The sequence below is a fragment of the Solanum dulcamara genome, chromosome 3 (genome assembly GCF_947179165.1).
Source record: "Solanum dulcamara chromosome 3, daSolDulc1.2, whole genome shotgun sequence".
NCBI classification, from domain to species: domain Eukaryota; kingdom Viridiplantae; phylum Streptophyta; class Magnoliopsida; order Solanales; family Solanaceae; genus Solanum; species Solanum dulcamara.
This window is the reverse complement of record NC_077239.1, coordinates 43,697,706-43,769,794: the sequence shown is the minus strand read 5'-3', so window position 1 is coordinate 43,769,794 and position 72,089 is coordinate 43,697,706. Positions and strand designations below refer to the sequence as shown.

General features: G+C 37.5%; 1 protein-coding gene and 1 non-coding gene across 3 annotated transcripts; both read right to left on the bottom strand.

The window, feature by feature from the left end:
* Positions 1-16,840: 16,840 nt before the first annotated feature.
* LOC129883776 (small nucleolar RNA R71) lies at positions 16,841-16,947 on the bottom strand. Its single transcript, XR_008765927.1, has one exon. It is a non-coding gene; the product is annotated as a small nucleolar RNA R71 (small nucleolar RNA).
* A 17,959-nt stretch (positions 16,948-34,906) lies between these two features.
* LOC129882552 (uncharacterized) lies at positions 34,907-71,442 on the bottom strand. 2 transcript variants are annotated; one of them, XM_055956909.1, is made up of 20 exons: positions 71,335-71,442; positions 71,074-71,186; positions 70,920-70,995; positions 70,708-70,850; positions 70,053-70,139; positions 65,682-65,765; positions 64,741-64,948; positions 63,933-64,018; positions 63,523-63,754; positions 63,302-63,425; positions 57,953-58,089; positions 56,999-57,107; positions 39,658-39,700; positions 39,333-39,504; positions 37,114-37,184; positions 36,857-36,950; positions 36,152-36,361; positions 35,871-36,077; positions 35,327-35,734; positions 34,907-35,245 (listed from the first exon to the last, which is right to left on the bottom strand). In XM_055956909.1, the coding sequence occupies exons 1-20, from the start codon at positions 71,350-71,352 to the stop codon at positions 35,120-35,122; spliced, it is 2,748 nt and encodes a 915-aa protein (XP_055812884.1). In that variant the 5' UTR covers positions 71,353-71,442; the 3' UTR covers positions 34,907-35,119. The 2 variants fall into 2 exon arrangements, with proteins under 2 accessions (XP_055812884.1, XP_055812885.1); XM_055956910.1 differs by having other exon boundaries at positions 71,074-71,147; positions 71,335-71,423.
* Between the last annotated feature and the right edge of the window lie 647 nt (positions 71,443-72,089).

Sequence of the window (72,089 nt, the reverse complement as noted above, 5' to 3'; positions counted from 1 at the left end):
CCGATATGTACTCTCCTTTTTACTTGACCAATTGAAGATAAAACTAACCTTTTCCATGCTATTGGTTTATATTGATGATCTCCACTGTGATTTTAGGCTGTACACCTAATTTTCCTAGGATTATAGTTCAATCGGTCAGAGCACTACCGCAAGTTTCTTCTTCTACGAATATGAGATAGACCGACAGCCGGTACAGGACTAAGGTACTATGGTAATAGCGAGAGATATCTTGTAGATAGTTCTCCGATTTGAGTACCAAGGAAATGGAGCAAGAAAATGTATGGACATCCAAACTATTAGCTTCACTAACATTGTTTTCATACGATTTTCAGTGGGAGCCTGAAGATCCAAGTTAGCGAGTGTGAGAACAAGAATTCAAGCCTTCCTCGGATTCAAACCGATGACTTTCTTAGCCTATTTCTAAAGGGCGAACTGATCAACTTGCATGTAGAGAATGTCGCCATTTTAAATAAAAAAGGAAAAAGTCAGGATAGGATTCTCTCGCCTCCGACCCGGAAGAATATAAGGTCAAGCCAAGACTTGACACGCTTATATGGAATTCATATCTCCTTCGTTTAGTCAAGAAGGGAGGGGAATGCCTATTGATTTCTCTACCGCGGCCATCGACATCATACGTTCTACTGAAATAGATTTCACAGAAAACTAGCTATATCTGATCTTGGTTGGCCTTTCACGTTTCCTACTCCTACTTTTAATACAAAGAGAATGGGTAGCCTGGAAAACTTGGTGAGGCAAGCCGGGAAGGGGATGAGACTTAAGATTTGAAAACCAAGTTGGAAATCCTTCTCTATATAAGTTCAATCCCTTATCTCTCGGCTCGAAAGGTCACCAACGGCCATTACCGAGTTATCTTCTTTTTTCATTGTTCCCAAGGATTTTTTAGGGAATTCGTGAGAATTTCTTCTCTCCAGACTTATTTCCTCACTAAGTGGTTGCTTTCCCGATCAATTGGTTTTTCATTATTTCATAAGAAAGATGGCAAATCCCTGACCAAATCCGCCTACACTAGGATAACTCATTAATGGTTAATCAAATTTGATAGATTCTCCATCGAAAACAAAAAGTTCTGGTGTGGGAGGGATAATATCAACCACTTGACACCCATCCAGCCGGAAACTCGAGAGGGTCACCTTTGGAGAAGCATTTGTCGTATTTGTATATTCTATTTTTTTTCCTTTTTATTACATCATTCGGTTTTCAAGTCTTTTTTCGGTCGAAGAGAACAGATGCAACTTCCCCCATTGCATCATTAACCAGTGTTGGTTTCAAGATCAGGTCCAGGATTGGATGTCTAAGCGGTTGAAAGAGTCGGTCTTAGAGGGGGATATAAAAATGTAATAAGAGAGGTGCATATTTTCTTCAGAACAACAACGATATGGAGCCTCTCTCTCTCATCATGCCTCAACAAAATGGAAAAACTGCTTTCTTTTACTACCAGAATTACCATTTGGTAGGGCTACTAGGACTTGGGTCTCTCTCTTGGGTGGGGCATCAAGTACATCTATATTTACCAATTAATCAATTTCTAAAGGCTGGATGAAGCAGAAAATCCTAAATCAGGACAAGGCAGGTATATATAGATACTCCCGAGTTCCTCATGGATTCCTCTGTCCATGTGACCCACTGAAACAGGAAAAGGAAGGTGCAACATGGGTCCTACCTCGCTGGTTAGGACTACGGAGTAGGTATATATATATATATATATATATTGGTAATATGGTACTGCTGATTTTATTGGATTACTCTCACTTATTTGCATTGCCTATAACCAGCATAATTAGTTGTGGTGTGTACCTATTGGTCTTATGGGGTCGTACGGGTTTAGGTTGTGATATTGTACCTTCTTGGCATGTAGGGGATCTGGAAGGTCTTGTTTTACTATTTGTTTACTTGTGGCAGTACGAAGGGTGGTTCTTTTATTTGAAGGTAGGTACTGCCCTTGTTCCTTGCTATTTGACTTTTTTATTCAGGGTTTATTTTAAGATAGTCTTACCTCTTACATGTTGTTTGTGGTTACTTCTATTAGTATGTCGTTGGCTAGTTATCTTTTTTAGCAGAATCTAGTCGTGTATAGGTTGATGAGCTACCACATCAGGTTCGTATCTTACTTCTTTTACTTGCTTTTTTTACTCCCTTTTGGTGCTTCCAGCTTGTTCCTTATTATTAGTTTCCTGTTTTTTCATTATTACTTGTGATATATACTCCTGTCTTACATGCTTATTATTCTTATGATATCTTTGGAGCTCAGTTGGTCTATGCCTACTGAGTGCCACTTACTGATACTCATATTATACTTCTGCACCCTATAGATCATAGGATGGGTTTTCGTCGCTGATTTGGATCTCTTGTGGAGTAGCTCTTGAGATTCGAAGACTAGGGTAAGCTCTTGGCATTTGGAGTTGCCTATCTCCCTCTATATTGGATAGGACTAGTCTTTTTTTTATTTTTTAGAGACATTCTATACTTATAGACTGTTATGTGAAAGCTTCTACTCTCATTTTGACTAGAAGCTCAACTATCAACTGATACCAGTTCTTGGGGTTTATAATCTATATTGATTTGAGTCTCTCTCTTTCCTATATTTGTTATTATTATTGTTAACTTCCTCATTCTTCATTTTCGTGTGATGGCCTGCTATCTTTGGCTCCGGACTATGAGTTAGGCTTACCTACTGGTTCGATATAGTAGGTACCATTATGACAATAGAAATCGGGTCGTGATACAATAGTTTATGAAGCAAATCATAAATGTTCCAATAATGTGATATGATGATGATGCAACTCTATCCAAGGATTGGAGGTGCAAATGATCAACTATTTCATCAAATGATAATTTGACAAATCTAATCACAATGTCACAACCAACTCCAACATATGATAACTAGGTATTCAAGATTGGAGTACATCATCTTCAAGAATTATGTGATGCTTTAATCAAGGGGAGTAAAATACATGTTGTATTCTTTTTTTCTTAAAGGTTATGTCCCGTTAATGTTTTCTGGTAAGATTTATAATGAGGTAGCTAATAATGTGTATTACTAGTTTTAAATGAGGCAGCCAACAATACGTGTACTCTATTTCCTTCACTCTGAGTTTTTTTTCCACTGAATCTTTTGTAGTAAGGTTTTAACAAAAAACATTATTTATTAGTGAGCATCCAAGGGGGGTGTTATAAATATAATGTATTGTAGATGTTCATTACATAGTTTTGTTTCTTTTTTATTTTTTAAAATTTTTCATTTAGTGTTTGATACCCGCATTGGAGGTCTGATTAATCTGAATCGCGCATTGTAAGACCTAATTGGGGGTGCTTCTCCCAACAAGATTTCTCCATATTTAGGAATTGAAGCCAATATCTCTGATTAAGGTTGAAATAATCTCATCACTGTACCACAACCCATGTTGGTAACAATGTTGATTTGTTATTACTGACTACACCAAACTCCGTTTTCAATAGCTTCGAACAGCCCCTCAAAATTCTTCTATTCTCTTTTCCCAATTTGGTATATTCAAATAGTCCAATAGAGCACAGAGTACATGGTTTTGTCACCATGGACATTCATTTTTGTTTCGCGCAATGGACACGTAAAATTAGGTCCTATGTTATGCCTAGGTTAAATTTCATGTGGTGAGTAGGGGTGGGAATGGTATGGTATATAACGCATTATCATACCATACCAAAAATTTTGATACCGTAGTTTTAGTATTATGGTATTTTTTTATGGTATATGGTATAAATTTTAAATATTTTTGGTATTCGGTACGATATTTTATATTAAGAAATAACATACCGAAATATCGAATACCATATCGAAGTATATAGTTACATAAAGAACATATATATTATTAAAATACTAACACATATGCAACCTAGTATAAGTATTAAATAAATATTTAGAATTTGAAACGCTGATACTCTATTTTATTTGAAATGTATTTTAAATATAATTGATTAACTCTCTTTTGATTGAAATGTATTTTAAATGTAATTGATTAACAAAAGGAGTTTTTTATAATTTCTTTTGAATATATATTTCTACATGTGTAATGTGTTAGTATGATATAATTGAGACATTTTTTAAAGTTGTCCAAGTCATTATACTCTATTATATGAGTATATATTAGTCGGAGTTGAACAAACTATGTTACCAATTTACCATACCACAAAATACCGAAACCAAACTTCAAAATATCGAACCGTATAGAATTAAATTTATATGGTAATGGTATAATAATTTTAAAAATCTAATACCAAATTTTCAAATATCGTACCATATCATACCATGCCCACCACTAGTGGTGAGGATTAAATGCGTTGGTTGTACACTTTTCCAACTTTTACCTGGAGCATATTTCCACTTTAGACCATTTATAACTCATGTTATACACATGTTCTATATCCCATTGACGTCACAACTCTCGTAGGTGCTCAAATACATTTTTAGGGTTTACATAAAAATAATAATTTCTTTTCATTAGTTTTAATAGGAAATCATCAAGAGTTAATAATTGGTTATACTAAACTTACATATTTTGCGGATGTGAGGAATGTGTTCGATTATTTATTATTAATTTTAAAGGATGTGATTTCCTTATTTTTTTAATGTGAAAGGACCAAAGGAGTGTGATTCCTCTTCTTTATTATGAATCTGTGGTTCTTGAATGTTAAATAGGTGCGAGTACTCTTTTTATTATGAATTTATGATTTTTTATTCTTGAATACGAAACAGGTTAATTCCTCTATTTTATTATTAAATTGCAAGCGCATGATTCCTTATTTTTTAAAGTGAAAATGGTGTGATTTTTTTATTTTTGAATGTGAAAGGAGTGTAATTCCTCTATTTATTGTAAAGACCTGCAAGGTCATTTCCGTGCTTTTGTGTGTTTTTACCATTTTACCCCTTCGTATAGCTTCTTTATAGCTCTTATGTGATATTGAGATAAATGGAATGCTCCCCAAGGTGTTCGATTGATTTTTGAGGTGGTTTGACTATTTTTAAGGCTTAAGGTTTGAAAGAGTTGACTTTAGTCAACATCCAGAGATCGGGCGTCGTATGAGAATTTCAACGGTTCCATCAGCTCTGGTAAGTCCATTTCAGTTTAGTAGGAAGGTTGATTTGGGTTTTGGGGTCTTCATTTTGAGTTTTTGCGAATTTTTTTTTAACTTTAAAGTTTTGGCCAAGTTTGACTTTAGTCAACATTTTGAGTAAACACACTCGAATGAAACTTTTGTCAGCACTGTTAACTCTGGAATGCCAAGTTTGGTCTAGAACGATCTTTGGTTGGGTTCCCAAGGTGCTTGGAATGAGTTTTAGGTCGTTTGTGTGATTCATGTATTTTCCTTTGAAAATCATTGACTTTGGCCAACTTTCCATCAAAACAACCTCCTTTGGAAAATTCGTTGATGTTATTGAGTTCGGAATGTCATTTTTAGTTGAGTAGCATTGTCTATTTGCATCCACGGGGTTCTGAATGAATTTCGGACCCCATTTGAAAGAAATCTAATTTACCCAAAGTTCAGCACCAGCTGAACTGCTGGTACAGGGGCTTTTACTCATCGCCTTTGCGACTCAAGGGTCAGTGATTATGAAGACTTGAGACCCTGGGCATCGCAATTATGTGGTTGAGCTTTGCGATCATGATGGTTTATCTAGATCATACATCGCGATCGCGAGTCCTAGCTCGGGATTGCGTAGGATAATTTCACTAGCTTCAGTGAAATTAAATGCCCATTTCCAGCAGCTAAGTCCCATTTCGAGATAGTGATTTTTTATTTTTGATATCTCATCATCCCGATGCGTTGAAAATTCTTGTGGGAACATTCTGGGCCCGTTTCTCATCCTAAAAATCTTGTAACTTTTGCGTAAATTTGTTGTTTCCTTGCTTTTTGACTATTCTAGGGCTTGAACTCGGTGGGGTTCTTTTGAACTCTTCCGGTGCTCGGAATGAGCCTATTTTTGGGGTACAAGTTCCTTGAGCCATTAGGGACTTTGTGGCGAAGTTGGTTTTAATATTTCATGTGCAGGTACCAATGTTGAATTTTGACCTAATTTTGGTTCCATTTATAATTATAGTACATATGGGTATCGTTGGCTTTGTTTCCATGTGTTCTTCGATCATTTGATAGAGTGGCATCGTTCGAAGGTGGCCTGAAAAGGAAAAGCCCCAGTTTAGCAGTTCGGGTGTGGATTCAGCCTTGAGGTAAGTTATGGTTTACTCTTGTTAGACTTGGTTTGGTTACAATTGGTATATTTTGTGTAGTAACGTGTGATTAGGGTGGTGATTTAGGTGTTGATATCCTATTGAGCAATTTGGAGTCGATGATCATCGTTAGTAACTAGTTTGGGTTTTAGACGTTGGATCCTTAGTCTAGGAGCTATCTTGACTTGTTGCATCGCTTAGATTCCTTAAAACTTGCTTCTGGGTGGTTTGAACTTAAGATGCCACTTTTTTGACTTGGTTGGATTCGGTTGCCTGTTGTTGTGAATTCAGCTTATGCTTATGTATTGCTTGCTTTTGGCATTAAAATGTTGGGCCCGAGGTCGTGCTTTTGGTACACTGGAGTCGCAAGTTAGTGATTTGGTGCCTTTGGTGGGATTTTTACCTGATTTGAGTAATATATGATTTTTGACATGATACTTGTTTTGGATTACCTCGCCGATGGTCAAAATCTTTTTAAAGGAAGAATAAATAGTGAGACTAAGATTTTGGTTGATGAATAAGTATAAGGAATTTAAGGAAACACTAGTGATATCTTATATATGGCATTTCATGATTGATGAGCTCGAGGTATGATTCCGGACGACCCTTTTATAAACTTTTGGCTAAACTTTTATATTCACCGTTGATGAACCTGAGGTGTGAATTTTGAGTGGCCCATTGATAAATATATCAGATTATTACTTTGATGTTGATAAGCTCGAGGTGAGAATTCTAGGCTGCCCGTTGATACATATTCTGGGTTATTAGTTCGATATTGATGAGCTCGAGGATTTTTCTAGTTGCTCCATGATACTTTTGAGGAATATTGATCCACAGTTGCTAGTCCACATTTATGTATTCTACTGATATTTGTTAGTTGAGATTATTAGTGTGCTTACCTGATTGGTTGGATTTACTTGAGTATTGCATGATCTTACCACGCCCTCTTTCCCCATAATCGTAGTTTATATTTCCCTCCTGTTATTATTAGCATCATCGTACTAATTATATATTTGTTCTTTCTAAGATCGTTCAGCCTATGATGCTTACTGAGTACCCCATGTTTTAGTTCTCATACTGTACATCTATATCTTTTTAATGCAACTCCCAATTAGAGCCACCCCCAGCGCGCACCTGATCATCCGTAGTTGTGCCAAATCCAGATTATGTTGAGCTCCTGGCGTTCAGAGATTTTCTACTTTCCTTCATTTATACTGACTTAAATTTTGTATTTTAGGATAATGAATTCTATATTATGTATATATGTTGTCAACATTTGTACTTAGTAGGTCCTGTATAAGTGACACCAGGTCCGGGGAAAGTCTAGCATCAGTTCGTCATTTTTTGATCACTTTTGGGTCTTTTATATATTTTATATCGTATTTACATATTTATACCTTGGCCCGACCTTTCTTTTGTTATATTCTTCTTGTTTCCACCTTTTTATGTGATTAATTATTTATTTAAATTGAGGTTTGACTTTTGTTTGAGTTGGATTTGGCTTGACTACTCGGGGGTTATAGTAGGCACCATTATGGCTCGGATTCAAATTATGACAGAGTGGTATCAAATCTTAGGTCCACCGATCTTACCATTATAGGAGCAAGTGTCTAGTAGGGTTACGTGGATCGGTACGATGACGTCTGTATCTAATATTCAGGAAGGTATAGGACATTATTAGAAATTAACTCACTATTATTATTTCTAATCGTGCACAAATCATGATGAACTTCTCTAAATTCTATGTGTTTCACTCTTTCTTAGATAGCGAGGACGAGATCTACTCAGGGTGGACTAGGACCCCCCGTGCCTACAAATAGAGCTCTAGCTCAGGGTAGCGGTCGAGGTCGATAAAGAGGTCGAGCAGTTTGAGCACCAACTAATGGAGGTAGATCCAGCCCAGCCGCCACCCAAATTTGTGGCCATACTAATGTTACAGGATCCAGTAGCCCAAATACTCAGCTTCATGGAGGGTATGTCTCGAGCAGGGACACTTCCTAGAAGTTCAGTTGTACCTCAGGTCCAATAGAAATTCAGACTTCAGGACATGCAAGTGCGATAAGACTCTAGTCCTGTAGCCTACTACTATAGCTCCTAATCCAGTGATTCAGCCTATTTCTATAGTTGTTCTGCACATGAAAGCTAGTCCAATTATGATAGCAAAGGAGAAAAAGATGATGGGGAGGTTTATCAGATTGGCCCCTCCCAGGTTCTTAGGTGCCGCAAGCGAGGATGCCTATGAGATTTTGGTTAGTTTCGAAGAGAGGATGCACAACCTTTGGTTGGTGGAATCCCACGGGGTTGATTACACTACTTTCTAGTTGGATGGATCAATGAAGTAGTGGTAGAGTTCTTATCTTAGATGCAGACCCGCGGACTCACTGCCAATGTCATGGGATCAGTTCTCCGAAGCTTTCTTGGCAAAGTATGTACCCCACAGTCTGAGAGAGAGGCTGAGGGACAAGTTCAAAGCATTATCGTAGGGACCGATGATAGTTATAGAGTATGAGTCACAGTTCTATGAGTTATCTAAGTATACCACCATGATTATGCCGAAGAGGAGGAGTGGGTGCGCTGGTTAGTCAGAGGGTTGTCTATTTCTTTGAGGTTGGATACAGATCAGATGGTTATGTCGGGATTTTTGTTCTTGCAAAGAGTAGACCATGCCTATACTATTACGGAGGCAGTGATAATAGGCCTCACCGCCAGGGCAGTTTCAATGGACGTCAGTCAAATGGTAGAGGTTCTTTCGGCAGAAGCCATGCACAATAGTATCCACCTAGTAGACCATCTCAAGCAACCTTACATATTATCGATGGTGGATCAGTGAGTGCCAGTGGTCAGAGCGGTCAAACTTTGAATCAGTCTTATCGGGGTCAGACTTCTGGGTAATCAGGCTGTGATGGCCATTCAAGTTCAGTTGGGACATCACAGGGAGGTTCATTCAAGGGGTCATGCTATGAGTATGGTGTGATAGGCCACTTTGCCAGGGAGTGTCCTACTATTAACTATCACAGATGCTAGAGTTAACAGGGTCCAGAGGGCCAGTAGGTTCGGGCCCTCAGGGCCCAAGTTCATCCTCCCAAAGAGAGTGTGTAGGGAGGAAGAGGTGATTCTCAGGGTACTAGGGGTTGTCCCCAAACAGGCTGGACAGGTAGTAGAAGTGGACACAGTCATATGTATGCCTTTTCGGGTAGGCTAGAGGTGAAGATATTGAATGCCATCATCACAGGTACGATCTCCATCTCTTATCAGCCTTCCTATGCTTTATCTGATTGAGGTTCTACTTACTCGTATGTGTCTTCTCTTTATGATACTCAATGAGATGTTTATTTGAGCCATTTCTTGTGCCTGTCTATATGGCTACCCCCGTAGGTGATTCTTTAGTAGTGGATCAAGTGTATCGATCTCGTATGGTGACCATCATGAGGTATGATACTAGAGAAGACGTGATTGAGCTGGATATGGTAGACTTCGACTTGATTCTAGACATGGATTGGTTGTTTACTCATTATGCAGTTTTGGATTGCTTCTCCAAGACTGTTATCTTGTGTATACACGGTATTCTTCTGATCGTATGGGAAAGCGCAGTTAGTTATGTACCATGTGGTATGATCTTCTTCTTCATGGCTCAGCAGTTGGTAGGAAAGGGGTTTCTAGCCTATCTTTCTTATGTTCTTAACACTAATGCTGACACTCTCTTTGTTAATTCAGTTCGAGTGGTTTGCGAGTTCCCTGATGTTTTTCCCATCGATCTACCTAGTCTTCCTCCTAAGCGTGATATTGATTTCAGCATTAATGTTAAGTTGGGTACATAGCCAGTCTCTATCCCACCATACTGTATGGCTCCAGTTGAGTTGAAAGAGCTTAAGGTACATCTCCAGGACCTTTTGAGTAAGGGATTTATCAGTCTTAGTGTATCTTCATGGGGTACTTTTGTTTTGTTTGTGAAAAAGTAGGATGGAACCTTGCGTATGTGTATTGATTACAGGCAACTAAATAAGGTGACCATCAAGAACAGGTACCCGATGCCACGTATCAATGACTTATTTGACCATCTCCAAGGTGCAGCAGTGTTCGCTAAGATAGACTTGAGATCAGGGTATCACCAGTTGAAGATTAGGGAAGAAGACATCCCTAAGACTACTTTTAGGACTTTATATGGCCACTATGAGTTCCTAGTCATGTCTTTTGGGTTGACTAATGCCTCGCATCAATCATGGATTTGATGAACCATGTGTTCAGGCACTATTTTGGACTCCTTCGTCATCGTATTCATTATTGACATTCTAGTCTACTTTAAAAGCAAAGAGAAGCATAAGAAGCACCTGAGGATTGTACTTCAGACCTTACGGGATAGACAGTTGTATGCCAAATTCACTAAGTGTTAATTTTGGCTTGAGTCTGCATTCATGGGGTATGTGGTATCCAAGGATGGGATTATGGTAGACCCAGAAAAGGTAGTGGTTGTTCGTGATTGGGCTAGGCCCACTTTTCCTACTGAGGTTCGTAATTTTATTGGATTAGCTGGATATTACAAAATATTTATGGAGGGATTCTCTTCTATTTCAACACCCTTGACCAGATTGACTCAGAAGAATGTTCTTTTCCATTTGTCTAATGAGTGTGAGGCAATCATTCTGAAGCTCAAGACCTTGTTGACTTCAGCTCTGATTCTTACTCTTTCTATTGAGGGTCAGGGATGTACAGTATATTATGATGCTTCAGGTGTTATCTTGGGTTGCTTTCTAATGCAGCAGGGTATAGTTATTGCATATGCTTCCAGGCAGCTGAAGGTGCAATAGTAGAACTACCCCACACATGATTTGGAGCTGGCGGTAATAGTCTTTGCATTGAAGATTTGGAGGCATTACTTGTATGGTGCCCATTGTGAGATCTACATTGACCACCATAGTCTTCAGTACATATTCAGCCAGAAAGACCTAAATTTGAGAAAACACAAATGGTTGTAGTTACTGAAGGATTATGATATCACTATTCTCTATCACCTGGGCAAGGCAAAGGTAGTAGTTGATGCTTTGAGCCGAAAGGCGGTTAGTATGGAGAGTTTAGCATTCTTATCTATTGAGGAGCGACCTTTAGCTTTAAACATGCATTCCTTAGCTAACTAGATGGTTTATCTTGATATTTTTTAGTCAGGCAGGGTACTTTCTTGTATAGAGGTTGGGTCTTTCTTGATAGAGAAAATTCAGGCCTAACACTTTAATGACCCATAGATGAGAGTAATTCATGATAAGGTGCTCAGTGGGGAGTCTAGGAAGGCGGCCATAGATTCGGTTGTCTTTTTGAGGATAGAGGGTCGTATTTATGTTCTTATAGTTGAAGATTTAGTCAGGCTCATCCTTGAGGAGGCCCATTATTCTAGATATTCCATTCATCCTAGAGCGGCAAAGATGTATTGCGACCAACGGAAACATTACTAGTGGTGTGGGATAAAGTGGGACATTTCAAATTTTATGGCTAGGTGCTTAAACTGTCAACGGGTTGAATTCGAGCATCAGAGACCAAATGGGTTCACCACGTACCTCTTGAGGTTTTGATTCTATTTGGGTCATCGTAGATCGATTGACCTAGTTGGCTCATTTCTTACTGGTCTAGACTACCTATATTTCACAGAGGTTAGATCAGATTTACATCCGAGAAGTGGTTCAATTTCATGGGGTTCCAGTATCTATCATTACAAACCATGGTACTCAGTTCACTTTTCATTCCTGGAAGTCTATACAGAGAGAGTTGGGTACCCAAGTCGAGCTCAGCATAGCTTTCCACCCCAGATCAATGGTTAGTCAGAGAGGACTATTCAGGTCTTAGAGGACATGCTTCGAACCTGTGTTATTGATTTTGGGGGGCAGTGGGATCAGTCCTTAACTTTGGCAGAGTTTGCTTATAATAATAGCTACCATTCCAGCATTGAGATGGCTCCCTTTAAGGAATTGTATGGTAGGAATTGTCGTTCCATAGTAGGCTGATTTGATGCTTTTGAGGTTAGGCCTTGGGGAACTGATTTGTTGTGTGACTCGATGGATAGATTTCGTATGATCTAGGAGAGGCTTTGTACTGCCCAGAGTAGACAGAAGAGTTATGTTATTCGAAAGGTTCAGCCTTTGTAGTTTATAGTTGGAGACAGAGTATTCTTACAAATGTCACCCCTGAAAGGCATGATGAGATTCGGGAGGAGCGGTAAGCTTAGCCCTAGTTTCATCTGCCCTTCTAAGATACTAAGATGGGTAGGGTAGGTAGATTATGAGTTAGCCTTGCCCTCGCTACTTTCAAGTGTTTACCCTAAACTCCACGTTTCTATGATACGGCAGTACGTTCCAAATAAGTCTCTCGGATTAGTTTGAAGAGTTCTTAGCCTTTAGGAAGGAGCCTGTAGCTATTTTGGACAGGCAAGTTAGGAATTTGAGGTCTAAGGAGATTCCATCAGTGAAGGTCTATTGGAGGAATCGTATGGTTGAGGAGGCTACTTGGGAGACTAAGTAGGACATGTAGAACCGATATCCTCATCTTTTTGAGCCACCAGGTATCTTTCTTCCTTGACTTTCGAGGACGAAAGTCCTTTTAATAATAGATGTTATAATGACCTCAAAGGTCATTTCCATTCTTTTGTATTATTTTTTTTATCATTTTACCCCTTTTCATAGCTTTTTTATAGCTTTTATGTGATGTTGGGATGGATGGCACGCTCCCTAAATTATTTGGTTGAGTTTAGAGGTGGTTTGCCATTTTTGAAGGTTAAGTCTTGAAAGAGTTGACTTTAGTCATCATCCAAAGATTCGGGCATCGTATATGAATTCTAACAATTCCATCAGCTTTGGAAGGTCCATTTTTGTTTGGGAGGAGTATTGGTTTGGGTTTTGGGGTCTTCTTTTTAAGTTTTTGTGATTTGTCATTTTAACTTTAAAGTTTTAGCCAAGTTTGACTTCAGTCAACATTTTGAGTAAACACGCTCAGATGAAAATTTTATCAGCATGGTTAACTCCAGAATACCAAGTTTGGTCAAGAACAAACTTTGGTTTGGTTCCCGAGGTGCTCAAAATGAGTTTTAGACTGTTTATGCGATTCATGTGTTTTTCTTTGAAAATCATTGACTTTGGTCAACTTTTCGTCAAAATGACCTCCGTGGAAAATCTATTGATTCCGTTGAGTCTTGAATGTTGTTTTTAGTTGGGTAGAATATTCCATTTGCGTTCATGGGATTTCAAATGAATTTCGAACCCCCCATCAGAGGAAATCCTATTTCCCCAAAGTTTAGCACCAGCTGAACTGCTGGTGTAAGGGCTTTTACTCATCGTGTTCATAACCCAGGGGTCCGCAATCGTGAAGGCCTGAGACCTTAGGCATCGCGATCGTGTGGTTGACCTTCATGATCGCGATGGGTTAGCTAGATCAGTCCTCGCGATCGTGAGTCCCACCTCACGATCGCGAAGGGCAATTTCACTAGATTTAGTGAAATTAAATGTCCATTTCCACCAGCAAATTCCCATTTTGGGACTTAGTAATTTTCAATTTTTTGAGAGCTCCTCTTGGCCATTTTTGATCATTCTCATCCCAGTGTGTTGGAAATTCTTGTGGGAATGTTTTGAACTCCTTTCTCATCCTAAAAATCTTGTAAGTTTTGCCTAAATTCGTTGCTTTCTTGTATTTTGACTATTCTAAGGATTGAACTTGGAGGTGTATATTTGGAGGCGGACTATAAAAGAAAAGCTTTGATTTAATTGTTCGGGTGCGGATTCGACCTTGAGGTAGGTTATGGTTTAATCTTGTTAGACTTGGTTTGGTTACAATTGGTAAATTTTGAGTAGTAACGTGTGATTAGGGTGGTGATTTAGGTATTGATATCCTATTGAGCATTTGGAGTCGATGATCAATGTTAGTAACTAGTTTAGGTTTTAGTTGTTGGAGCCTTAGTGTAGGTGTTATCTTGACTTGCTGCATTGCTTAGATTCCTTAGAACTTGCTTCTAGGTGGTTTGAACTTAAGATGTTGCTTGTTTTACTTGGTTGGTTTTGGTTTCTTGCATGTTTTGAATTCAACTTATGCTTATGTCTTGCTTGCTTTTGGCATTAAAATATTGACCCGAGGTCGTGCTTTTGGTACACCAGAGTTGCAGGTTTGTGATTTGGTGCCTTTGCGGGAGTTTTACCCAATTTGAGTAATATATAATTTTTGAAATGATACTTGTTTTGATTACCTCGCCGATGTTAATAATATTTTTAAAGGAAGAATAAATGGTGAGACTAAGATTTTGGTTGATGAATAAGTGTTAGAAATTTAAAGAAATACCAGTGATATTTTATTTATGACATTTCATGGTTGATAAGCTTGAAGTATGATTCTGAGTGGCTCTTTTATTTATTTTAGGCTACACTTTTATATTCATCGTTGATGAGCTCAAGGTATGAATTCTGAATGGTCCATTGATACACATTCTGAGCTATTACTTTGATGTTGATAAGCTCGAGGTGTGAATTTTGAGCGATCAGTTGATACATATTTCGGGTTATTACTTCGATATTGATGAGCTCAAGGATTGTTCCGGGGGCTCCATGATACTTTTGAGGAATATTGATCCACAGGTACTAGTCTACATTTTTTCATTCTTCTGATATTTCTGAATTGAGATTATTAGTGTGCTTACCTGATTGGTTGGATTTACATGAGTATTGTATGATCTTTCTGCACCCTCTTTTTCGATAATTGTAGTTTATGTTTCCCTCATGTTATTATTAGTATTATCATGCTACTTATTATAGATTTGTTCTTTCTGAGCTCGATCGGCCTATGATACTTACTGAGTACCCTATATTTTGGTACTCATACTATACTTCTACATATTTTTTATGCAGCTCCCAGTTCGAGCCACCACCACCATACGCCTAATCGTTCGTAGTTGTGCCAGATTCGGATTATGGTGAGCTCTCGACGTACAGAGACTTGCTTCTTTCCTTCTTTTGTACTACCTACTATTATGTATTTTGGGATAGTTAGTTCTTTATTGTATATATATGTTGTCATATTTTGTACTTAGTAGCTTCTGTATAGGTGACACCAGGTTCAGGATTTGGTCTAGCGTCAGTTCGTTATTTTTTTGTCACTTTTGGCCTTTTGTATATTTTATATCGTATTTACATATCTATACCTTGGTCCGACCTTTCTTTTGTTATATTCTTCTTGCTTCCTCCTTATATTATTAATTATTTATTTATATTGAGGTTTGACTTCTGCTTGAGTTGGGTTTGGCTTGTATACTCAAGGGTTATATTAGGAGCCATCATGACCCGGATTTGGGTCATGAGATTAATTTAGATTTGCAAGGGGTGTAATTCCTCTATTTTATTTGAATTTGCAAGGGTGTGATTTCTCTATTTTATTTGAATTTGCAAGGGTGTGATTCCCATATATTTGATTGTGAAAAGTATGTAGTTCTCTTGTTCTATTTTAACTTTGCAAGTTAAATTTGAGACTAAGTTGACTAATAATTTGAGTTTGTAGGAAAATTTATCCTTGAATATCTAAATGGATAAATTCTTGATTAAGTAACCATGTTCTAGTGGTGGCCCATCTGTTAGTTCACGTGTAGTTTCAAAAGTTCAAAGAGAAACAATTTTACTTTCTCCTTCAAATGTTGATTGTATTCTTGGGGTTGGATCTCTTAAACAGGATCCTAATCTTAGGCAGATTTATGCGCCTAATAGCCAATTTAATCCATAGTTGTAACCTAGTTTGAGAACGAATTTCCTAAATTTATTGCATTTTAGAGTTTTTTGTGTGTCTTTGAGATAACCAACATGATTAGGTGCTTTTAGGGCCAAAAATGGAAGAATGGACCTCAAAAAGGCTTCATCAACACATAAGATGGAAAACAGAAGCTAAAGAGTGAAGTTGGGAAGTATAAGTGAAGAAAATGAACTAGCATGAACCATTTCTGTGTCACGGAGATGCCCTAGGAGTGAAGGCATTAATTAAATAGAAGGATTTACTTATCTAGTAGACTTTCTGCCAAGTCCACATCGCGGACATAGTTGAAGGACAGAACATCTTCACCGACAAGCTGAAGGATGCAAAAATGTGAAGGGATGAAACAAGTCCACGTCGCAGACTTTAGTGCCATTTTTTGATTTCTTGCAAATTTTGAGAATATAAATAGAACACTTATAATTTTTATTATTCATTCCATTCTTTATTTGGAGAACACAAACAGGATAGAGTAGATTGTAGAGTCATTAGCAGAGCCAGGACGATTCTTACATCAGCAAAGAACATGAATGGCTCTGCAATATCTTGTGCCTCAGGTTGAACGTGAGCAAAATGTTATGGAGAAAGAGGAACCTATGACAGTGCGCAATGCGGAAATCCTACCACCAATGTTACTTCCAATATCAGTAAATAGTACTTGCTGGTAGATTCAAGCTTAAGCAGAACATGGTGCAAAATATGCTATCAGAAATTTCTCTAGACTATGTGAGGCTTACTGTGCTTTCCTTTTCTCTATTGAGGGAGACAAAGCGGTGGTTGAAATCTAAGCCATCAAATTCCATCACTACATGGGATGATCTGGTAAATAATTTTTTTGATAAACCTGGGGAAAGACATGAAAGCTAAGGAGTGAGATCTTGAGTTTTAATCAAAAAAGAGGAGAAAATATATACCAATCTTGGGATAGATTTAAATCTTTGTTGATTAGTTGTCCTCATCACTACCAGAATAAAGTGGTGTTGGTCCATACCTTCATCAAAGGCTTGGAACCCAATATAAGGATTCTCCTTTATTATGCTGCAGGTGAACAAGATTTGGAGAAGACATACACTTAGTTGTATGCCCTAACAAATCTTATATCTCAAAGAAATCCTGAGTGGAATAAAGGAAGGTCTAGATAAGTAGTGCAGAAAATTATAGGGGTTGTTGAGTTGGATACATTGATAACATTGACGGCATAAATTTCATCCATCCAAAATATGATGAAAACCCACTTTAAAAATCTAGCATTGGGATAGCAATAGGCCCCAGTGACTGTGGTGCAATAGCAACCAACTTGGTGTGAAGTTTGCAGCAGCAGTGAGCATGTGTCTGAGTACTATGGGGCAAATCTAGAATTGGTAAATTTTGTTGGAAACGCACCAAGGGGTGGAGAAAATCAGAATTATGGTAACTCCTTCAACCCAAGTTGGAGAAACCACCTAAACTTCTCATGGGTTGGCAATCAGAACCAGCACAGGGCAGAATCAGTACAGACCGCAGGGTAGTAGATAGCACTAGGGCCAGAGAAGTCAGCGAACTGGTAAGCCGAGTAATATGAGTATAGAAGATATGCTGAAACAAATTATGGTTGATCACACAAAGTTGGTTGTCGATGTTAGTAATAATCAATTGGCCACCCAAAACATAGAAAAATAGTTTGGGAAAATGCAAGTTCACAAAACTTTTGCCAGCAAAGAGGTTTGCAAGGTAATAGTACTCAAACTCGAAGCAGGTGAATGTCGTGAGTACTCGTAGTGGTCGGACACTAGCGAAGTTGGCTCCTAAATATAAATATGCTGAACTAAAAGGTAAAGAAAATTGAGGAAAGCGAGTAGAGCAATCCAAAGGATAAAAAGAAATCAATATCAAAACCACCTCCTCCATTTCCACAAAAGTTCAAAAATAAGAAAGAGGATGAATGCTTTGAGAAGTTGTCAAAATGTTTAAACAGGTACACATAAATTTGCCTTTGATTGATATTTTCTAGGGTATCCTAACGTATGCTAAGTATGTTAAGGACATTGTGGCCAACAAGAGAAGGTTGGCTGAGTATGAGACAGTGAGTGTCACTGAAGAGTTCAGTTCTAGAATCCTGAATAAACACCCGGCTAAGTACAAAGATCCTAGGAGTTTCACTATAAAAGTTACCATTGGAAAGTGCATTAATGCACGAGGACTTTTTGATCTAGGTGCGAGCATCAACTTGATGCATATATCTATGTTCAAGAAATTGGGATTGGGAAATCCCAAGCTTACTATAATATTATTGCAACTGGAAGATCGCTTTGTGGCTAGGCTGAATGGTATATGTGAGGGTGTCTTAGTCCAAGCGAGATCTCTCATCTTTTCCATGGACTTTGTCATCTTAGATTTTAAGCCTGACCCAGAAGTTCCTTTCATTCTAGGATGCCCATTTTTGGCAACTGGAGGGGCACTGATAGATGTGGCTACTAGGAGGCTGACAATGAGCATCCATGAAGAGGTGGAAGTTTTCAATGTGTATACGGAAATGAAGTTTCCTGCTATCTATGAGGAGTTTCCTGCAATTACTATTATTGATGAAGAAGTGGAAGCAAAGTGTATGATAGCAAAGGACCCTTTAGAGAGAGTAATCACGGGTCAAGATATTGGTGGTAATGGTAAAGCGCAGGAATTGGCTATTGTTCTAGATATTCCCAATGTTGGCATGTTGAGAAAACACATGGAGACACTAAAAAGAGTGTTGGGTCCCCCATCCAAGCCATCAATTGAGGAAGCTCCTAAGTTGGAGTTAAAACCTCTCCCATCTCATCTTAGGTATACTTTGTTAGGCACTAATGATACTTTACCCATAATCCTTTCGGGTTCTTTGTCTGAAATGTAGGTGAAAGAAGCTCTGGAGGTGCTAAAAAGGTGAAAGAAAGTTATGGGATGGTAAATGGCTGATATCCATGGTATTATCCCAGACTTGTGCATGCATATAATTTTTATAAAGGAAGGGCATAATCCAACTACATAGCCTCAGCAAAGATTGAATACAGTGATGAAGGATGTTATGCAGAAATAGGTTATTAATTGATTAGATGCAGGCATCATCTACCCAATCTCAGAAAGTAAGTGGGTAAGTCCAGTTCAGTGTGTACTAAAGAAGGGTGGGATGACTGTGGTTATAGATGATAAGAATGAGTTGATCCTAACGCGAACTGTCACTAGATGGAAAATTTTCATGGACTACCATAGGTTGAATGAGACTACCCGAAAAGATCATTATCCTATCCCCTTCATTGATAAAATGCTTGACAAGTTAGTTGGGCAAGAATACTACTGCTTCCTGGATGGATACTTGGGGTATAAATAGATCACAATTGCCCTAAAAGATCAGGAAAAGACCATATTCACATGTCCATATAAGACCTATGCTTTCAAATGCATGCCCTTTGGACTCTCTAATGCACAGTCCATCTTTCAGAGATGTATGATGGCGATATTTCATGGTATGGTGGAGGACTTATTTGAAGTGTTTATGGATGATTTCTCAGTTTTTGGGGAGTCTTCTGAGCTATGCTTGAGTAATCTTGACAAAGTTCTTGCTTGATGTGAGGAGACTAATCTGGTGCTCAACTAGGAGAAGTGTCATTTTTTTTGTTTGTGAAGGAATAGTTCTAGGACATAAAGTCTCAAAGAAGGGGTTAGAAGTGGACCAAGACAAGATAGAAGAGACAGAGAGACTACCTCCTCTAGTTTCAATGAAGGGCATCTGTAGTTTTCTTGGGATATGCTAGGTTCTACAGAGGGTTTATCATAGACTTTTCAAAGATTTCCAGACCCATGTACAGTCTTTTGGAAAAGGAGGTAAGGTTCACCTTTGATGAGAAATATGTGCAGGCATTTAAGCTGCTGAAGAATAGGCTGACTGAATCCCTAATTCTAATAGCTCTGAATTGGGAGCTTCCTTTTGAGCTTATGTGTGATTCTAGTGACATGGCAGAGGGGGAAGTGCTTGGACAATAAAAAGACAAGGATTTTAACTCTATATATTATGCAAGAAAGATGCTTGATACCACGCAGACCAACTACATAGTCACTAAGAAGGAGATGCTTGCATTTGTGTATGCGTTTGACAAGTTCAGATCTTATGTGGTAGGTACTAAAGTTTTTGTGTACATTGACCATGCATCTATTAGATACCTATTCAACAAGAAAGATACAAAGTTGTGGCTCATTAGATGGATCCTATTGCTTCAAGAGTTTAAAATTGAGATTAAGGATAGCAAGGGTTGTGAAAACCAGATTGTTGACCATCTATCTAGGTTAGAGGTTTCGTCACATATCTGGGAGCAAAGGCAGATCAAAGAAGATTTCCTGGATGAGTAGCTGTTAGCTCTTAGATGACCGAATTTCCCTAGTATGTAGACATTGTAAATTACTTGGTAAGTGGAGTATTCCAACTAAGTGTAATGATACAACAGAAGAAGAGGTTGACCTATGAGGCCCAATTCTACATATGAGATGAGCCCTACTTGTTCAAGCAGGGTCGTGACAGGATGATAAGGAGATGTGTGCCCAAAGTTGAGGTACGCCAAGTGATGGATAGTTTCCACTCTTCACCATATGGTGGCCATCAGGGGGTGAGCGCACTGCTCAAGTGGTACTTCAATCTAGGTTCTTTTGGCCTACTTTATTTAAAGATATTACAGGTTATGTGAAGATTTGCGATCAATGCTAGAGGATGGGGACCTAATCAAGGAGATATGACATGCCATTGAATAATATTCTGGAGGTAGAAATTTTTGGTGTGTGGGGTATAGACTTCATGGGTCCGTTTCCACTATCTTATGGGAACCAGTACATTCTAGTGGTTATGGATTATGTGTGTGAGTGGGTTGAGGCTGTAGCTCTCCCCACAAATGATTCAAAGGTGGTAAAAAAATTCTTGAAGAATAATATATTTACTTGGTTTGGCACTCCCAGAGCTATCATTAGTGATGGAGAAAAACACTTCATCAACCAACTATTGAAGAATCTTCTGGCCAAATATAGAGTTCAACACAAGATGGCTATGACATACAACCCCCAAAATAGTGGTTAGGTTGAAATGTCCAACAGAGAGGTAACACAGATCCTGCAAAAGATAGTGAATGCACAGAGAAAAGATTGGTTTGTAAAGTTAGATGATGCACTATAGGCATATAGAACAGCCTACAAAATACCCATTGGGACATCTCCATACCATATGATCTTTGGAAAAGCATGTCACATTCCGACGGAGTTAGAGAATCAAGCCTATTGGGACATTAAAAAGTTAAACCTTGATCCAGAGTTAGTAGGAAAGAAGAGAATGGAACAACTGCATGAGCTTGAAGAGTTTATGCTCCTTTCTTATGAAAATGCCAAGTTATACAAGTAGAAAACAAAGAGATGGCATGACAAGCACATTGTTACTCACACCTTCGAACCAAGTCAAAAGGTACTACCTTTTAATTCTATACTTAGACTTTTCCTAAGAAAGCTGAGGTTAAAGTGGAGAGGCCCTTTTGAAGTGGTGTGAATGACACACACAGAGTGGTAGAGTTGTGGAATGCGATAAAACAGTCAACATTTGAGAATGCATGTTATTAAACCATGCTGAAAAAGAAAAGTCTGAGTACCTTGAAATGTTATGCATTCTATGATAATGTTCAACTGTGGGGTAGTCGGTTGGTTATTTATTTCTCTTTATTGAAGTTGAAAATTGGAGGAACATATTTTTTTGATTGTCTTGTGTAGGTAATCATGTCTTCAAGTCGCAGACCAGGAAAAGAGTCAGCCACTAGCAGCCATAAAATAGATAGGGGTATGCCCGCAGTGCCACCTGCACCTGCAGTCCTACGAGGGAAATCACACCGCTATGGAATAAGGGAGGTAAACCAAGTTGTGAAGAAATGGTATAAGTTCCACACCGAGTCCAAATACTTTTGTGATGTGTCGATTGATGATGAGAGCTTGAATGGGAGGTTCTCATAGATTATGTGGCAAATCATGGAGCTTAATACGGGGTTGATCTTTCGAAACCAATGGAGTGTAATTTACACATGGTTCAGGAGTTTTAGCAAACTTTAATTTAGGCACCCGTATGCACTATGTCATAGTGCGAGAAATGGATGTTCTATTAACTCCCATGGTAATTAATAAAATTTTAGAGATCGCTGAGTTTCCTCCTGCTACACTCATGGAGATGAACATCCCCCCCATATCAGTATATCTGACACACTGTTTGCAAGCCCCAATCTATAGAGAAATAGGTAAGACAGAGGTATAAAGACTACCACTTTTCTTATCCTTATGTCCATATGAATATGGAGGCGCTAGTTTGGGTTAAGGTCGTGATGCATTTCCTCATTCTCGGGCTATACTTTACAGAAGTTACAAAAGTCCAGGTTTTCCTTGTATACACCCTGATGAAGGGTGTAGAGATTAATATTGGGGATGTCTTGAATTCCTCCATGCGGAAGGAGAGGGTGCACCGAGGAAGAGGGTACGCCTTTGGTGGTTTAATCACTTCTTTATGTAGGAGATCAGGGGTGCCTGAGGAACCCTTAGATTACATGAAACCTATCACCTCAAAGCCCTTTTATGTCACCAAAACTAAAGGGTCAGACACATCCTATGGGCCCACCCTTATTTTAGCGGAGTGATAAAGTGAGATGAACTGATTACGTATCGTATGTATGGGCTAGAGATGCTCTATCATAGGACCGGGTGCCGACCGTCTACCCTAGAAGAATTAAGACGGGTGGAGAAAATATATCCTCTCAATGACCATATCAATGTTATTCTCAAAATCAGGCCCATATTCTTCGAGCCAATATATGATGATATCCCAATTGATGAAGTAAAATTGTGGACGGGGTCTGATATTAATTTCGATCCTTAAGGGGAAGAGTTTGAGCAGTTGGTACTTGAGGAAATCGGTGATTCTTCAGAAATAGATGAGTGAGCATGGAAGTTCCCTTACCTTACCTTGTACTTTATTTTTCTATTTTATTGCACTGGGAGAGTATTGCAGCTTTAAGTGTGGAGTGGGGGGTGATGACATTCTAATATATTTGTAAATACATTATCTTGTAGTTTTGTTTTGTTTTTGAGTTACTTTTGTTTTTTTGGGTTCCTTGGCATTTGTTTTCAGCTCTTTGGCCAAGGATAGTCCTATTGAACCGTACATAAAAAAAAGTAGAGTGTCGTAGGATTAAGTTAGTCATAGTTGAGTGACATTACTCTATGAAGGATGTATGACGACCGTCCTAAGGGTATGCGTCGTCAGTGTGTCTGTCTGTATATAAGGTCTCTTGCTAGCTACAAGATTGTATGGGGTAAATTTAAATTGTAAAAAGCATGATATGTTATTGAGTGACTAGTTTGAGACATCTACGCTCTTTTATTTGACTCAAGGGATGCATGCTTAATGTTAAATTCATGTGATTGTTTGGTTGGGAGTCTTTAGTTGCCATTCTTGAGTTGGATATGTGCCATGTCTGTTAGGTTTTGATTATATTCCAAGTTTTCTTCTCAATGGATAGAACTTGCCCTGCGTGTGTGTAAAGCAAAATAAAGAATGTGAAGTTTAGGATGTGATATAGGCATTTCTTTGATAACCTTCTTCTTATATCCCCTTTTTTGTACCTACCTTGACTACATATACATAGTTAAACCCCTTGAGCCTTTGAATTTTTCTTTGGTAGCCTCATACGATGTTATTCCCATTTTTTCCTTAGACCTTGAACTTGAACCAAAGCTTCTAATCACTTTAGGTGGACAAAAGTGAAGGAAAGCAAAATAGTAAGCGTGAGGCCCCAAAGTAATAATCATGGGTACTTGGAAAAGCTCAACTTTTTTTGTTAGGGAATGCATGAAGAAAGCCACGTGTGGTTGAAATGTTTTATATATAATAAGAATAAAAAGTTGAAATCTCTCGATAAAAATGATTGAGTAGCTGAAAGAAAAGGGGAAAGTGAAGTAAAGAGAAGCTAGAATAAGGTTGTTAAGAAAATATGTGAAAATGTTAGATGTGGTGTATTAAAGTGCTTGGGAATGTAGTCCTATTCATAGCCAAAATGGTACATACCCATCCCCTAGCCTACATTACAACCCATAAAGTCCCAATTGATCTTGAACTTCTGCATTCTTGAATCAGTGGCACGTTACACCAGGGGAAAGCCTAAAGTTCATTTTGGGTAGCATGAGAAGTCTTTTGTGAGAGTGAACAGTGTTTGAATTGTTTTTACCCACTATTGATGAAATTGTATATCTGTGAGTGAGTATGGGTAAGTTATTTGTGGTGAGGGCACATGTTCAATGAAGGATTGGTGATTTGTTTGATTCTTGACTGAATAATAAGCATGAGTTTGTTGTGTTATATTATCAATTCTTGAGGTTAGGAGGTGTTAGACTAGTCATTCTTGTGATGGAAATTTGATAACATGTTTGTGTGATGTAGAGCCTACTATGCTAATCATTGTAGCCAAGTTTGATTGACTTATATAAAGTTCATGTTAAAGTGTCGCATGCATGAGTATGGGAATTTGTTTGAGGACAAGCAAAACTATAAGTGTGGGGTGGTGATCTTAGACGAATTTATGCGCCTAATAGCCAACTTAATCCATATTTGTAACCTAGTTTGAGAACGAATTCCCTAAGTTTATTGCATTTTATAGTCGTTTGTGTGTCTTTGAGATAACCAACATGATTATGTTCTTTCAGGGCTAAAAATGGAATAATGGATCTTAAAAAGGTTCATCAAGACATAACATGGAAAATATGAGCTAAAAAGTGAAGTTGGGAAGCACAAGTGCAGAAAATAAACTGACATAAACCATCTGCGTCGCAGAGATGCCCCAGGAGTGAAGGCATTAATTAAATGAAACAATTTTCTTATCCAATAGAGTTTGTGCCAAGTCCGCGTTGCAGACTTGGTTGATGTACAGAACATCTTTGCCAAGAATCTAAAGGATACAAAAATATGAGGAGATGAAAAAAGTCCATGTCGTGGACTTCAGTGCTAGTTTATTTCTCACAAATTTCGAGAACATAAATAGAACACTTAAAAAAATTATTATTCATTCAGTCTTTTATTTGGAAAAAATGAAAGGGATAGATCAGAAATGATTTCTAGGGTTATTTTTCTTACTCTCTTTAATTATACTACTCTTAGAATGTTCATTAAATATTTTGATGCTATGATTCGAACAATGAGCAGCTAATTTTTCTTATTGTATGGTCGTAGCTACAAGTGATGGTATAAGATTCTTTTTCTTTGGTTGAAGATGGGTTGTTGTTCATGATTACTCCTGCATTCTAGTTTTACTATTATAATGTCTGGCCAATATTAGGATATATCTATTGTCCGCCTTGAACTCAGAAAATGAATAGGAGGATAGAATAAGGAAGGTGGGGAATGTGTTCGTTCTAAGGAAAGAAACTTAGAATGATTCGTATATAGGATACTTGTGACATATACCTATATGTCGCATTTGGTTAATAAATAGAAAGATAACTTAGTGCACCTTTGTTGATTTGAGTCTATCCCTACTCAACGATTTAGTTAGGTTGTCAACAGGGTAGATGATTAAAGGTCGGAAGATCATGATTGAATAATTAACCTTGTAAATTAGTAATTTAATAACCTATTGGAAACCAAATTGAGAAATCTTATGCCTGAATTTATCTTACATTGCATTCTAGAATCTCTCGTAATCTGAATATTCTCTATTGAAATTGAATCATCTGTTAGTCATTAGTTAATTTTCTTTGTTGTAAAATCATTCATTTTAAAATCCACTTTTACAACTCTCTTGCACCAACACATTTACTTAATTGTATTTAAAATTAATTAATTTTCAAGTTAAGTGTCATGACCCAAGCCTAGGTCCTAGACGTAATATGGCGAATGAGGAACCCTAAAGTACCTCAAACAAGCCTCTTAGCATTCTTTTAGTCTTTCATAGGTAATGACAATAAATAAACAAGAAGAAATCATAATAATAAATCTTCAACTTACATATGTCCAACAATACCTCTAACTTTTAGATTTAACGGGGCTAAGAGAAGTTCCTAGCTCATCCTCAATCATAATAGAAAGAAATGACATAGTAAGTGTCTAAAGATCTCAACATATCATAAACTAGAAAGATAAAGGAGTATTGTTCTCGGAACATGGGAACTCACCAAAAGTAGTCTTCAAATAAATCTCAACTAACCACGTGGAGGAGAATGAGGAGGAGCACCGGTCCCTACATACTGATATCATGTAGGAAAAAGAGTATGCGTTAGTACTTTGAATGTACTAAGTATGTAAGCATGCATGAACATTGAGGAAACATTAAAACATTTATGTAATAAGAAACATAATGCAATGCATGCATAATCAATCATATAGATATTCTTTAAAATATTCATTTTGTGGGAAAATGACCATAACCGATATTTAAGACCATGCGAGATATTACATGGAATCCAATATAACCCCCTACGTTGGCCGGGGAGACTACTTATTGGGTAGAACTCCGCCAACTTCATTCATTTCTTTAACTTTAACTTTAAGGACTTTCATGGATCCATTAGCCTAAGCCTATAAGGGCTCCTATGTTGGCGCATAGTTAATGAGATAAGGGGGTTGCTACTAGGATTCCTTTATTGAATCTCACTTCAATGCCCCATTTGGTGCTAAGTCAATCCCACGGAATAGTTTAATACTTCAAAATAGTCATAGCATATAGCTTGAGAATTCAAAACATCATATTCGATAGAATAGCTCATTAAAACCTTTGTTAATTCAAATATGCAAGAATTGTCCTTATTGCATAAAGAATCCATCATTCATATCATTTCATAATTCTTTCATTTCATATGACTCCCTTTTGATCATAAATATTGCTTTCATAAACATTCATTTGGAGTCAAACTTCATTGAAAACATAGTAAAACTAGGCGGGTTTAAATCACTTCAACTTTCAAATATGTATGTAAATGAAATTATGCATAAATAATTTAAAATTCATTAATTGAAAATCATGCTTTAAACAATCCACCATGAATTTCAAGAACCTTTAAAGCGATAAATAGAGAAATTACTTGCAAACCATCAATTTACACATATGAAATCATGTTGCATCAAAATAGACCAATGACCATTAGTTTAACCATGATTCATGATATTAAGTAAAAATAAGAATTACCCATAAGAAAATATTACCTGAAATCAAGAGATTTAGTTAAAAGAGTTTTGGACTATATGGGTTGAAGAACCCATGGATAAACACCAATAAAACTTAGAGTAAAGCTTAAACAAAATAAACATGATTTATCATATAATCAAAATACTTTAGGCATGAGAGTGGAAGGACTACTCTCATTGAAGCCTTACATACCTGGAATCTGGAGCATTACTCAGAATCGAAGGACTTAATAAACACTCTTGAATTCTCGCATTTTCTCCTCGCCGTAGCATTTTGTGTATTACCGGAGTATATGAATCACCAAAATAGTATTTTTACACTACTAAGGAATAAAACTATATTTTGATAATGAGTAAAGGAGTGTATAGAGAGAAGGGTTGCTTGAGAAAGCTTGATGAACAAAATGGTGAAATAAGGTGGGTATTTATAGATGTGAAGAATGGACCTAACAATAATTAAAATAATTATAAAAAAATCTGAAAATTTAATGAAAGATTGTAATGTTATGGGTGATGTCAAATGGAGGACTATTGATGTCATGGGTGATTTCAAATGGATCTAGATTTTTCCATGATTGGTGAGATGAACCTTCTTTTAACAGAATACCCTTTTTCGGAGCTGCATTTGAAAAAGATAACTTCCTCATTAGGATTTACTTTCTTCATATGAATGATCTAGAAATCTACTTTCATATCGTTCAAGAACCAACCGATTTGGAGTAATCTACAGTGAGATATGATTTTTATTCTATAAATACTCTATTTCATCAAGTATCATATCTTGCAACAATTAATTTATTTGACCTACTTAACCTCAAAAACTTAAAATATGGTCTTCACAAAAGTTGTAGGTAATGATATTAGAGTTATTTAAAAATTTGAATCACCTAATTTGGATCATCCTATTAAAGGTTATGTCCAAAATACAGAAGAGATATCATTTTCATCAAGAATTGGAACATTATATACAACATTTTTAGGGGGTGTTACATTATCTCCCCCTTGGGAACATTCTCCTCGAATGAGGAAAGACTTAGCTTGAGTAGAGTAGAGTGTAAACCAACAATCTATCATTAATGCAATAGTGTAATTTAAAACATCGTTCGAAATATATTTCATAATTTTTCAAGCATACGACAAGAAAAGTTGAAATGCAAGGATTTCAAGTAATTGAGCAAGGACAACTTAACACCTTAGGTTTGGGAAGAGGGAAAAAGATGAGGGTATCTCTTAATCATATCTGTTTCCGCTTCCCATGTAGCACTTTCGATTTGTTGATTCCTCCAAAGGTAATCGATGCAACTTCTTTGTTCCTCATCTCTTAACTTGTCGGTCCAAAATTTCAACCGGAACTTCTTCATAGGTCAAGTTTTCTTCAAAATTCACTAGTCTCAAAGGAATAATGGAACTAGGATCACCCACATATTTTTTCAACATAGACACATGGAACACCGGATGAACCATGGCCATTTCCAATGGCAACTCCAACTCATATGCAACCTTGCCAACACGTCTCACGATTCTATACGGCCCTACATACCTAGGGATCAATTTCCCTTTCTTACCAAACTAAACCACACCCTTCATGGATGAAACCCTCAATTCACCCAATCGTCCACATTAAACTCAAGATCCCTTCTTCTAGTATCGGAATAGGACTTTTAAAGACTTTGAGCCGTCTTCAACCTTTCTCTAATGATCTTCACCTTCTCTAAAGAATCAAGTACCAAATCGGGGCCTAACAAGGTCATCTCACCTACTTCGAACCAACCAACCAGGGATCTACATCGTCTCCCATATAAAGCCTCTTATGGCGCCATCTCAATTCTTGAGTGGTAACTATTATTATAGGCAAACTCGATGAGCGGTAGATGATCACCTACATTTGCGTGTGCTATTGGGAGCAACAAATCCCAAAGAAAAAAATCCACTTTTGAATATGATTCTAATATTCGAGATGTTGTGAGGAGACATTATATTCTGATAGGGCCTTATCAACCAAAACTTTGTGTATATCCTAAAACTATATTTGGGACCAAGGATCATCAATTTAATCCTGAGTGGTTTAAGTCTCCACATTTCGCTTGGTATAAATGATGATGCTATATTTTGTTGTGGTTTTATCGGTTTAAGAATGAATTTGAAAGTCGTGGCAATGCAAGAAAATCATTTACACAAGATGGTTTTAGAAATAGAAACCACGATCTGAAAAGAATTTGATTGCATGTTCGTGAGGTAAATAGTATTCATAACAAATGTCTGAATTGAATAGGATGCTTGATTTTGGGAATCAACATCAATCAATTCAATCTTCTCTTCATAAGCAAAGTGAAAAAACAAAAAGTGATTATCAAATTTGCTTAAATGCCTCAATCGATGTGGTAAGGTTTTTTCTAAGAAACGAATTACCATTTTGTGGTCATGATGATGAGAGTGGAGATTTTGAATACAAAGATCTTTTTTTTGAACTTTTGGAATTTAATCGTTCGGATGTGAAAAGGTAATATTACAACATGCTCCAAAAAATGATATGATGATTTGTTCGACAATTCAAAAAGAGATTGTGGATGCTTTGCTAAAGAAACAATTAAAATTATCATCAAACACTTGAATGGTGATAATTTTGGAATATTAGTTGATGAATCGAAGTACATCTCACATAAAGAGCAAATGGCACTAGTTTCACGATATGTTCACAAAATGGAGAGTTAATAAAACGCTTTTTGGGTATTGTTCATCTGAGTGATACATCTGCAAGATCATTGCTAAAAGCAATTTACTCTTTACTTTTGGATCACTCATTGTGTCTATCAAGACTACGTAGACAAGATTATGATGGAGCTAGTAATATGCAAGGAGAAAAAAAGGGTCTCAAGTCTTTGATTTTGCAAGATGCTCCGTCTGCATATTGTATTCACTATTTTGCTCACCAATTGCAATTGACACTTGTGGCTCTTTCTAAAAAGCATTTGAATGTGAAAATTTTATTTTATGTTGTCACTAATGTACTAAATAATAGTGGAACATCTTTTAAATGCATGCGCTTACTTCGACAACACCAAGTTGAGAAGTTGAAAGAATTGCTTAAATATGAAGAAATTCTTACTGGGCAAGAATTAAATAAAGAACGTGGCCTCCAACTATCAGGTGATACTCATTGGGGATCCCATTTCAAGACCTTGAAAAATTTCATGATTAATTTTTCTTAAATTGCTAATGTGCTTAAAGATATGAAAGAAGATTCTCCACATGATCTTGATAAATTTGCAGCAGGATACCCCTTAGATAAAATTCAAGAATTTGAATTTATCTATATGTTGCATTTAATGTTCAAAATGTTGCTTCTTACAAATGAATTGAACAAAGATTTACAAAAGAAAGATCAAGATATTGTCAATGCAATGGGATTGCTTAATTTTTCAAAGAGAAAATTGCAAACAATGAGAGAGAGTGATTTGGAGTCTTTGATGGATGAGGTTAATTCATTTTGTGGTAAACGTGATATTTTGATTCCCAACATGACTGAAGACTATCCAAGGTCGGAGCGTAAGAAGTTCAAAGTTTCATATTTACATAACTTTCGTGTGGAAGTGTTTTATGTGGTCACTGATTTGCAACTCCAGGAGCTCAATAATCATTTTGATGTTATGACTAGTGACTTACTCCTTGATATGGCTAGTTTTATTCGAGCGATTTATTTGCTAATTTTAACAAGAGTAGAATAATGAAGTTGGACGAATATTATACAAGTGAGTTTAGTGATAATCAACTTCAAGATCTCAGTTATCAGCTTGATAGTTTTATTGTCTATGCTCAAGAATGTGATAGAAAGTTTCTCAACTTAAAGGGGATTAAGGATCTTGCGGATGATGGAAAAAATAAAATTGGATCAAACTTGGTCTCTTATTTATTTACGTGTAAAGTTGATATTGAATTTTCATGTTGCTATGCAAGTGTGGAAAGAGCATTGAAGCTCATCAAAAATGATCTACGTAATAGCATTGGTGAATAATTTTTGAGCGATTGTTTAGTTTGTAAGATAGAGAGTAAAATATTTGCAACCGTAAGTAATGATGCTATTATGGATCGTTTCCAAAAATATGAAGTCTCGTCGAGTACAATTATAAATTGATAATATTTTTTGTGATAATGTAATTTATTATTTTTTGCTCATCAGATTATTGTCATTGTAATTTTTTAGATCTTATCTTTAAGGTAATAGTGTACTAGTTTTCTTGAAATACTAGATTTGCTTATGACTATCACCTTGATCATGTCAGTGAGGTTATAATAAGTCTCAATTCATGTCCAAAACTTACGGTGCTTTTTTGCATTGCAAACAAAATAATTTCAATTACTTTGTGTACTTGCATGTGTCCGTCTTTAATTGTGTATCAAAATGCCCTTAAATTTTGTGAAATGAATAAAAAATATTTTTCATTTATAGTTTGGTTTAAAATATTTTTATTGTTATTTAATGGGTCAAAAATATCTTTTTTTAAATAAATATATTATTTATTTTCTTTTTGAACATATATTTTCTTAATAATATTTTACTATTAGCAAATATTTATCCTACTTCAATTCGAAAAAAATTAAAATATAAAAAATATTTCTTATTTTATTATAATTATTTTTTATTGTTATTTAAATAAAAATTAATGATGGATTTACTATGATCTTATATATATATGATATATATTCCATTAAAAGAATAGATGAAATTATTCTATTTTAACTGATACAATGTGATTAAGAAGAAAAAATTTATTTGCTACATTTTTATTAGTTAAAATGATTTTAAAAAACAAAACAAGAATAGAGTTCTTTAAAATCTTTTTTTATTTAGAACAAGATGTGTTTAAAAAATATATATATATATTTATTCGAAAAAAGAGCATTTTTGACTCATTTAGTAATATTAAGAGTATTTCTAGACCAAACTATCAATAACAAGGATATTTTTGAATTAAAATATTAACGATAAGAATATTTTTGGACCAAACTATAAATGGAGGACATTTTTTATTCCTTTCACATAATTTAAGATATTTTTGAACTTTTTTCATTTAAAATATCAACAAATATCAAGTGAGCAACAATGTCTAGTGACTCTGGGGATGTCGAACACCGTCCATTCTGTCAACTAAACCTCCTAGCTTGGAATTTTCAGTAGCTTACTAGTATGAGTCAACATTTTTCTTTCCAAAATAACAAATGATTTTTCAAAAAAAAAAAAAAAAAAAAGGTGATTCTGCACCCCTTAAAAAATATGTTAGGTGACGACTTTTCAAAAAAAATTATATTTATTTATTTATTTTGCTCAAGGACAACCAAAGCATAAGTGTTAGAAGAATTTGATAATTTATCTTAATTGGATCTTGAATAAGTAAATTTCTTTATAAAAGCATAAAACTTAGGGGAAAAGGATAAATATATTCTCGAATTAACATAAATGATGTGTCCTTACCCTTATTATAATTTTAGAACATCAATATCCTTATTGTTCAAATTTTGGAGCGTATATATCTTTTATATTAAAGATGGGACATGTGTTTCAATCTTAACTGTTGATCCATATTTATTAAATTTTTACCAAAATTATAAAACTCACACGAATGAATTAAAAAACCCACCCAAATACCTAATACCCACACCCAAAAATTGAGACAAATCACAGACACAAGATTTCCTTCTCTAACAAAAAAACCCTTAACAACAAACTCAGTAATCGCACCTGACAATTTCTTCCCCTCCGTAACCAAATCCCTTCTCCTTTTACTTGCAAATGTCGGTAAAATTAAAATAGTGATCCAAGTTACAAGCATTGCTGGAACAACGACCATCAGAGCTGCTACAATCGACAAAACGCCAAAAGCAATTTCTAATAACATAGATCTGTACAGAGCTAAAGTTGGGGTCAATTTCATGGTGGATGCGTACCAAGAAAGCACTTGTTTGAGGAAATTCCAAGAAATTGAGAGTAAAATTGTGTAGACAGTGAGAAAAAGGAAGACCCATGTCCGTCTTTCGCTCATAAGATTCTTTAAGAGAAGCATAGAGGAGCAGAAGGTTGATGATGATGGGAACAGGGGAGGTTCTTTTTGTTTAGTTTCAGCCATGTAGATTTGGATTTGGATTTTGCTCTTTCTATTTACTCTCTTTATTGATATGATTTGTGGGACAAATTGATTTACTGAAGAGTGAAATTCCAATGGAGGAAGATGAGTCGTTGCTTCTCTCTGACGACGTTAACACTGATCTCGAACTAGAGCCCGTTTGGATTGGCAAGCCTTTTCAGCTTTTGGCCGTGTTTGCCTAATGCTAACTTTAAGCCAGAAAGTTCTTAAAGTTAGTTAAAAATGAAAAATTAGTATTTCTAATTTTATTTTTTTTAAGCGCTTAAAGTCATTTTCTTTAATCATGAAAATTATTTTTATATCCCTTATATTTTAACTAAATTTCCAAACTATCCTTTTTATTCTTTTAACCCTAAAATTCACATAATTTTCCTCATTTAAGCACTTTTATTCAAACACTCAACTACTTATTTATAAAAATAACTTTCAGCACTTTAAAGTTCTAAAAGCACTTCATACATAAAAATTATTTTTTTTAAGCCCATCCAAACGGGTTCCTAGTCCATATAGTCAATGGCTTTTGCACCATTGACGCTGGCAATTTGATGAAGCACACTAGATACTTACTAATCTTTTCTTTCTCTTGTTTTTGATATTTGCCAAAAGTTATTGAAAGTATGAAATGGGTTTCTCTAGCTGAATGAATTTTCCACCATGGAAACACATGAGATCTTGATTATTGAGTATGGGAAAAAAGTAATAGATGATGATTGAATCGAAGGATTTGCTTCAGGTATGCACTTTAAAGACGTTTTAGATTGGGTGGTCGGATAAAATAAATAGATGGGTGGATTTTTAAATTTTGGGTAATAAAATAAAATAAAATTAGTTAAATGGTTAAGATGTCACCAAGTATCTCTCCATTTGGTGTAAAGCTATATGTTCCAAGTGTGACAGTAAAGGTATATACAATCTCAACGTATAATGAATAATATATGCATATTATTTATAAAAGTTCAGAGTTATATTTGATTTTTTGCTCATGTATCTTCTCAATTTTGATTGAATTATGCAAGATTTGATAAGAGATAGTGCGAATATATATATAAAAGTACCTTTTAAAAAAGCAGTCAATGACAGAGTAAATGAAATTTGCGTCAACAGAAAAAGATATTAAAGTGAAATTTTATCATAACAAAGCCGACCTGCCACGATCAAATCATGATAAAGCCAGCATGTTAGAGTGCATACATAAAATTAATTTCAGCATTTAAAAAATGTTTTTCAAACAGTTGAAAGCTTATACAGCTAACTAGGATTAGCTAATCCAAATGGGAAAGATAATTTGACGGAGTTGAATTTCAAATACCCGGTAACTCGTCAAAATTTTAATCGAGCACCAAGAAAGCATCATGCATATGAAAATCCGTGGAGCACAAACCATTAGAGAAATTTCAGATGAAGAGCATCATCTCAGTATTTACACATCCCAAAAGAACAGAAGAGTTTGTAATGATTTAAAGTTTTAATCACTAGTAAAATGGAGAGATTGATGTAAGTTGTAACAATCACACGTCTGCACTAGATAACTTGTTAATCAAACAATCAACAAGTCAGCAGGCTGGCTATGCTAGTGAATTTAATTATCAAGACACTATATAAAAGTTGGCTGCTGCCAGCTTCTCGCCAATTTACTAGGTCATGAAGAAACCATTACACTGACGCTTTACTCCAAAGTTAACAAACTCAAGCTTTTGTGAGTATCATATATCCTTACTATTTGAAGAAAACCAACAGAGTAGAAATGGGTGGCAAATACCAGAGAAATAGATATGGAGCCACTAAGTTCACTAAATTACATGAAAAGTTTACAAAAGCTTGTATAGATTGTTCTTCCTATATATCAAAAACTCACCTTCAAGGCAACAAAGCAGATTGACTAAAGATTTCTCAGTGGACCCATTGAAGTGTTCCAAAAGATCAGAAAGGGTGACCTGCATATTTATACATTGTCCTCCCATCAAGGAATATGAAAACTTAAGATTTCAATGTCACTGCAAAGGACAAGTACTTACTCCATCATCAAAGTTCTTAAGCCAGCTCATTATGGATTCTTCTGTCGCATCCAGAGCCCTAAAACTTTCTCCTTCTGCTGCTTCGACCCTCTGGCGTTTTGTATGAATGAGAAAATCACCTTCACTGGATGCAGCTTCTTTCCTACTCCTCTTAGTCAGGATATGAGATTCTGCTCCTTCAGTCTTCCCAGGAGAAGAAGCACCGTTTATACCAGTGATGACAGGTGCTTCAACTATGTCATCATCTCCTTGCACGTCAGATGGAATAATAGAGTTCTGTGGTACTTGTGATATTTCAGTCAAACATTCATCTCCATTGCAACTTTGATCGGATTTGGATGAAAATACTTCAGCTGATACTCCTGCCTCTTGCATCGTCAAGTATGCCTTTATCTGACCATAACTTACCTGCTTTTTAAGAAGACATTTAGCTTTAACAATAAGGTTGGCATGATGCTCCACATACGTCAGCTATAAAGAATGCACTACAATCACAAACAACTGAACAATCTATCATAGTGAGTGATTTCAACTTAGACCTCACCTCTTCTGGTAACTCAGTTTTTATGGGTTTCAATTTTTCTCTACCAACTTTTGAGACAGCATTCTGGATACTTAAGAATGTCTCTCTTGTCAACCCAGTCTCCTCACAAAACCTGGTCCAATTCATTTTGCATCCCTCTCGTGCAGCTTCAAGTATATACTCTAGCACAGTTTGTTCCTTTATTGCTACTGCTCTGCCGGGAAAATTCTACATGAAAAAGAATAAGTATTGTAACAGACAAGCTGGAGTTTCATCAAATAAATCCTAATAACATGACTCACAGCAATTTCTTTGAACGTAAGACCATCCTCATGCCACATCTTCCATGCTTCAAATTTTGCTGGTGTTAACTTTTTGTTGTTTGGAACTGTGACAGTCTTACTGGGAACAGAGGTTTGACTGGTTGGATCCCCATCCAAAGAGAGATTGCAAGCTTCTGATAGACGCTTAATACTTTGAAGAAAACTATCCCCATACAGTTTTATGAAATGCTGCAACAGAATGGAGAAATCAACTCCAGCTACATCAAACAGTCACATAAAAGTAACATGCACTAAAAGAAACAGATGTAGAATCCGCTAAACAATCAGGAACCAAAGTAGATCCTAACACAAGATACTCCTTTTCTGCATGGTTTCAGCAATAAAGATGGCAACAAAAGTAAAGCAGAAAGGTGAATCATGGATCAACCTCATCCTAAAAGGGGGAAGAGAGCAAACACGAAAAGCAGGCATCTGAGAACGGAAAAATAAAGATGCATGAAAACATAAAATTATAGAAAGGAGCTTACAGAGTTTGACAAGTGAATAACATGAACATCACAAGGTACATTCACCTTAAGGTGATTAAATTACCAGGGCTATCATACTTTGCAACACCTACCATTACACTGAAAACGCATGAGCCCTTAGAGTTTCTGTTATGTGTCAACTAGTAGTGCAACAGTTACAAGTATTTAGATACCAGTATCCAACTATTAAGTATACCTGGTTTACGCCATCTATATTTGCTAGTCTTGCTTTTGTAGAAGGCCTGGCCAAGCTTATCCTTTTCAGTGTTTGGTCGCCACAGACTGCATATCTGGAAGTGAAAACTAGACATAAATTTGTATCTCACTTTTATGCATCCAGGGGAAATACTGTCATAATATGCATGTAGCATCCCTTGTAATTCAAATATCATATGGATAGTTGTCAAACCAAAGTTCCACAAGAATGAGCTGAGTATTGTATTATGTACTTACGGAGCAGTTCCAGTAGCTCTGGCAAGCTTAATTCTCTCTTCTATAAGTATTTTGTACAGTCGAGTTTCAGCCTGAATAATCCACAAAGGAAAAGAGATATATTAGTGTGGGGACCACTAAATTCCATCATATGGTAGCGAAATTACAGATGTTGAAATGTCTAAGCCAAACAGTTGAGTAGCCTGTGAAACTATGAAAATGCATCTTATATGTCGGATTACATCGTTCAATTTCTAGCACAAATCTAACTTAAAGAAGTTTCAGGCATTACTAAGGACTGTTAGCAGCTGAAATGTACATGAAGCATATCAGAACATCCCAGCAACTAAGGCTAGCTGAGGATGTCTGATACATGAGTTCTGCCATTTTGCAGAAGCAAGAGAACTTTGAGGCAGAGAATTTAGATTTATAGGGGTTTATTAACGTCTTTGCTGCATACAGTAGCATATGTAGGATTAAGTACGCAGGTTCAGCCAAGTGCTAAACCGAATTACAGCGCTAACTGGCAATGGAGGCGAGGCAGACTTGAAAGGCAGATCAGCCCGGAACTCTAATTTTTGGTTCATAACATGAGAGGCCACAATTCTTCTTAAATAATTGGACAGAACAATCTCATTTTGTGTTAACTTATATTAAATTAAGAAAAAAAATGAAGAACAAAATTAGAACGACTACATTTTAAATCGAATAACTGACTTTGTCTCTTCAATGAATGCAAAGGCTTTGATTGATTGGCTCTTTTTTCCGAGTTCAGTGCACTTTGAGAGGTCAAAACTTGATTTTGAAAGTTCAAAAAATATTCTAAGAGAAATATTTCTTCAATAAATTTTAAAAGTAGAATTACAAACTAAAATTCTAATAAGATAAACTCTAAATACAAAAATAATTAACAACAAATCCATTTACTTAAATAAAAATTTACTTTAACAACTTGTCTTATTTAACTTCAAAGCAATTTCACTGTAACATGTAACTTTCACTAACTTAACATATCATTTTATCTCAAAAAAAAAAAACTTAACATTTCATTGAATCATAACGGACTCTTAAACCAAAAAAAAATTGTTTCAATCTATTATTTATTATACTCTTACAATTCTAATTATTTATTAAACTCTAACAAATTAAATAAACTTAAATACTTTTATTTCTTGTGAAAGATAAACTTATGATATATAAAGTATAAACGGTCTTAAAGGAAATGAGACTAAGATCTATGTTTAATCACTTATTCTAAATTTAAAATGTGCCTAAAAGAATAAGAATAAGAACTCTATTTGGATTACCCATTCAACTATCATGTCCTTAGATCGGAAAACAAATTAGCATGCCTTTAGTAACTAATTAAAGAGCCCACCACAGTGTTATCAAAGGCGAAAAGCCCAAAAACACTCAAAGGTCAATTGGGGTTTTAAGCACAAATACAATGTGGTCTTTAATGAACAAAGGAAGAAATGGATAAAAAATAAAAATATGTTATGTCCATGACTAGTAATTATAATTTTTAAAAAATAACAAATATATGGACAAAGAAATTGAAAAATAAATTATGATTAAGTGAAATGACAATTGTTTAGTGTCGCCTCTTTAGGATACACTCATTGGCAAGGAAGGGCGACACTGAAGCGCCCATGAAGCGAGGCAAAACACACATGTTTTGATAACATTGGCCCACCATCACTATTGTTTTACCCAGTTAAATCATTTTCATCTTTGATCATCAAAATCTCTTCAAAAGCTTTTAATCCAAACACATTTACAATAAATGAGGTATAAGGAGCAGTCCTCCCCAATTAACTGTCTCCAATTCCAATTGCAAAAAAGCGTGTGCCTCTGGGACAGTAAATTCATCATCCATTCCTAAATGGCCTTAGAAGGAAAATAGGGAATCTGGACTCTTAACTCCTATCTCTCCTAGAGAATGAATCCCCTTAACCAGTAAGCAGGTTCACTTTATGCTACAAAAGTATTAAAAAAAAATAAAAACGTTCTTACACCCATACACACATTATGGCAAGGCAGGTTTGGATGAATCTTAACCCTCTTGCGTCAAGGAGGTTCTGCTGCAGATTGCATATTGGATAGAACCAGAATATAAGTCTTTTCAGGACTTGGAAGACACTAATATGAAGAAATGGAATAGTTATGACACAACAATAAGGATAACATATATCACACAATTGACGTTTGAAGAAATGGGAAATAGAAAGAGCACATACATGTGAAAATCCTTCAAATTCCTTAGAAGCCAAACCATCGATCTCACTCATTTCACTGGGTGTATCTACGTTTTTCTCATCAAGATCCATTTCAGACGTCTCCGGCAAAAACAGTGGAGGTTGATGATCAGGGCTACTGGATCTCAGAAACTGCAATCCTTTTTCACTGACGCTGATGCATGAATTTTATCATTCTTTCATTCATTTGCAGATATACAATAAGATGTCAAGAAGGAGATGTAGAGAAGATCCATGGTTGACAGATGTATATATGAAAATGTTAAACACATCCTAGAAGAAGTCAAAACATTAGAGAAGTATCTACCTCACAGTTTTGTACATATCTTTGAAGGTTTCTACCAAATAATCTGCAACAAGGCAAATTTTCTGTTTTAAATTCCTTGTAATTCAAAGTTGATGATAAACAAAAGGCCTTACACTTGGTACTCAGCATTATTTCCCAAGGAGTACTCAGCATTTTCTCACAAGGAAAAGAAGCAGACTGCTTGAGCGAATATACACATTGAAACATATGACCTTCCATCCAGTATAGACAAGAGTGACCTTCATGTAGCTATATCAGAGATAAGTTTTACTGAGATTTATTGATGTCAAAGGCTTAACAATCAGTTTGCTTTATGAAGAATTTCTTAAAAGAAGGTTTAAGCAGTTGAAATTTGTCGGATAAATGGATAATACTTATATTAAGATGTAATACAGAAGTGTACATGCAAGTCTTCCGCATAGGACCAACGTAAGAATCTACACTATAGTGTGAGCCTATAAAATGATTCAGAAGCAGTCTCATGCATTCTCTCTTATTTCTCACATAGTACCAGAGCAAAGGTAGAAATAAACCCTTATAATCATTAGGCAGTCACCAGCAATATCTGATAGAGAAAAAGATCATCACCCTGCAATTTTTTCGGCAATCTACGAATCCACCAAATATCTTTTTGCTACCCAGTGTTCTGAACATACCATTACCAATATATGGACCAGAAACCTAATGGAAAGACAATAGAAGCAGCGTAATCTCTGGAGTGCCAACTAGACCAGGAAGATTTGATGCCATGTGCACCATACGCCAGCACATGCAGCCTTCTCCAGCGAGCTTGTGCCTTGCCGATGCCTTAAGGGCTTCGTAATTAGCTGCTTGGCATTTCATGTTGATATTAGCAGAATACCAATTAGTTTGGCATAGAAATTATATGATTGCAACGCCTATAAACTACATAGCTCGCCCATGGGCCTTTGGCGTATCTTGACGCCTATAAAGCTAAAGAATTAGAGTTGTAGTTATATCTAAATAGCGTTGTGACTGCCTATTGAGTTATGGTGGTGAGGTGATGTAAGACCCCGGAAGTCGAAAAGTTGGAAACCAAAGAGAAATCTTCAAAATGATGACTGGACCCAAGTTTACGATCGTCTCTACGAGCCATAGAAACAAGTCGTAGAGGGAGTCTTGGTAGTTGATCATGGCCAACCAAGGTCCTACAACCCAGGTTGACAACCCGTAAACTCGTAGACAGCCCGTGAAACAACTCGAGATAGACCTTAGAGACCATGTTTCAGAAGTCCCTCAAGGTCAAGTCTAAGACTTGACAGGACAGTCCGTAGAAGTTGCTACGGGTCGTAGGAACGACTCGTAACTAAAGATCAGAGGCTCTCAAAGTTGCATGTTTTGGGACCTACAGAACGGACCAAGTCTACGACTCGTAGACAAGTTGACGGATCGTAATAATGACCCATTCCAAAACTTCAGAGGCTTGATTTCTATCCTATTTCTCAGACCTGGAGGACTAGCCATTTTGACGACTCATCAATACTTCTACGACCCGTAGAAAGGGTCTCGTAGGTCCAAGATCCGAAGTTTAATGAGAGGTAATTGTGTCTTTTCCAAAGTTCGATTCAATGAACCTAGACACTTTTATGGCCAAGTTCAAAGCCTATATATATTCAATTCTTCAAATTCCCCTCCTATTCAATTCATTCTCCTAAAATTTCTCTAAGGCAAGAACAAAGTCTCTCAAGTTTTCTTCTTCAATCCACAAGCTAGGGTTCCAGATTTCTTCAAAGTTCTTCAATTCTAAGTGCATTTAGCCAAGGTATGTGAGGATTGATTCATGAGTTCCTTTCACCAATGAAGTCCCAAGATTTTCTCAAAGTTTTATTCAATTTTCAATTGATTATGAATCCTAGTTTTGATGAATTGCATTGGGCTGATTTAATTTCGTTTTTTAGATGTTATCAATTATCATTATAAGCATGTTTTCATATGAATTGCATGATTTTGAGATGAAGTATGAATGCCCATGCATAAAGCTACTTTCAAGTTATGATTATGAAAGTTAAAGATGATTGTATGAGTTGATCATGAGTTAATGATTCTCAATGAAAGTTTCTATGATTTAAAGTTGAGATTATGATTTTGTGATGAAAGTTATGATGATGATCAAAGTTAAGATCTTATGGTGTGATAAGTCCAATTCTCACACAATCATGTTAAAGATGGTGATTAGTACAATTCTCACCGAAGTTATGGATTCTTATGAATCACTAAGTTAATGAGCTATTCCTAATGTTTCATAAAGATGGATTGATAGGCAGTTACTATCTTTCCCTATTATGTTATGATCATGTTTTATGAGTCTCCGTTGGTATATTGACTAAGCACCGAGAGGGCTTCTAGGTGGGATACGATTCGGTAACGCAGTTCGTTACCCAAGGGAATCCTAATAGCAACCTAAAGTCCCAAACTACGTTGCCCGCGTAGGATTGCCTTCATGGCCTAGCTAGTGGATCCATATATAGCACAGTTGAGTTGAGTTGAGATGAGTACCATGACGGAGTATACCCTGGCAAGGTAGCCCCCCCCCCTTCTCGATGAGGGTTCCATCGGATTCCATGTAATAGCTCGCATGGTCTTAGATGTCGGTTAAATGTCTTATCCCACACAAGTTGAAGTTAAGTTATGAGTTTATAATGAAGTTTTATGATATGCATTGACCATGAGTTTCATATGTTTTCAAATGCTTTAAAGCTTTATTCATGTTCATTATGATTGGTCATGCATCTTATGGCATATTGTTCATGTTCCTTTACTTGTTCATGCATACCTCACATACTTAGTACATTCAAATGTACTAACTCATATTTTGTCTACATTGTCTCATAATGTAGGGACGGACGACACTCACGGCCATCCTATTCGTGGCTAGAGTTGACTAGATATCAAGAGTTGGTGAGTCCTCGTCTTATCGAGGGCAATGACTTTGTTTCATGTTTCTATTACTTGACTTACTTCTATTGTTCCGGTGAGCTAGGAGCTTGTCCTAAGCCCCCATCAAAGATTAGACTAGAGACATGTTTAAACGGCTTATGATGTAGTCCGATTTGGACATCTATTGAGTTGATTTCCCTTAGTTCCATTCCCTTGTGGTGATTACTTCCGCTTATCTTTATCATGTTCTTTACCTTGTGTATGCGATGTATGCTAAGATGGCTTATCGTTGGGGTCCCTCACATCCCAATCGCCGTGTCACGGCTTGGCCCTAGTTAGGGTTGTGAGGGGTGAGCTTCTAGGTGTTTCACCTATTTGTTAGCGACCTTATACTTCGATGCGATATACATATTGTTGAGCAGGTCACTTAGTAAGTCACCTTACTTATTGATAAATTAGAAGATTGGTTGATGTCTATAGTGGCTATCCTGTCAGTTGTTAGTATTTAGGACTAAGCCTTTAAGCCATATACATATAGATGTCCCTTTACATGTTTCCTAAAAAGGTCACTGACAAGCGTACCTTGCTGAAGGGGCTTTACTTTGCTTATAAGAGCTATAAAACGTCTAGAAAGACCATAATGAAGTCCGCAGAACCATTTTGGAAGTCTACTCATTTATGGAGTTCTTTATGCCTAAGTTGACATTACTGGCCCTTAGTAGAGCCTTTTGTGCTTGAGGTGCATCTACAGGAGCCCAGAAGGCTCAGATATAGTTATAGGAACCTAGAAGGCTCAAATACAGCTATAGAAGCCCAAAAGGCTCAAGATACAGACATAGAGGCATTTTGTGCTCAAGATACAATAAATCTTAGGAAAGATATGGCTAGTTGTCGTAGCCAAGTAACTCGTAGCCTTATTCAATAATGTTTGTTATTGTAGTTGATATAGACATTCCTCGTTGGGATCTATATTATATTATTAGAGACCTCATTTTTAGGTAAGGCGTAATGATTGTTTGTATAAGTTACTTATAGCAACATTGCTTGTCTTTAGGCTAGTTGATTGTTTGTTGTTGCCCTCGGGCTATTGTGGTTAGCTGCAGAAATGTAACATTTGCCTACGGGGGTATGTACAGCTTGCCTAAGTGGCTATTAAGATAAGTGGAAGCCTACAGGTTATTTTGATTGCCTTCCGGGTCAATATGAAGTCAATGGGCTATCATGATTACCTACAGGGTTATATTGACGCTTGTTCACTTACGGGCCACTCGCTAGCCTAAGAGGGCTATGTGATGCCTACGGGGCTATATTGATGCCTAAGAGGGCTATGTGATGACTACAGGGTCATATTAATGCGTAATAGAGCTATGTGATCCCTACGGGGCTATTAGAATGTACTGATTACCTTCGGGGCTATATTTAGAGTGCATGAGGAGCTAATGAGATGTAATGACTGCTTATGGGGCTAGGAGACTATCGATAGGGGTATATAGGCTGAATTGGCACCTTTCGGGCTTATGAGGGCCCAAGTAGGTGGTCTTGTTTGTTGTTTGTACCTACCGAGCTTATGGGGGCTTGGTTAGGTTGTTGTTTGATTATTTTTGGTATGCTTAAATTCAGTATCAAATCAGTATGCTCATCTTATTCTTGACGTTCTTACCTGATTACTGTTAGCATATTATGATACCTGCTAAATTATTGTATTGCCTTTCATACCTGTACATTATTTCATACGGATGCCCCGTTGCCTGGGGGCGCTGCATTCTTGCCTGCAAGTCCTGATAGACTACAGAGGCCTCACCAGTAGTGTAGCTGAGTTCCAACAAATTGGTCAGCTCCCCTTCTTTCGGAGTTGCTAGATCTAGAGGTTGTTAGCATTTTTGCCATGTCAGTTGTTGGTAGGTCGGGGCCCTGTCCCAGCCAAGTATATTACTCTAGGAGGCTTGCAGACTTTGGATTGTATAGATGTGCGTTGTTGGCTATGATAGCCTTGTTGTTTTGCCCTTTAAGCACAGTGGCCTAGTGGCCTTGATCGTATGTGATTATATGTGTTCGGTTTATATGTTTCTAGATATCATGGAGGCCTCGACAGTCCACATAGGATTTACTTTCTATTTGTATATGAATTGTTGGGGTTAGGTGTGTTTATTGCAGGTTATGTTAACAGGGGACTTGTCAGTCGAGGGCTTATTTTTAAAGCGAGATATACTTTGTTTTCTTGATTTTGTGACTGGTATTACGCTGGTAGTATACAAGTCAAGCATAGGTCGACTCGAGGTCAAGCGTGACACTAGGTGCCATTTGCATCCGTGAGTTGGGGTGTGACAGTTTTATTGCAATGACTACTTTATAGGATGATTTGCCAAGTTGTCGATAGTATATTGCCATGACTTTTCATTTCAGTTGTTTCTTTCTCTATATTGTTTTGACTGCTTTTTTTCTTGAGCTAAGGTATGCCTACACTCTACCCTCCCCAAACTCCACTTTATGGGATTACACTAGGCATGTTGTTGTATATATAAAATTCCCTCACATTCATGTTCCCTACATAATATCTAGTTGGATCATTTACTTTGCCGGAGTTGAGTTAGAAAACTTATCGAAAGTGAGACTTAGTTTGGGACCAAATCTGGTACTTCGAAAGGCGATTGGGAATTGAAATTTTAATCTCACCCACCTAGGGAGGGTCGCTACCCTTGATTTACAGAACCGCAGAATCCAGCAGCCGAAAGAGACGAGTGACGCTCACATGTCGACGAAAGATTTTTATTTGAATTATATATTTATTGTGTTTAAAAATAAATAAATTATGCACATTCAAATACTGAAAACAAATAGTCTTAATCATTCAATATTCAGATCTAGAGACAACAATTTAATCATTGAGATGTGCATTCATATTCAGATATCTTAATATTAATGAAAACAAGTGGGGCCTAAGATTGCATGTGTTCATCTCTTTCTATAAATGATTCTAGTGGGGTATTGTTTTGTGGACTCCTTATGTATGAAAACAGATGAGGCTTAAGATTGCTTGTGTTCATCTCTTTCTATATATGATTCTAGCGGTATTGTTTTGTAGACTCCTTACACATTTTTGGCAAGTTTAACAAGTATACAGGAATTTGGCATGACTCATACTGAAATTGGACACTCTTTATTCTATTTTGTTGGTTTTTTAAAAAGATGAGGCAGCAAAAAGGGGTTAAAATGACTCAACGGATTGAAATAGCTTTCAATAATTTTATTAATTATTGAGAGGCTTTAAATAGCCAACATAAAAGACATGATCTGCATAATATGAAAAAAGAATTTCGAGGCTGGTAACTTATGCATAATTTGAAATTTAAAATGACCTAAAATATCTCAACAACTCAAACAACCAAACTAAAATTCAAAATTCAAATTTATCTTAAACTAAACAACTTATTTTGCTAAAAACTACTGCAGTAACTAAAACCAAATTCAACATATTTGCTCTATGCCTCGGGTCTGTGTACTGATCTGGTGGTCTGTGTTGATTACACAATTAGCACAACCAGTGATCAAGAGGCATGACTAATATGAAATAAAATCTCTTTTAACATTTTCAAAGCAAGACATATAAGTTGCGGTATTTGCTCAAAATTGAGGTAGCTCAATACAAGTCGAGCATTATCTTTCATAGCAAACTATTCCTTCAATATTATAGAATAATAGCATATCGTAGACCCATTAAGACTCCTATAGTTCCTAATGTTAAGCTCCTAGTAAGTCAAGGAGGCCTCATAGCTCATACTTGTAATGACCTTGAGGGTGATTTTCGTAAATTTGTACAAAACACGCGTGAACAGTAACACGCGTGAACAGTAACACGCGTGAACAGTAACTTTTTGGGCAGAAAATGCCCCTTTCTTCTCATTTCAATATTTTTCAACATTTGTTTGAGTTCTTGAACTCCTTGAGGTGATTTGAGAAGAGATTTTCGAGGCAAAGTGTTGGGTAAGTGATTTTTGACCTAAAACCTTCCTTTTTCATTAAGTTTTTGACGATTTTAACTCTTAAATTTTAGTTTCAAACCCCAAAAATCCTTGTTTCTTCCCTAATCCGAATTTAAGGAAAATTGTGATTTCCAACTCGTTTTGAGCTCTATTTTTATGGGTTTTTCAACCATGAGTTCCTTATTACCAATAGAATGGGATTGTTCAATAAATTTACAGATTTGACCCTTTTCGAAAATAGTTAATTTTTGGACCATTTTACCCCCGGTTCCGAAACCTATCAATATGGGTGTCATTGGACTCCTTGTGACGTGTATGTTTCATTGTTGATAGTGGGTTGTCATTCCGAGCGCTGAATTCGAGAGTTACTTGTCCGGTGGAGGTATTCGAGTGCGGTTTCGGCAATTGAGGTAGGTTTGGCTATCTTTCTTTGAGATTGAGATGGGGTAATTAATCATTCATATGTTATAGACTTTGGGATGGGGTTGTAGTATGAGTTGAGAATGTTATATATATTATGATGTCCGTGTGGAGGCTTATTTATTAATGTGTTGCCGTGACGGGGTTTATTTGTATTACATAGCCCGTGTGGGGGCCTTATTTGTTATCTTATTTGCTTTGAGAGCATGTGAATTATGACTTGCCTAAGAGAGAGGCTTGAGTATATTATTTGACTTGTGATGCCGCCTGAGAGATTGAGTTGGGGGTTTTGAGCATACTTGAGTATTGAAATATTGTTGAGAAAGGGGTGAATATTTAAATGAAAGTGTGTTCTTCCCGTTACTATTTATTGAGGGTGAATATCATGTGTAGGTTAAGTTTTGAGAACTTTGAACATTATACCACATGTGAGTTGATTATTACTTCCATGCATATGTGTTTTGATGCATTCATCCTCATTCATCACATCATGAAACATGGGAAGTTGAGAAATATGGAAATTCTTTTTGAGAAAGAAAATGAAACACCTTTAAACCTTTGTATCTTGAGTCCCTGACCGAGGCAGTTTTCCGGTAGGGTAGTGGATGCATTGTGATCCCAACCTTTGTATCTTGAGTCCCTGACCGAGGTAGTTTTCCGGCAGGGTAGTGGATGCATTGTGATCCCTTGACCACGAGGAGGTGGCAAGGATAATGAGATATTGTGATTGAGGTATATGGTCTGCGAGACCCCCATGGGTCCTGCTTGGTAGCACAGCTCGGCAGGTGTATACGACAGGCTGTGCGACAGTCTTGATTCCACCGTACCACCACATCATTGCATCATCATATTGCATTGCATTGCATTGACATTTGTGCTGCTTGAATTATTTGATTAATTGTGATTATGAGTTGTTATTATACTTTATTCGTGCCACTATATATATAAACTGGCGGCACCGATGCCGAAGTGGGACTTTTCTATATGCAGGTGGAAGCGTTCCTTAGTTTATTTCATAGGTTTGATTAATTCCTTATACTCAGTCAGCTAAAACCTACTGAGTACATGTGAATTGTACTCACCCCTACTTCTGTGTCCCTTTTTGATGCAGATACTAGTCGGGGTACCCCACGTGGCAGTTAATATTCTAGCGGATTGTGTAATTCTCAGATTAGTGGTGAGGTCCCAGAATTCGGATCGTCACTAGTCTATCTTTATTTTTCAGTCTTTTGTATCATTCAGAGACTTATGTTGTATCTTCAGATTCGAACCTTGTATTAGATGCTCTTTATACTTATGACACCAGGTTTTGGGATAATTTCTTCATTGTTTTTTTTTCTTTTTATTTAAATCGTGGAATCACTTTCCTCTTTGGAAGTTTTGTATGAATTTTATTTTTAGGGTTACACATCAGATTGGGTTTTGAGATGTGTGCCATCATGACCTCAGTTTTTGGGTCGTGACAATTGGTATCAGAGCACTAGGTTCACCGGTCTTATAAGTTAAAGAGCAGGGTGTCTAGTAGAGTCTTGCGGATCGGTACGTAGACGTCCGTACTTATCTTCGAGAGGCTACAAGATACTTAATAGGAGAATTTCTTTCTTTTTACTCCCTTCGTGCGATTTATTCATATCAAGTGTTGTATACCTCTGATCTATTCCTTCTGCGCAGATGGTGAGGACTAGAGCCACAATTACTGAGGGTGAGGCTGCACCTGCTGCTCAAGCCCCAGTACGCGGGCGAGGTAGAGGACGTGGTGGAGTCAGGGGACGAGGCCGAGCAAGGGGAGCGGCACCTGCTCGTGGACGAGCTAGAGAGCTATCACCTGAGCCCATGTATGAGCATGAGGATGACTTAGAGCAGAAGACTGAGGAGGAGAGGCCATCCCAGCCTCCTGTGGTTCCCGATAGTACTCCGATGCTTCAAGAGCTATTGGTTCGATTATTGGCTAGACTGGATGGTGCTCCTACCTCTGGTATTATTTCAGGTACTATAGGTTCTCCTATCACAGTTGGTGCTACACCGCCAGTTCAGGGGCCTAGTGTAGGATTTCAGACTCCTGGTTCATCTTCAATGCCTTCTATTGCACCTCCGAGATTTGCAGCTCCGCCAGTTTCTGCTAATGCTGCCATGTCGGTAGCTGAGCAGAAGAGTTTTGAGAGGTTCGTTCGATTGGCACCTCCAAGGTTTGATGGTAAAGCCGGAGAGAAAGCCTATGACTTTTTGACTGAGTGTCAAGATAGGTTGTTCAACCTAGGCATTTTAGAGGCACATGGAGTTGCTTACACTTCATATCAATTTGCGGGAGTGGCCAAAGAATGGTGGAGGTCAGTTCTTGCTCGTAGACCTATTGGTTCTCCTATGATGAGTTGGGAACAGTTTACTGAGGTGTTCCTTGAGAGATTTGTGCCATATAGCCTTCGTGATCAGCGTAGGGATGAGTTTGACAGACTGGAGCAGGGCTCCTTATCTGTATCTGAGTACGAGACTCGCTTCCATGAGTTATCTCGTTATGCTATGTCGAGTATTCCCACCGAATTCGAGCGGATTCGCAAACTAGTGAAGGGATTCGCCGGTTATCTCCAGGAGGCTACAGCCTCTCTTGTATTGTCTGGGGGTACGTTTCAGAGTATTATTGATCATGCCAGGATGATAGAGAGTATCCGACGTGCTAGACAGGGCGGGGCCAAGAGGTTCCGTCGGCAGGGTCAATTCAGCGATCATTCCTCCAAGGGTAGAGAATATTCGGGTTCAGGAACCCATGGTTATCAGGGCAGACCAGTCCAGGCAGCTATTCAGGGTTCTTCGAGCTCCGGAGGTCGTTTTGACAATTCTAGTTATTCCCCACGGAGTTCAGGTCCTCGAGGTTGTTATGTGTGTGATGAGTTTGGGCATAAGGCCCAAGATTGCCCCAAACGTGCTCCTTCTAATGGATGGCCTGGGGCACCAGTTGTTCATTCTATAGATGCTCCAACTATTCGAGGTTCTTCGCAGAATACTAGAGGTGGCACCCATGGTGCTAGGGGTAGAGTACGAGGTGGTGCTCGTGGTGGTTCGCAGGCTAAGGGTGACCGTCAGTTATGCTATGCTATACCGGGTAGATATGAGGCAGAAGCCTCTGATGCAGTTATTACAGGTATTGTTCCAGTTTGCCATCGTTCTGCTTCAGTATTATTTGACCCAGGGTCTACCTATTCTTATGTGTCGAATTATTTTGATGTGGGTATTGATTATGTGAGTGAGTCCCTTATTGTGCCTATTACTATTTCTACCCCAATAGGTGAATCTTTAGTAGTGGATCGGGTATACAAGGGATGTTTGGTGATATTTTCGGGTAGAGAGACCCGTGCAGACTTGATTTTATTAGACATGCTTGATTTTGATGTGATACTGGGTATGGACTGGTTATCTCCTTATCATGCTATATTAGATTGTTATGCAAAGACCGTGACCTTAGCTTATCCCGGTTTACCTAGCTTAGTATGGAAGGGTAATCCGAGTTCATACCCTAAGGGGGTGATATCTTATATTCGTGCTCGTCGCTTGATGGATAAGGGTTGTTTGTCTTATTTGGCTCATGTACGTGATCTCACCACGGAGTCATCTCATATAGAGACTACGAGGGTGGTGAGAGAGTTTATGGATGTATTTCCTACAGACTTGCCGGGAGTTCCTCCTGATCGTGATATCGATTTTGTGATTGATTTGGAGCATGACACTAAACCCATCTCTATTTCTCCTTATCGGATGGCTCCGGCAGAATTGAAAGAGTTGAAAGAACAATTGGAAGATTTATTGAAGAAAGGGTTTATTAGACCTAGTGTATCACCGTGGGGTGCACCGGTTTTATTTGTGAAGAAGAAAGATGGTACTATGAGGATGTGTATTGACTATCGACAGTTGAACAAAGTCACTATCAAGAACAAGTATCCTCTCCCTCGCATTGATGATTTATTTGACCAGCTTCAAGGTGCATCGGTGTTCTCAAAGATTGATTTGAGGTCGGGTTACCATCAGTTGAGAGTTCGAGAATCTGACATCCCGAAGACTGCATTCAGGACTCGTTATGGGCATTATGAGTTTGTGGTTATGTCCTTCGGGTTGACTAATGCCCCGGCTGCTTTTATGGAGTTGATGAACCGGGTATTTCGACCTTATTTGGACTCGTTTGTGATTGTGTTTATTGATGACATCTTGGTTTATTCCAAGAATGAGGCGGATCATGTTAGGCATCTGAGGACAGTCCTTCAGAGATTGAGAGAGGAGAAGTTGTATGCAAAATTCTCCAAATGTGAGTTTTGGCTTGAGTCCGTGACATTCTTGGGTCATATAGTGACCAAGGATGGTATTATGGTTGATCCAGCCAAAGTTGCAGCGGTTCGTGATTGGGTTAGGCCTACTTCGGTTACCGAGATTCGGAGTTTTATTGGGTTGGCAGGCTACTATCGTCGGTTTGTTCAAGGATTCTCTTCTATTGCAGCCCCATTGACTAGGCTAACTCAAAAGACCGTGGCATTTCAGTGGACTGATGAGTGTGAGGCGAGCTTTCAAAAGCTCAAGGAATTATTGACTTCAGCACCTATTCTAGCCTTACCCGAGGAGGGCGTGGCATTTATTGTGTTTTGTGATGCTTCGGGAGTCGGCTTGGGTGGTGTATTGATGCAAAAAGGTAGAGTTATAGCTTATGCTTCTCGACAGTTGAAGGTACATGAGAAGAACTATCCTACCCACGACTTAGAGTTAGCAGCAGTGGTGTTTGTTCTGAAGTTGTGGAGGCATTATCTCTATGGAGTGCATTGCGAGGTCTATACTGACCACCGTAGCCTTAAGTATATCTTTTCTCAGCCGAATCTGAACATGCGGCAGCGTAGGTGGTTAGAGTTATTGAAAGACTATGACATTACCATACTTTATCATCCGGGCAAAGCTAATGTGGTAGCGGATGCCCTGAGTCGCAAAGCATCTAGCATGGGTAGTTTGGCCTTTCTTAAGGCTGTGGAGAGGCCTTTGGCGTTGGAGGTTCAGTCATTGGCTAGACAGTTGGTCCGACTGGATATTTCTACACATCATGGTATTTTGGCATTTGTGGAGGCTAGGTCTACTTTGATGGACCAGATTCGTACACACCAGTTTGAAGATGAAAAGTTGAGGGCCATTCGAGACAAAGTGTTGAGTGGTGAAGCAAAATCAGCCTCTCTTGATCAGGAAGGAGTTTTGAGGATTAATGGTCGCATTTGTGTGCCCAAGGTTAGTGAATGGGTACGTATGATATTAGAGGAGGCTCATTGTTCCAAGTATTCGATTCACCCGGGAGTGGCAAAGATGTTTCATGACTTGAAACAACATTATTGGTGGTGTGGCATGAAGAGAGACATTATTGATTTTGTGGCTAAGTGTCTAAATTGCCAACAAGTGAAGTATGAGCATCAGAAACCGGGTGGTCCTATGCAAAGGATGCCCATTCCTGAGTGGAAATGGGAGCGTATCACTATGGACTTCGTGTCTGGATTACCCATGGCATTGGGTAAGTATGACTCTGTCTGGGTGATTGTGGATCGATTGACCAAATCAGCCCATTTCCTTCCGGTGAAGACTAGCTACAATGCGGATCAGTTAGCTAGGATCTATCTTCGTGAGATTGTTAGGCTGCATGGGGTGCCTATCTCTATTGTATCGGATCGGGGTTCAGTGTTCACCTCTCACTTTTGGAAGGCATTACAGCGTGGTTTGGGTACGCGACTAGAGATGAGTTCAGCATTTCATCCCCAAACCGATGGTCAGTCTGAACGGACTATTCAGGTGTTGGAGGATATGCTTAGGGCCTGTGTGATTGATTTTGGTGCCCGATGGGACCAACACTTGCCCTTAGCAGAGTTTGCCTATAATAACAGTTATCACTCCAGCATTCAAATGGCACCATTTGAGGCATTGTATGGTCGTAGGTGTCGATCACCCATTGGATGGTTTGATTCTGTTGCGGTTGATGCATTGGATACTGACTTACTTAGGGATGCTGTGGAGCGGGTACGTTTGATTCAGGGTCGACTATTGACAGCTCAGAGTCGTCAGAAGAGTTATGCTGATAGGAGGGTTCGTCCCTTAGAGTTCATGGTGGGTGATTGCGTGTGGCTTAAAATATCGCCCATGAAGGGTGTGATGAGGTTCGGAAAGAAGGGCAAGCTTAGCCCAAGGTTTGTTGGCCCGTTTGAAATCCTGAGGAGAGTAGGTGGAGTGGCGTATAAGTTGGCCTTACCCCCTAAATTGTCAGCTGTCCATCCGGTGTTTCATGTTTCCATGCTTCGCAAGTACATACCGGATGAGTCTCATGTGATTTCTTATGATGCGGTAGAGTTGAGTCCGGATTTGACTTATGAGGAGGAGCCGACAGTTATTCTAGATAGGCGGCTTCGTAGACTCAGGACCAAGGAGGTCGCTTCGGTCAAGGTGCAGTGGCAGCATCGGCCTGCTGAGGAGGCGACTTGGGAGTTAGAGTCTGATATGCAGGCTCGATACCCTCAGCTTTTTGAGACCCCAGGTACTTTATTTTATCTTATGTTCGAGGACGAACATCCTTTTTAGTGGTGGATATTGTAATGACCTTGAGGGTGATTTTCGTAAATTTGTACAAAACACGCGTGAACAGTAACACGCGTGAACAGTAACACGCGTGAACAGTAACTTTTTGGGCAGAAAATGCCCCTTTCTTCTCATTTCAATATTTTTCAACATTTGTTTGAGTTCTTGAACTCCTTGAGGTGATTTGAGAAGAGATTTTCGAGGCAAAGTGTTGGGTAAGTGATTTTTGACCTAAAACCTTCCTTTTTCATTAAGTTTTTGACGATTTTAACTCTTAAATTTTAGTTTCAAACCCCAAAAATCCTTGTTTCTTCCCTAATCCGAATTTAAGGAAAATTGTGATTTCCAACTCGTTTTGAGCTCTATTTTTATGGGTTTTTCAACCATGAGTTCCTTATTACCAATAGAATGGGATTGTTCAATAAATTTACAGATTTGACCCTTTTCGAAAATAGTTAATTTTTGGACCATTTTACCCCCGGTTCCGAAACCTATCAATATGGGTGTCATTGGACTCCTTGTGACGTGTATGTTTCATTGTTGATAGTGGGTTGTCATTCCGAGCGCTGAATTCGAGAGTTACTTGTCCGGTGGAGGTATTCGAGTGCGGTTTCGGCAATTGAGGTAGGTTTGGCTATCTTTCTTTGAGATTGAGATGGGGTAATTAATCATTCATATGTTATAGACTTTGGGATGGGGTTGTAGTATGAGTTGAGAATGTTATATATATTATGATGTCCGTGTGGAGGCTTATTTATTAATGTGTTGCCGTGACGGGGTTTATTTGTATTACATAGCCCGTGTGGGGGCCTTATTTGTTATCTTATTTGCTTTGAGAGCATGTGAATTATGATTTGCCTAAGAGAGAGGCTTGAGTATATTATTTGACTTGTGATGCCGCCTGAGAGATTGAGTTGGGGGTTTTGAGCATACTTGAGTATTGAAATATTGTTGAGAAAGGGGTGAATATTTAAATGAAAGTGTGTTCTTCCCGTTACTATTTATTGAGGGTGAATATCATGTGTAGGTTAAGTTTTGAGAACTTTGAACATTATACCACATGTGAGTTGATTATTACTTCCATGCATATGTGTTTTGATGCATTCATCCTCATTCATCACATCATGAAACATGGGAAGTTGAGAAATATGGAAATTCTTTTTGAGAAAGAAAATGAAACACCTTTAAACCTTTGTATCTTGAGTCCCTGACCGAGGCAGTTTTCCGGTAGGGTAGTGGATGCATTGTGATCCCAACCTTTGTATCTTGAGTCCCTGACCGAGGTAGTTTTCCGGCAGGGTAGTGGATGCATTGTGATCCCTTGACCACGAGGAGGTGGCAAGGATAATGAGATATTGTGATTGAGGTATATGGTCTGCGAGACCCCCATGGGTCCTGCTTGGTAGCACAGCTCGGCAGGTGTATACGACAGGCTGTGCGACAGTCTTGATTCCACCGTACCACCACATCATTGCATCATCATATTGCATTGCATTGCATTGACATTTGTGCTGCTTGAATTATTTGATTAATTGTGATTATGAGTTGTTATTATACTTTATTCGTGCCACTATATATATAAACTGGCGGCACCGATGCCGAAGTGGGACTTTTCTATATGCAGGTGGAAGCGTTCCTTAGTTTATTTCATAGGTTTGATTAATTCCTTATACTCAGTCAGCTAAAACCTACTGAGTACATGTGAATTGTACTCACCCCTACTTCTGTGTCCCTTTTTGATGCAGATACTAGTCGGGGTACCCCACGTGGCAGTTAATATTCTAGCGGATTGTGTAATTCTCAGATTAGTGGTGAGGTCCCAGAATTCGGATCGTCACTAGTCTATCTTTATTTTTCAGTCTTTTGTATCATTCAGAGACTTATGTTGTATCTTCAGATTCGAACCTTGTATTAGATGCTCTTTATACTTATGACACCAGGTTTTGGGATAATTTCTTCATTGTTTTTTTTTCTTTTTATTTAAATCGTGGAATCACTTTCCTCTTTGGAAGTTTTGTATGAATTTTATTTTTAGGGTTACACATCAGATTGGGTTTTGAGATGTGTGCCATCATGACCTCAGTTTTTGGGTCGTGACAATACTAATCCCAATAAATATAGGAGTTCAGCTGACAAGTTGAACTATTTTACAGTGACTTGACCTAATATTGTGCTTCTAGTGAGTATTGGAAGACAGTGCCTAGATTATCTGCATGATACTCATGAGGATACAATATGTATCCGTCCATACAGAAAATTTGCTCCTAGGAAAGGATTAGTCTACGAAGAAAAAGGATATGAAAATTTTACCAGATACACACATGTAGAGTCACCTTTGATGATGCGTTACATTCGACCACTACATTCTAGTTGGAGGCAATATTGTGTTTTGAAAGAGTAAGAAACAAAAAGTAATTGCAAAATCTAGTGCAACGCAGAATATCGTGTCAAGGCAAGAAACTTGTAAATTATGGAAATAAAATTTTGAAATTAATCTGATGAAAATTGTGTGCAATAATCCAGTTGAACTTCATACCGAATTGAGTTTACTATATCATGAGGACCAAAGAACATTAAAACTGACCGAAAAAATATGCTACACAGACATTGTAATGAAGCTTCTAAAGTCAAATAGTCAGCTTGAGAACGTATTACAAGATCCTTCACAAGTTCACAAACTAATTACCGCAAGCTTGTTACATACGACATGTACACAGCACTATAGGGGAGAATATGAGATAGTTAAATATAAATAGTTACATATTAGTACAACATAATATTGTATATGAAAGTGACACACATCGGACAAATGTTAAGTATTCACATCATAAAGAGCAAGAATAAAAGCAAAAATATTTTGGTCTAGTGGTAAAAGTGCAGAGCTCATAATCTGTGGGTTAGATGCATATCATTGGTTCAAACATTGTCACAAACCAAAGCCCAAGTGAAGAAGGGTACAAGGACGGGCTCATTATCCATTGAGTTTCAAATTGTGCACTGCAGGCCCTCGGGGATTCTCAGTTATCAGAAAGAGAACCCATAAGAAAATACAGGTGTAAAGCATGTCTCACACATTCTTGCAAATTCATCTTCTCTTTTTTACTTGATAACCAAGAAATCCCTGAGGGCCAACTGGCACATGGTCGGAACTCAGTGGATAATGGATCTTCCTTTACCATTCTCCACTTAAATACCACACTTTTGCCTGCAACAAAGTTCAAACTGATCACGTGCGTCTAATCGACACGATCACCATTTGTGCTCTTACCACTAGACCAAAGCCCTGGGAGTTTGCAAATTTTTCTTTTTTCTACAACATTATCCCGTGGATCAGGTAACTGCTATAGATATTATTGATTCCAGATGCTTTGTCCTCTTTCTTCTCTACAGTTCAGATATCTGGGATAAGGAAACTATGAACGTATATCAACTACATATAAAAGCATGACTGTGTTGCTCATACATACCACGTGAAATCAATTGGTAAGCCAGTCCCTTCCACCAATTTGCAGATAATTCTTTCCCAAGACCATGAAATGGAAGCTTGTAAAACTGAGCATCAACAATTTTCTTGGACTGTCATTTCAGAAGGGGTTAGTACAAGGAGCTTGGTGTTTTAGGTAGTCAACTAAGGATGAATCAATAATTCTACAGACAACTGTTAAACTTTCATGATATGTAATAAGGATTTATATTTTAGAAAATGAACAATGTTGACACAAGTTCAGTAAACCCTAAAGAAAGGGGTACCGAGCTTCCTTGCACACCTTAAAACAAAAAAGTCCAACTCATCTTAATCTAGCCTATACAGATATCAAACTGGAAAAATTTACACTAAATGAAAAATTACATTTTTTGTAGTTTGTGAGTTTGTATTATTTGAAATTAGAAGCTTCAAAAACATGGAAGTATATCTACACATAAAGATAATGATAATGCATCCCATTTTTGTCCGGCCTACTTTCCATTTTAACTGGGTCAACTCTAAAGTAGATAGACCCCTTTTGTTTAACTACTTTGTTTGGCAGGTGGGGAGAGCAGAGTGGGGAAACACTGCAGTTCAAGGATGCAATCTATAATCTCTACCAGGGGGACTCTCAATTAATTCTCCTTTTTACAAGAATTCAAATCAACGTTGTTAATACTTGATTATATTATGTCACTGATTAGGCATCATTATTCTTTTTTAACTGAAAAATCATTATTCTGTATCTTCCAAATGTTTTTTTCTAATCTTCACTTCACAAACACCAATACAATTACAAACTTTTTTGACATCATAACCAAATATAAGATTCATCAATGTTTTCCACTCAAAAATAGGTCTTACAGGTGGGAAGACAGAGTATTCAAGAATTGAGCTCCTATTTAAACAATAATTCGAACATATTCTCAATTTGAAGATTTCAATGAGAGCTTACTCGAGATCCACGAAGAATGCCTATGGGTAGATTCAAGCCCCAACGGCCTCCACATGACTGAATACAAGCCATAAGAAGAAATGCTTCTCTGGACAAGTCCTTTTCCTTCATTGAGCTAGTGCAAATATCACAGTTTCCTGGAAACCATATTCAGATTCATTTCACTCTCTTTAAGTAATTGTTCGTACCTCATACCCAAGTGTAGAAACCCAGAATGCTTTCAACCAGTATATTCAAAAAGTCCATAGCATTACCCACCAGAACATTTCAAAACACATATATATTGTATCATTCAGTTCTTGTTCTTCTTTAAAGTGTGTCGGGGATTATTCAATGTTGTAGACACAAACACTAATTTCATGCAACAATGCTCTGACCCTCAAAAATGTGAATTCAGACAAGTAAAATCCGTTTCCTAAATGCTTTGCAGTCTAAGATGACACAAACATTGAACTCTTTTATAAGATCCCAATTACATAAATAAGACATCCTTCTTCTTTTTCTGAGGTAATACATTTTATTAATGTTAAGTAGAAACATGCTCGTATACAACAAGTATATAAAAAAGAAGAAAACCTATGAAAAGGGATGGTTTTCTACAAAAAAAAAATGACACCCAATCTTCTATAAGTCTTGTGGCTGCACCAAAAAGAAATAAGGAATAAGATACTACTTCCTAACAACTTGCACAAAAATGTCCAATACTCCTTGACTTTTCTCAAATCAACCACCTCATTAGCCACCAAAACTGCATCAAGTATATATTTTCCCTTCAAAAAAATATTCTACTAAGTAAATATGGTCTCATCCAAGACCCTCTATAGTCTATTGGAAAGCACCTTAGATGTAATCTTATCACTGTTTCCCACTAGACTAATAGAATTCTAGTCTTTGATGCTAGATATTTTTTCTCAATTTGGAATGATGATGATGAAAAATGCATTGAGACATTTCTCAAATTTGCCCCTTCCGAAACTCCTTAATAGTCACTACCACCTCATCTTTAACTATACTCCAACACTGTTGGGAAAAAACAAAGTGAAGCAATCCATCCTTGGAGCTTTGTCACATGCACAACACCACACCACCACCCTCACCTCCTCTTCCTCAGTTATCTCTCCAACCAATCTCTTTTTTCCTCCACTATTTATTTAAACCCTATAGCCCTGCCTCCCCCCCACCAAATTTAGGCCTCTAAACCGCTTCTTCTTTTAATAAACAGCTATAAAAGTCTGCAATGGCTCCTTCGACTTCTTCCTCCCCACATGTTAAACCTTGTTCAAATGTATGAAATTTCTTCTTTTATTTGCAATTGCTACCCTGTGAAAGAAGTTTGCATTGGGATCTCTTCCTCCAACAACAACAACTTCGACTTCTGTCTCCAACTAGTTCCTTGAGCTAACTCCAAAAAGTTAGGTCCCTTTTCAAACCCTTTTTCCTATCTCTCCATCTCCTTAACTCCTTCTCCTATTCCACCTCTCTAATTTCCCCACCTCATTCATGATTTCCCTCATTTTTGTGAGAAATATTAGAAAAAATATATTATTGAATTGTGTATCTACATTATTATACAGAAACCCTATTTATAGACGCTACAATATAATCCATCACCAAGTAGGATCTATTTACTATTTCTATTCCTATTAATATTCCTACTCTAAGTAGGATTGTATATACCTACTCCTATTCTAACACTTCCCCTCAAGCTAGTGCATACATGTCATATGTCCCTAACTTGTTGCAAATGTAATTAATACGAGGACCGATGAGGGAAAAATAGGAATTATATGGGTAGGATCAGATTGATGGCACGACCCTACTGATAAAGAGAAATTCTATGGGTAGTGTAGGAATGATTATTTTTTTCATATCTTATTTGTATAGCACCGTGCCATCTTTTCGGTGACTATTTTCTTATACCCAACAATTCTCCCCCTTGGCCTGAATTTTCGACAATACAAATTTGCTCCACCTTCTTCACATAATCTTCAATAGGTTGTATCTCCATCTCCAAAATCCCCTCCATCAAATCTGTCTCGCGCAGAGAACCTCTCTGACAAAACTTCTCAACCAAAATATTCTTCATTACTATCAAATAAGTTGCGGCTAGAACTGAATCCGCCAAGATGAACACCCTCTTTTAACTTCGCTCTGATACCACTTGTTAGAACCGAAATAAATAGGTGTCATGCGGAAACTATCAAAGCAAACCTCAAAAGACCATAAGTAAGAAGACTAACAAAAGACAAACATTTAATGTGGTTCGGTCGATTGACTTATGTCCACAAGAGAAGATGACCAATTCACTATATAAATATGAGAGTACAAAATATAGAGAGAAACCTCACACAATTCACTCAGAATAAGAAAAGGTTCACACAAGTGATAACGTATCACTTGTGTCTCCCAAATCCCCCCCCCACACACACACAAAAAAAAAAAACTCTCAACAAACCAGAGAGACGTTAATTCAATTGATGAAAGGAATTCAAGCCAAGGGAAGATTTGTTAATTATGTCTTGAATTTTTTTCCTTGTATATTTTAGGAAACTCATAATCCCTATTGGTTTAGGAGACCCTTATCCTAATAGATTTGGGAAAGGAATATATTGTCTTTCTAGAATTGGGAAAACCTTTTCCTTATAGGTTTGGAATTATATAGGAGATATAGTTAGGGATTCTAAAAGGAAGTACAAGATACACAATGTAGTCCCTAAGGGCTTGAGAGGATTGTAAACTTCTTCTCTTTCTTTCATAGTGGAAAACTCTCTCTACTTTTGCTGGGAGTAGACATAGCCAAACCTCATTAAATCCTTATGTTATTTTTCTTCTCTATTTTCTTTGTGTATATGCCTATTCCTATTCTAACAATTTTCACCTCTACCCTTCCAAACACCTTTTTGTTACACACCTTTAATTCGTTTTAAATATCTTCAACTTTTTTAGCTAGCCTGAATGACGTATTCCCCACCATTTCATAGTTGTTCAACCATCCCACTTTTTCATCAAAGTCCATCTTCTCAAATCTGATAAGAGTTCAAATGTTTCTTCCTCCTTCTCTGTCCAACATAATGGGTTAGTGATTAAATATCAACCTCAGAAGGATAGTTTGGATCACACTTGGAGCCAACTCCTCTTATCAAGTAGACACCAATAAGCTATTGAGCCTCAATCTAGAAGTTGTCTCTAACCTGACCCAAGTGAATCTAAAACACTTTTTAAGGTAAGACAATAGCTATCAATAAACTCTAATAACTCCTCCATTGCCCTAGATACCACCGTACACCCCACCCTCTCCTCCGGGAATCTAATGGTGTTAAGGTTCTTCCTAGTACCAATGGAATATTCCAACTACCATCTTACCAAAAAGCCACCTTGGACCCCTCCTATGCAAGGCCATAAACTCCCAAAACCCCATACTATCTCATTCCCAATGTACCTCAATCTTGTCGATAACATACACTCAGTTTTATTCATCCTCTCTTTCTTCCTTTCATCTCAAAGTAACATGACTCCCAAGCATTTCCTCGAGCTGATATATAATCATATTTTACCCACCTACCCTCCACGCCCTTAACGCTTCTCACAATACTACCTGAAACCATCTCTATTTTTGTCTTTTGAAAACTAATCAAGTCTATCCACCATGATCTAATCCCTTCCTTGATGATGGCCCTTTACTATGGTCATTCATTCTTCTCACATTCCAACTAATGATCTTACTATCCATCAACATTTATTGTATCTTCCCCCCTACTCCTCTCTTCCATCGCCTACAACACTTTGTAGAGTTGTCAGAGACAACAGCGGCTTTGGAAACTAAGGATCTCTCACTACCCACACCATTGGGGTCCTTTGTCCTAAACTAGAAGGAAAACAATCTGTCTCAATCATCGTTGATCTCGCCAGAGAAGATCTAACTAAACTTGAGGTCGAACAGACCTTGTTCACAAGCTTTGTGTGGTTCTAACCCTTACTCAGTCCATTCCAACCCCCACCGATCCCACGCTTGAGGATTCAAAGTGCACTTGGATTGCTATTCTAACCACCGATGCAAAAAAACGTTTAGGATGAAAAAGTTTCTTTCTCTCTCTTTACCCTAGAAAAGTACCATTTCCCTAGTATTGAGCTCATGAGATGATTCTAAGCTAGGAGATAGCCTTTTCATTGAATTTTGACCAGTTACTAGCACCGAAACAAGAGATTTGCATTGATTGTTCCTTTCTTGAGTGGCCCCTTTGTTCAAGCTTGTTCGCAGCCAATCCTTCATTATTTAACGTTACTAAACAAAGTGGATTGGTGAATTGGTCTATATTCCTCTGCCAAATCTGTCCACTAACCCAAGGGCATATAGGTCTTTTCATTCTCTCCCTTCTCTTTCTAGTCTTAACAAATTTGAACCCCTCGTTATCCAGCATGTTAATTTTAGCAATTTAGGGCCACTTCACCATTTTTCTCGACCAAGAACTTTTGTCCCCATAATCCCAGGTCTTTTTACCTCCTCCCACTCTCTTCTCCTCCCTCATTCCCTCTCTTACACTCTTCTTGGCAAGAATTTCAGGGTTAAATTCTAGTGTTAACCAAACCCTTAATAAAATCACCCCTCTCCACTAGCATAGACACTAGAATCTTCTCCCCCCCCCCTCTAACATACACATTTACTCGACCATTATCCACTAGATTATAGTTCCCAACATTTTTGAACAACTCATAACAGTAATACCACAATTGTCGGCATTCCGGCAACATTTATGACCATGACATCTTCCTTTCTTTTTGTATTTCACATCTTTTTATCTCCCATCTTTCCAATCAGATAGTTATCCCCCATCCATATCATACCCTTACCCAGAACACACATAACTTCTGCCTCACAAGCAAATTGATACAAAAATGTGTCATCCTTTATAGCTGACATTTTCAACCCTGATGACCCTTTGAAGCCTCCACTGCTCAATCAGTAACCAGCTCTAATGATCTCATCTTCTTCTCAAAAGTCCAAATCAAACAGGTCCAAAGATACTCCGTCCTTGCCAGTAATTGATGCCTTATTAGTTAGTTTAAACTCATTGTCTACTCTCCTGCATTCCCCCTATAAATACAGTCATCCAATCCAGAGCCTCCAAACTTTAGTCTTCTTCCCTCTAGAGAGAACTAGGAGTCTCTCTCTAGCAAATATTTTTTATTTTTCTTGGCTTTCATGTATAAGACATATTCATTAACAGATAACTACGCTAGATCTTTTGTTGCTAACCAATAATAATGGAACTAAAATGAAATCAAACGGAAACATCTTGGAAAGATAAGACAAATATTCCCAGTACAAAAGAGATTCGATAGAGATCATACCACAATCATCATGGACACACTCATCAGCAAAGTAATCCAACAAATATTTTCTTCTACAAGTTGACAGCATGCAGTAATGTTGTGCAGCAGAAAATGCTTCCATAATAGCTTTTCTTTGAGATGCCTAGCAATAAGTCACAAGTATACCAGGATGTATAATAGAAGTAAAGAGACAAATGCAAGATACGGTTCATTTTGAACCAGGATGAAGAGTAACATACTGAACGAGCTTCTGCAGAGTAGAAATCAGCTTTTGAGAAGTCACTTCTAGTGTAGTAAAGCCAGCAAGCTGAAGGAATGCCATCTCTGCCGCATCTTCCACTTTCCTGGTAGTAGGACTCCAGACTCTTTGGGCAGCCATAGTGTATCACATACCTTATGTTTGGTTTATCTATACCCATGCCAAAAGCAACAGTTGCAACCATGACATAGAATTCATCTCTGATAAATGACCTGCAATAAAAATTGTAGCCTATACTTCACCCATGACCAAACACTAATGACTCCAGAAAGACAAATAAGAATAGCTAAAGAAGGCAGATAAGTTGGTTTCTGCGATAGACTTAGGAAGGCCAATTAATCGTCCATACTAGCTCCAAAAGCATAAGAGCTGAATGAAGAATGATGAAACCTATGAGCCTCCTCGCGTGCTTTATTAGCCATTTGACCATGGTAGATTCCAGCTTTGATTCCTGCCTCAAGAAGTGATTTGAAGATCTACAAAAACCATGATAATGATATCACAAGTCAAGTCATTAGATCATAGCAGCAATGAGTGACTAGTAAAGCATCATGCACTGTTATGATATCATGAGAACAGCAACACATCTAACGACTTGATACTATTATGCAACAAGAAGGATCAACAATCTGTTGAAATCATGAACTCTATCAGAACCTAGCAGGCTAACACATGGCGAAACAGAACAAAGAAAAAAAGGAACTACTAGGAGGAGAAAAGGTTCAGCATTTTCTCAACCGAAACAAACTGTAAGTGCCAAGCAAGCCAAACTTCATGCATAAAAAGGGCAGCCCGGTGCACTAAAGCTCCCGCTATGCGCGGGGTCCGGGGAAGGGCCTGACCACAAGGGTCTATTGTATGCAGCCTTACCTTGCATTTCTGCCAGAGGCTGTTTCCAAGGCTTGAACCCGTGACCTCCTGGTCACATGGCAGCAACTTTACCCAAACTTCATGCATATAACCACAAACCTTGGAAAAGGAAGACATTGAAGTAGAAAGCACATGGACTAATACTTTCAACATTTCTACTCATTAAGAGTTGTAATCAAAGCACATCCACTGGTAACATATCATACTAGAATGCTACGGTTGTAATCAAAGCACATCCACTGGTAACATATCATACTAGAATGCTACGAATATCCCAAGTTGGCAAAACAGAAATCATAGTGGTATCATGGCAGAGATGAAATGTGACCTCTTCAGTGTCTTTGACAGTTGTACAATATACTATTGTTGAATTTGCATTATCTACATATTTAGAGATCTCCTCCACCAGCTGATCAACAAATTGAGAACTACGACTAAAAGATTTGACTCCGTAAAAAAGATTTTTGCGATCAAATGAGCCAATAGCAACATGATGGTCTTTCATCAGCAAGGAGATCATAATGTCACTCCGAACTCTGAAAATTAAGAAAAGAAACGATTATTCATCCAAAGCTTCTAAGAGCTAAATAAAGAGAATAAAAACTAAGACATACAAAGTGGGGTGTCAGCTTATAGATACAGGTCCAACAACGCTATAGTGCAAGTTCAATATTTTTATTACCCGGTAAATGATACCTCATGTTATGACAGACGCAATAAATTCTTGACAGTGATTAGAAGTTGCGAGTAGTTTAACCAAAAGCATAGATAGCATAAACCTGATCCAGCTTAACTCACAACAGAAGCCTACTACAACAAGAATGCTTGAAAATTAGGACAAACAGTCAAGAGATAGCAGAAGTTAACACAATACAATAGACTGTAGATACAAGAGAAACGAGGTAAGGTAATATAATTAAGGATGATATCTCAGAGTAAAGCTAGCTGACAGTTGAGCTTGGATATAAATTTTCCTTGTATTACTGCGAAACAGCCAATTCACTTTAATAAATTTCCCTAAAGTACAGTTGTAGATAACATCAACCACTGGAGACCCAACCAAACAGTAGAAATTAAAATATAAAATAGTGTTTGGTAAAAAGTCTACTGAGTGGTCCAGAGAAAGAAACTACATCCAGTTAGATATCCTGCCCACCATGTTTCTGAAGCAGAACATGACCCGAAAATCAAAATAAAAAAAGAAATTGGGGAAGTTATGGAAAAGAAAAGTAAAAGAAAAAAAGTTCCAGAACTTGAAAAAGTCTTTACTTTTCTGTAGCAGTTGCTGTCAAGCCAACAAATGGAACATTCAAAAGAACATCACGCAGCTTGTCCAACCGCTTATACTCAACCCTGAAAAGGAGAAAAGTAAGTTTCTTGAGACAATAGGTAAAACCGTAAAAGGGTAAAGAAATATTATTAAGGTAGAAGTAGGCTAATACTGCAAGAGACGACTAAAATGTCCAAGCAATATAGAATTTGAAGAGCAAAGACATAATGAATAACCATTCCTGACAAGGCAGAAGTAGACTCGCGCTACAAGAAAGAACAAACATATCTCGATGGAATGATGCTATAAATCCACTATTAATAACATCTTTAATTTTCATGCTGTAGAAACTAATATTCATCTGAAGAAACTTTCAAGCTAGAGCTCCATGAACCAAAGATAAAGATATGTTAATTCCAAATCTACTTCAATGCACTTAAAGGAATTTAGGTCCACTGATCAGTGCAAAGTTAAAACCTTAACCACTATGAATGCTGCTTGCGACAGTTGTGATCATTTCAAGTTTTCTGATCTTATACAACCATATATCTGTCTTTACATTCATTTTCACAATATTCACAATGTGGACGAGTTGGGTCTTAAAAGGTTCAACATTTACTACCACATAACATTGATGGTCTCAGAACTATTCTATACTGGGTTTTAGAATGTTCAACATTTACTGCCACATAACATTGTTGGTCTCAAAACCATTCCATAGGACTTGCCTTGCGGTTAGGTATCTCTTTCAAACAGTACAGAGAAATTTCATTAAACAACGGCACTAAGATGTGAGAAAACAAAAGTACAGAATTATAATAGTCTACAGTGAAAAGGAACCAATAAAAACTATCAGTTTTCAGTCTACTGTACATATTCCTTTATACAACAAAAAAATACAGTTAGTCCTGATCTTCAGCATGGAGTTAGCACTTCCTTCAGAACACCTCCGTTTCGCTTTTTCCACATTGTCCACCAAAAAAAAAAGAATAGACGGATGGTGTTCCGTATTATCTTCCAAGCTTTACCCTCACCATTTTAGCCTTGACAATCTATCAGTTCTCTTTCTCAAAAGAAAGCAAACTTTGTTCTGGTGTTGTTCCAGGCATAGTCCAAGTCATCCCCAGTGCGTTTAGGAAAAAGGACCATAATTGTCTTGCTGTAGAGCAGTGCAAAAATGCATTGTTACTGCTTTCGGTCTCCTCCAAATAGATACCATAGATTTCATAGCTGGACTCGTCTTTTCTAGAGGTTGTCTTGAGACAAGCATGCTTCATGAGACACCATCCAAGAGCCCCAAGTCGCTTTCACAAGGTGTTTCAGATTTTCAAAATTTCCTCCACCTTGCTGCATTGTACTATCCATCCCTTTTTGTAAGAGATAGGCTGCATGTCTTAACAGTAAACATCCCCTTTCCTTGAGCCTTCCACACCAGAATCTCACTCTATTCTAGAGTCTTAAAAGACTCTGCTACTTTCCAGCTCCCAGTAGTTCAAATTTCTTCTCAACCTCACATCCTATCCCTTTACATTGCACTGAGGTAATTTTGTATTTGCATTTTGCACCAGATTGTAAAGCTGAAGAAATTGCTTTTTCCTGGGGATATGCTCTATTCAGTTGTCAAGAAAGAAGGATATTCTTCTGTCATCTATTCACACAGCGATTGCTTCTCGCTGGTAACTTTATACAAATGTACTTTTACAGACAAAGAAAGAAAAATATATTCTTCTATCATTCCCAATTCTAAAACCCACTCTTTTCTCAAAATCTGGTCACATGACCATAAGATTTTTCCAGCAACCCAACCCATAAGTTCTTTCCACTGCTTGGTACACCATTCCCTTAGTGTTATATTTTTTCTTTATAAAACATATCCATTAGGAATTCTCCTATTTATTGAACCTCCATAGACACTTCTTTGGGAAGCTTCTATTTTTGCTACTAATTGGTATCCTTCTTTTAACAAAGGTGCTCCTAGCAAGGAGGGACCTTTCCTTATGTCAAAACACTCTCATATTCTTTGTATCCAGTCTTCCTAGTCTTTCACCCATTGTAGTAATTCCCTATTTCACCAAGTGGTAAGTTTTCACTTTGTTGTGTATCGTTTCATCGCATAGCACCCCACCAACGCTGCTGCAATATAAGTAATCAAATTTCAATTCTATGTATTACAACTTCACTCTTCATCTATCATTCAGTTCTCCTGTCAAACTGAGTCTACGTGTTAACATTGTCTACATTTAGGTACTGTAATTGCATCCTATCTCACTTCACCTTCATTTCTAGGGGACTACTTCTAGATTTACAAATTATATCTACTTCTCATAAAATCATTATACTCTAGAGTGGTTCTCCATATGACAACAACAACAACATACTTCGTGAAATCCCACAAGTGAGCTCTGGGGGAGGTAGAATGTACGCAGGCCTTACCATTACCTCGTGGAGGTAGAGAGATTGTTTTCAAAAGACCTTTCAGCTCAAGTGCAACAAATTCCAATATAAAGAAGAAGGAAACAATGAAGAGAATATAGCAAATAATAAGGAGACAGTGCAAAAGTCAACCATAGAGGAGCCAAAACAACAATAAAATCATATGATAATCGAAACTCCATAAACAATATACTAAGATAGATTATTACAACAACATAACCAATGAAATCCCACAAGTGGGGTCTGGGGAGGATAGGTTGTACGCAGACCTTACCACTACCTCATGGAGATAAAGAGGTTATTTCCGAAAGATCCTCGGCTAAAAAGTCACAACCCCAATTAAGAGAGAAAAACAATATATATATAGAAGAGATGCAAATTTTACAAGACAAGAACAATAACGAAAGCAAAGTAATGTGATAATCAAAGGCAATAACAACAATACTAAATGGCACACCTAGACCTACAACTCACCCTAAACTGACACAAGGCAAGAGGACACTATTCTATCCCTACTAGCCTTCTACCCTAATTCGCGACCTCCACTCCTTTCTAACTAAGGTCATGTCCTCGGTGATATGGAGTAGGCGTCATATCTTGTCTAATCACTTTTCTCCTATACTTTTTCAGTCTACTCCTACCCCTCCGCATAACCCCCAAATTCAACCGCTTGCACCTCTTAACTGGGTCATCGACACCCTTCCCCAACCATCTTAGTCTCGCTTCTCGCATCTTGTCTGCCACAGAAGTCACTCCTACCTTCTCCCAAATAACCTCATTCCTAATCTTATCACTCCTAATGTGTCCACACATCCATCTCAGCATCCTCATCCCCGCAACATGTATCTTCTGAACATGAGAGTTCTCTACTGGCCAGCACTCCACTCCATATAACAATGTAGATCTAACCACCATTCTATAGAACTTACATTTAAGTTTAGGTGGTACCTTCTTATCACACAGGACTTCAGAGGCAAGCCTCCATTTCATCCACGCTGCCCCAACGCAATGCGTGACATCATCGTCGATGTCCCCACTACTCTGGATGATGGATCTAAGATATTTAAAGCTTTCTGTCTTGGGGATAGGTTGAGTGGCAAGCCTCACTTCCATGCCCTCTTCATCATCGCAAAACTGAATTTACACTCCAAGTATTATATTTTGGTCCTGCTCAATCTGAACCCTTTGGACTCTAGAGTTGTCTCCAAACCTCCAACCTATCATTAACTCTGTCCCGAGTCTCGTCAATCAAAACTATGTCATCCGCAAATAGCATACACTATGGAACCTCCTCCTGGATAATACTAGGATAGATTATTAAAAAACAATAATAAACAATGATTAAAAAAATAAGAACTATAATAATACAACTACTACCATCACAAACACCAGCTACCCTAAGCAAGACAACACTACACTACCTACTAACCTTCTACCATGATACGTGCCCTCCACACCCTCCTATCTAGGGTCATATCCTCGATAAACTAAAGCTGCATCATATCCTGTCTTACCACCTCTCCTCAATAATTCTTCGGCCAACCTCTGTCTCTCCTCGTACCCTCTATAACCAACCTCTCACACCTCCTCACTGGTGCGTCTATGCATCTCCTCTTCACATGTCCAAACCATCTCAGTTTCTAAATGAACATCTAACCAAGAACAAAATTGGGTACCAAGGTATTTAACGACCATTGTTTCTCATTTATTACCTAGGAAAAACTGTACAACTCAGCAAATATAATGTTCTTGAGCTTTATTTATCGTCAGCCATTGTTATTCGTATCTCTAAACTTGGAGTTTTTTTGAAGCAGCAAACCATACATGGGCAAGATACTTAAATAATACTTCTACTAAAATCCATGCCAAATGGACCAGAGAATCCATGAACAATTCAAAATGTCAAAATGTTAGGATAATGTGGTAGAGGGTCTAACCTGAAATCGTGACCCCATTCTGAGATGCAGTGTGCCTCATCAACAGCCAAGAGACACATCCCTGCTTTCAACAACCTTGACCAGAAACTGCAGCACGTTTTGCGAAAAGCAAGGATAGAACTTATGTATATTTAAAGATGCTAAACTCATTGGGAAAAAAATCTTAAGGATTCTTATCTTGAAAATCATCATTATTTCCAGGTGAAAACCTCGATAAGTGAATGACAGAAAACAATAAAAGCAACAACAGAAAAAATAGTTCACAATAATAGTCAGTAGAAACCTTAACTTAATGTTTACTGAAAAGTTCCAGTGGTTTTCCCCCTGAGCCAAATAGGGACATCTAAAGACTGAAGTAAGAATCATGAAACAGGTGAACAGGAAATTGAAGGCATCCATCAAAAGTATTGGAACCTAACAAGTCATACATAAAAATCCTCTTGCCCACAACTTGATATGAAAGCTCACAGTTGGAGTAGAAGTGAATGTACAGTGATGTATACGAAAAACTTGTACAGAAAAATCATTTATCTTGATGAATTTCGTCAGCAATATATTAGCTGAATCACTGGATATTTGACAAGGCTACAGAAGTAACAAGTATTTTCCTTTAGGTGCTTTTTCACTTAGAGATACGTGTTTCCAGATTACTCACCTGCTAGGAAGAGCACAAGCCTTTTCTGGAGTCATATAGAGAATATCATAGTGACCCAACTCAGCATTGGACTGCACCCCACGATCAGTCTGAGCACTTGAAAGATAGTCAGCTTTGATGCCCCTCTGTTTCAATGCCATGACCTACACCAGGACAGAGTATTTTTTCAGAACATCTTTTTTTTATGCTATGAGCAATACAAAGGTTTTTACCTGATCTTGCATCAAAGAGATGAGAGGACTTATAACTACAGCAGTCTTTCCGGTTATGAGTGGGGGAACCTGATAGCTTAAACCAAAAATTCAAGCAAAAAAGGTTCAGCGCATGTGTATAGTGTTTAAATATTGACAAAAACCTGAAGCTTACCACAATGATTTGCCACTGCCGGTGGCCATTATTACCAAACAGTCTTTTCCATCTAAAATCTTCTCTATGATTTCCTTTTGATAAGGTCGAAACTGTGAGTACCCAAAATATTTCTAAAACCATAGGAAACGAAAATCCCCCGTTACAAAAAAACTAATAACAAAACTAAAACGTAACACATCTATTGTGGGTTGAACAACAAAACTTCAAATGGAAATCAAAGATAGGTTAATGAAGGAAAAGGGAAAAATTGAAGAAAACCTTAAGAATAGACTTCATTTCCGTTATCGAGAGGACTGAATAGCCGTGAACCCACTCACTCTGAGTTTTTACTTTACGGCTAAGTGGTAACTGTGAATGTTTGGTATATGTACTCAAATCCGACTGTGCCCTTCTCTTTTCGCGCCATTTTTTGACCAATGCAATCTAATCTTGGGTGAAAATATGGTGCCTAAAATTTTCCAAATCTGCCCTTTTAAAATTAAGAAAAAATTACTTAATTGAATGTGTTTTAAAAAATATTTACCATTTTTAAACATATTTTTATTTTATTACTATTTTTAACAATTACTAAAAATATTTTAATTAAATAAGACATTATATACACTTTTTTGTTTGGGGAAAAGGAAAAGAGCGTCATTATCTCTTTCTTTCTCTTAGGGTTTTTTCTTTATTTTTCTTGCTCTCTTTTTTTGTTCTCTTAGGACTTCTTCATTCTTTCCTTATTCCTTCATCTTTTTGTTTATTTCAGACGAAATTTGTAGATTTTAGGTACACAATTGTAATGGAAGGTCAGAAATCTTCTAGAAAAAGACTACGAATTTGAATTGTTGATTCAATCGGTGGTGGTGAAGTGAATGTCGGTCCTACTTTTAGTTTGCGAATTTCTGCAAATCAATCTCCAGAAGAAGCTGGTGGTGAGGTTAATCAAAATTTTCAAGCAATGCATGTGAAGAAAAAGGTCGGTAGAAGTGAGAAAAAACCACAGAGTTGAGTTCTAAATCTAAATCGAAAAG

Coding starts and splice junctions, on each gene's coding strand:
- LOC129882552 (XM_055956909.1), bottom strand. Junction 64,019..64,740: donor CTGTCAAAGACACTGAAGAG/GTCACATTTCAT, acceptor TGGTTTTTGTAG/ATCTTCAAATCACTTCTTGA. Junction 63,755..63,932: donor GCACGCGAGGAGGCTCATAG/GTTTCATCATTC, acceptor TTTTTATTGCAG/GTCATTTATCAGAGATGAAT.